Raw genomic sequence first — 60,948 nt, 5'->3', positions numbered from 1 at the left:
AATGAAATTCTGGTATGTGTGGAACTAATATGCCCCTGGACAAATATAATCAATAAAGCGTGAATAAGCACCCTCAAACTAGAACGACAACAAAAAATCTTCAAGTTACAAATGTACAGTTACGTATAGAGAAAACTCTAAGGGATTCCATAAGAGAGTTTCTACGAGCTTAGGGTCAACCAAATGTATAAGGTCAGCCAAATAACAGAAAGAGTTTCTACGAGCTTAGGGTCAACCAAACGTATAAGGTCAACCAAATCCCAAGTCTCTCCCGCTTGAAATAAGTATACCAATTAAATTATTGACATCTATGACCATCTCCACAAGGATCTAATGGGTTGATGGAAAATAGAAAATGTGCGTAACTGATTATGGAGACCACAAATCTTCCTTTTCCAAACAAATAAACAGACATGTGACACATGTAATACAAAGCATCCAAACTATTAACATTTCATCCAGATTACAAAAAAGTGCTAATATAAAATCCGAGCTATATATACAAGAGAACTTAGCTTCTCTCAAGCTGACCAACAAGAACTCTCTTCTAAGCTTTAAAATCTCTGACCCCTTTCCCCATGGGCCCACCAAATGGCCTCAAGTCAAAGATATCAGACGTGGGCATCAAAGATGGCCTGGCATTGGAATTCAAAGCCATGACTGGAGTCCTTGCAAAATTACAGCTAGGTGGCCAGATAGGGGTTGGCAGCAAAGGTGGATTGCCTTGATCATGGATATCCATTGGCCTAGGTTGATGCCCTTGAGGAAAATTTGGTTGATGAACCTGGGGTTGAGGATATGGTGGACCTTGAGGAGCTTGAAAGTGCCCTAAGGTAATATTTGCCGGTGTGAAAAAGAACGATGGTCTAGAGGCTGCTGATGCTGATGGTCCTGTCTCAGGTTTATGATCCACAGATGGGGGACACCACTCAGGCATATCATCGTCGTCATCCCAAAGAGGCTTCTGTACAACTTGAGAAGCAACCTTTGGACTTGGTAAAATCATGTTACAATTGACATTAGTGGGTCCTGTTATCTCCTCCTTACTGCAAAGACTCTGAGTTGTTTTGGTAGTGGGTGAAATAGAAACCAAAACCTTCATTTCATGTTCCCCATTCTTCTTTGATTCCTGGTGAGAATTTACTTCCACTTGTAGTAGAGGAATAGGAGGATGGAGATTTTGTTGATGTGCAACTGCTAACTGCCTTGAAATTCGCAATGCTGAAAACAACGGGCATTTGGGATCACTGGTTTCTGCAACTTGGGGTTGCTTCTTTGCTTCATTGCTAATAAGAGGAGGCACATTTAGGGGGAATTGAGGAAGCCCACAAGCTGAAACAAAGTCAAACTCTGGAAGATCTTCATCATCAGGACTGCCAAACTTCTGTGGATTTCTTATCAATGCATGAAATAGTTCAGAAAGAGAATCTTTGGATACTTTCGTGGCCCCATCAAAATTACTTCGTTCTTTGGGCACATTGGGCTTCTCAACTTTAAAGAAGTTGGTCCTGGGATCCTTTGGAACTGAAGTAGATAACCCTTCAACAGTAACCGGTGATAACTGATGAACAGTCTGCTTATGGGTTATATTTTTACACAAAAGAGTAGCTTGTTGCACTTTCTTGTTATCTGCATCAGCATTTTGAATGGCTATCCCTATGGGTTCGATATAATGTGTTCTTGCATCTGGTGTGGGGTTATTGATCGTAACCTGCTTAGTACCTTGATTCCCTTCTAAATTATTTGTCGGTGGAGCTTTTGTTTCTACAGAATGTGGGGTGCTAGAGATTGAAGGGGAATCTGATGATTGTCTTGATAAGGGAGATACATATGTTTCTGAAGCTTTAGGCAAAGAAGATGAGGTTGCACGATTTCTTCTCCATACAACACAGCCGATTAAAGCATCTTGATCATCTAAGTTCGCTGCCGCACCCTTATAGAATCCATGCTTTGAAAGTAATGTTATGATAGTATGACTTTGGGGACAGACATAGATATCAACCCCGGGTGCAAGCTCTGCAACACCTATTTTCTGCCCTTCCTTGTATCCTTTTGCAATCTGTAGTCACATGAGAAATAAGCACATATTCATGGAAGGCCTAATTTGAATTGGATTTACATTGCAGAGTGCAATGTCAACATAAAGTTACCTTCTTCATTCCTGTTAGACCTAATTGGGAAGATCCAGTTTTCCAACAAAGTGCAACAACCTGAAAAGAGAGATATTAGACGCCCTGTAGCGCTCATATTTCAGAACTGTACCAAACATACATAACAGTCAGAATAAGCGATGAATCCCCCTGATATCCTAGCATGCTTGCAAGTACTTTCATATAATAAACAAATAATAAATAGGAAATCAAAGTATGTGATTCTGAAGAAGCAATATATTCTACGTAGGATCTATTAAATTATGTGAAATATCTGTAAACTAACTTGCATTCTCTATCAGCCAATCCAACACCATAGGACCATTCACTTGGTTAAGTCTTCCCAAGCAGAACAGGGTACTCTTCTACCCAGTACATACAAGACAAATTTATTGAGAGCAAAATTCCAATTTTATACAACAACATGAATACTGATACATATAATATCATTATAATCCAAGATATTTGAATACTTGCCTATGCTCAACATACCAGTGTTCATATGATACAACATTGACACTGATATTAGATACTTCTCAATATAAAATGATACACACACTATGAACAAAACGTAAAACAAGTATTATGATGTATCTAAACTTATGATATGTTTAAAGTAAATTTGTAATGTGATGTACGAGGGTACATTGTCAATATATAAAGAACATAAAATATGATACGCCTAACATATACCATGTATATAAGTATTACAGAAATTAATGTACGTACCCCTTAAATTTTTGCAGCAATTAAAAAATGTCCCCATTTCCTTCTTTTATTTTTGCCAAAATACCCCCGCTTCGGAACTCTAAGTTCTGGATCAATGTCTCTCTCTCTCTCTCTCTCTGTTTTTTTTTCTTAGTGACATCTGTTTGGAACTGGTAGTTCTAAACCACTTATTCATGGAAAAGCCAAACAAGCGTCCCCAATTCAGAACTTGAAGTTCTGAATCAAGGACACACATATTTCTTGAGTGAGATCAGTTCAGAAATTCAAGTTACGAACCACTTATTCCCACATCAAATACACAAGCATCCTAGATTCATAACTTCCAAGTTCCAGACCATGGACACTTGTCTATTTTCTGAGTGAATGTGCTGTTCGGAACTCGAAGTTCCAAACAACAAAGTTTCCAATAGGTAGGTTCGGAACTTGGAGTTCTGAGTCAAGGCACTCTAGAAAAAATAAAAATAAAAAGCAAAAAAAAGGGACATGAGCACAAAATATAATGGGAGCCATTTTTCAATACCTAAAAAACTAAGGGATATTTACATTAATTCCTGACTATTAAGATACTAAAGATATATGATATATCATTATATTACACACTAGATAAGCTATAAAACATATGTTTAAATGTGTTGGATAGGATCTTTTCATCCATGTCCATATATGTATCCTATCGGTTTAGGCATCTCGGATTCCAATATGGTATGGAATATCTAAGAATAAATATTCCTAGGAACTTGTTAAAAATGGAAATCTTATCATTAGGCAATCTGGTATTTAACTTGTATATAAGTATCTACACATCTACTAGTTTCGTAATGGCAGCTGTCAGATGGAGGGCAGCACAAGCGGCAGTGTAGTACATTAGGCCTACACGCTACAATACATATGTTTCAATGTGGTGGATAGGATATTTGCATCCATGTCCATGTCTATATCCTATCAGTGTATAGGCATCTTGGATTCCAATATGGTATAGATTATCTAAGAATAAATATTCCTAAGAACTTGTTAAAAATGGAAATCTTATCATTAGGTAATCTGGTATTTAACTTGTACGAAAGTATTTACACATCTACTAGTTTCGTAATGGCAGCTATCAGATGGAAGGCAGCAAAAGCTGCAACGTAATACATTAGGCCGATCAAGAATCCTATTCACTGTAGCTTTTACTGTTTATGATTTGCTATACGCATATTGAAAAATCTGTTCCACGAGAGCACTATCTTCCTTGCCGTAACTCAAATAAAATTTATATAGATTAACTATCTGGTTGACACTTCCAGTTTCATTTGTTTAATCTGGTTGTTTATTCGTGTGCCAATAGCCACCCTGAGTTGATGTTTTTGTTTGCATATTTGTGGTGTTTTACACTTTCAGTGGTTTTCTCTGGGAGGCCTCGGATGTTATGGATTGTTAAAAAGTTCAGAGTTTTTACAACAAAATCATGAGATGTGCAAACAAAAATACCCCTTGAACATACCATGGTTCATCTAATTATTGACCTCACAATGAACATAGGGGCACATTGATTTGTGATTTCTATTTGTTCTGGACCATACCATGGAAAGTGCCGCATATGGTGGTAATTTGGAAAGACCTACGCTGGTGTTAGTCGTTTGGGCCATACCAAAAGTAAGGTTCAAATAAATCACTCTCACAGTTTTGGGCCTCTGAAAGATTAAAAAACATGGGGTTTGCTCCATGCTTTTGTGGACTGTTTGGGAAAAAATAAAATTGTTATTTATTACCATTTTAGAAATGACCAAACTATCCCTATTTTACACAATCCCTTTTGTTCAATGTTTTCTAAAATTCCCCACATATTTCTTTCCAACTGTTGAAATGAAGGGGCCTATATACTTTGAGATATGGGAAGTTTGGTGTGGTGCACCTCTCACTCTCCTCCACTATACTTGTTCCCTCTCTCTCTCACTAAACATTTAGATGTGCTTTTAGTCGAAGGGTGCATTTATAACGTTGCAAGGGACAACCTAACCATCTATTGTGAAGTCATCTTGTTCTCATCATCTCTCAATCACTTTCTCTCTACATTGTTACTGATCTCTCCATGTTCAAGAAAATCCAACAAGGTATTACCAAGGTATATGTTTCCTAAAGGTGTGGTTTTTTTTTCCATTCTCTACAAGCCCTAGTTGAAACATCTCAGTGAATTCGTTCCATACACCATATTTACCCATTTTTAGAATGATTTATCATTAAGGTAAAATCTGATGGAGGACGAAAGATTGGACATTGATTAGTAGTTTTGGTGAGACCTTAGTTCAGTTACCATACTTTGCATTCTCTCATAATATGGAAGAGTTGTTCAGCCGGGTCTTAAAGTGAGTGTAGGCTGATTGTTGAATGAAGGAATTTGGCTTCAAAAAAAAAAAGTAGACTCCTTGGTAATTCACTATTCTCTTATTTTAAAGGGGTGGGGTTGAGCAAACTGAGAGTGGACCATTCATCTACTGATGCAGCTTTTCTCTTATAAGGCAAGGCGCCCCTCCTCCGTGCCAAGTCATGTCATGTCATTTTCTTGGGCCTAAATCGCTGGCACCCTCTCTTACTCATTATATAAAAGATTGAGAAGTAAAGTAAGTCAGTTCTTTCGAAGAGCCACAAGCGAAACGCTATACCGGGGCAGGGGGACTTGAACCCAATCAATATAAGTATATGCTTATGATTTTTATATGATTGGATTATATGCATGTGAAGTGTTTGATAATATTTCAAGTAGAGTTTAAATAGAGATATTGATCCAAATCTTATTTGCATTAATCCATATCAGTAGCTGTCTTAAAAAAGATCCAAAAATTGATATCAGAGGCTAGATTAAATAGCTACTAAAAGAAGCATACTTTCCCAATGGGTAAAAAGTTAAAAGCTTGATGGATCTAATTTTCCTTTATAGAAGAGTAAACTTTTTTCCTTGCTTCACATATGGATTTGTTGTATGTGATCAATGAAGAGAAACCATGTGAAGCCAACGATGATTGAACTTTTAAGGAAAGCTAAAATTATGTGAAGTGGAAAAATGATGATTTTTCATGTAGAAGTGCTATCCTAAATAATTTGAGTGATAGATTGCATAAAGTATTTGAAGCATGCTAAGGCTAAGGACTTATGGGTTGCCATCGAAAACAGGCACACTGATAATAACTACATAGCTAAATGCGAGCTATATAAAAGATACATGCATAAGATAAAAGAGGATCAATCAGTATTATTTTGATTATACAAATAAATGGCTAATCAACTTGCAAGTTATGACGAGCCCATAAGTGAACACCAACAAATTACGAAAATCATAGAAAACGTCCCAGACTCTTGGAATGCTTTGAACAAAAGTTTGCACCATAATGGAACGATCCATACCTTGGATGACCTTCAAGGACATTTGAGGATGGAAGAAAATGATACAATTAAGCTTTCACTCCCCTCCAGTGGCACTTTGACTCTTACTGAAGTGCCATATGCTTCGGATATGAGAAAAAAATTAGTTTCTCTCTCTAGGATTGACAGGTTTAGAGGTGAAATTTATGTAAGGGATGGAAAGAATGTCATTAATAAAAAGGGTGCTTCTACTATAGAGGCGACAATGGTTGGCAAAATGTATAAACTTGATCTTGATAGTGGAATGAAAAGACCATTTGTTTATGAAGAGTGTTTTAATATTTGGCATAAAAGGTTTAGTCATATTGGCTATGAAAAGTTACCTAGATTAATGAAAGAAAATGTTATCAGTTATCAAGAAAAGGAAAATTTCAAATGTGAGACTTGCCTAAAAGAAAAAGGGCATAGAAAACCGTTACCTAAAGGGAAAAGAGCACAAAATCTACTTGAAATTGTTCCTACTGATATATATGGAAAATTAAACCCCAAAAGCACAGGTAGGAGGGAATATTTTACCGCCATTATAGATGACTATTCTAGATACTCTTATACTTGGATAAATTTAAAAGGTATAAAGTAGAAGTCGAAAACCAACTAAAAACTAAAATTAAGGTTCTTAGAAGTTATAGAGAAGAGGAATACAGATCCAATGAATTTAATGAGTTTTGTAAAAATAATGGAAAATTAGGCAAACCTCTTGGCATTACACCCATCAACAAAATGAAATGGCTGACAGTAAAAAATAGGACATTAATTGAGATGATCAGTTGTATGATACAAGAAGCCAGTGTAGAATATCACTTTGGGGAGAAGCTGTCATGACAACAACCTATATATTGAATAGAGTGCCTTCTAAAGCAACTAATGTAACACCCTTTGAGCTATGGTTTGGTAAAAAACCCAGCCTAGACCATACTAGGGTATGGGGCTCTATGGTAGAAGTTCATCTTCCATGTGAGAAGAGAGATAAGTTATGACCCAAAACAATAGAGTGCATAGTTGTGGGGTACCAAGTGATTCCTAGGGACATAGATTTTATAATGAAGAAACTAAAGAAATTGCAGAGTAGAGAGGCTTATTTCTTTGAAGATGTTGAAACATCAAACGTTTAACAAGCTAGAACTTTAGAACAAAGTAAGGAAGAAGAACTAGAACCATAGAACCCCAATACCATTGATGTAGGAAGCTCTTCTCAAATTGATAATGATCCTCATTATTTCAGCCTAAAAGAAGTATTAGATAAATTAAAGAACCCAGTTATTCAATGGTTTTGTCTACTATGATAAATTAATTGAAGCACCATGTAATTTTTTTAGAAAGTTAACCTACGTACTATGTAATTTTAAAGAAGCTACTAGCTCGCCTGAAGCAAGAAGTTGGATGGAGGCTAAGGGGGTTGAATACAAGCCCTTGTTAAATAATAAAATATGGGTATTAGAAGAATTACCTACAAATAAAAGGCAATTAGATGTAAACCAATATATTATAAGAAGCTTAATTTTGATGGAAGTGTTAATAAGTATAGAGCAAAATTGGTGGCTAAGGGATTAGGTCAAAAGGAAGGCATTGACTACTAAGAAACTTTTTCACCCGTAGTCAAGAAGCCTTCTATTAGAATAATTTTACTATTCATCAAATGGATGTTAAAACTGCCTTTCTAAATGCTCAATTAGAAGAATAAATTTACATGACTCAACCCGAAGGTTTTGAATGTGACGATCTAGAAAATAAAGTATGCAAATTAATTAAATTATTATATAGTGTGAAACAATCCTCGAGGCAATGGTATTTCATATTCTCACGTACACTTCGACAATACGGATTTAAGAATATCACTGCTGAATACTATGTATACATTAAGGACAACGGGGAGTATTCATTTAATTTTGATTCCATATGTAGATGATATAATTATAACAGAAAATGATGGAAAAGCCATTGAGGAAGGTAAGAGGTGGCTGTCCTCTAAATTCGAGATGAAAGACATGAGACATTTTGACTATATTCTAAGAATTCAAGTTACTAGAGATAGAAATAAAAGACTTCTATATATTGGAATAGAAACTAATGGCTACCCCAATTGATAAAAATTGTAAATTATCAAAAGAAATGTATCCTATGCCTAATAAAGAAAAGGAAATCATGAAGGATTGTCCATATGCATAAACTTTACGGTCACTTAATTACTTGATGAAATGTGTTAGACCCGATACAGCTTATGCAGTGGGGGTTGCTAGTCGATATACAACCAACACTAGTGTGGAACATTGGAAACTAGTTAAGAGAATTTTTATATATCTTAAGGGGACACATAATCATGGCCTATGCTATGGTGCCAAGGATCTAATCCTTGAGGGGCATAGTAATGCTAATTTAGGAGAAGAAATTGACAAGTAAGATAAAAATCTAAATGGTTATTTACCTATGGTGGGACATGTGTCTCATGGGTAGTAAGAAGCAAAAGTGCATCTCACAATTTACGATGGGAGCAGAGTATATTTCATTTAATCATGCTTTAAGAGAGTAATATTTTTAAGGCACTTTCTTAGTGAAATACCACTAGCCAAGTATGGGCATAGGCCTACAATTATATATTGTAATAATCAAGTGGTAACAACCATTTCTTAACTCTCGATGTATCATGGCAAGTCAAAACATATTAAGAAGAAGTATCACTGCATAAAGAGAATTTGTAGAAACTAAGGAAGCAAAAGTTAGCTATCTTCCTATTCAATTGATAGTTTTGATCCATTAACAAATTGATGCCTTAGTGGCATATTGGAGCCTTTGTGGGCCCATTGATGAGTCTTTGTGACTATGAGATTTTATGAGTAGCGTTTGTGGCATTTTGATGATAATGACCTTTGTGATATTACCCAACTTTGTGGCATGGATGTGTAAGGACCGAGACTTTTTTGGAGTAATTGTTGTGCGCTGGTGAGTTGATGGATTGAGTGGCGGATGGTCGAGCACGCTGGCAAGCACGGGTGGTTATGTGTGCACTTGAGCGCGGACGGGTGAGTGCGCTAGCGAGCGCGGGTGGACGGAGGCACATTGAGAGCACGGACGGGTGAGCACGTTGCTGAGCGCAGGTGGTGTATGGTGATCTAGGGCTGCTTCCTCTCACCCATGCTTGCTCTCTCTCTCTCTCTCTTCATGCATGAGTGCCATGTGGCACATGCATGCTTCCACACCATCATTGTGTTTCCCATGCTTGCTCTCTCACTTCATGCATGAGTGCCATGTGGCACATGCATGATTCCATCCTATCATTGTGTCTCTCATGCTTGCTCTCTCTTACGTCATGCATGAGTGCCATGTGGCACATGCATGCTTCCACCATCCATGTTTATTTATACACCACACCCCACTCATGAATTTGGGTTTTCTCTCTCTCTCCCCACTGCCCCGCTTACACCCATGTTCTCCTTGTCCTCCTTTAAGCCTTTTAAACCTCCCCAAGCCTTAAGCCCTTAAGCTTGATCCCAATCCATTGGAGCTTGGCATTCACGGTGAAGCTAGTGGACCACTTTGGAATTTTCAATTGGAGTATGTAAGTGGATCTAGTTTCCATAGCTTTATGCTTATGTTAATGCATGTTTCCTTACCTAATCAAAATATGAAACTCAAGTATGAGTATGAGTGACAATGTGCGCGCGGATGCATGCTACTGAAATCCTTCTAAAGAGCATTTTGATTCTAGAACTGTGGTCCCTGTTTGAGAGATCTTTTGGGTACCTTAAACCTCACCTTAGACCATGAATTTTGGTGGGTCAGTAACCTTTTGAATTTATTTCATCATGGAAAAGACCCCCCATTAATATCTCATTTGGTTTGAAAGTTATTAACTATTTTCTGAAGCATGCCAGAATTGTGAAGTAAAATTCTAGGGATTTAACGTGTTTTTGTATGAAGCTTTTCATTGACCAAAATATATTTTTGTCAAACCACTTTGTAGAATGAGGTCAAACCACTTTGACATGATAGATAGATGAATCTAATTTGAAATTGGTTTTGGAATCATGATAAAATTCCCTGTGGTTTGAAAGTTATGGTCGTTTTTCTATTAGGGTGTCACCCTGGATTTCTGCAGTGCAAAACAGAAACTTCACCCTAGAACATCAAACAATTTGACAAACTTGAGACCCATATTTGGGGTTACCCCCTGTACGAGAGTTGTCTTTTCATGAGCCAAGATTGTCATCAAACTGGTTTCAAGTTTAAATGATCTTTGAATCTCATGATATGCCTTTAAAGGTGGATTGTGTTCCTATTGAAAAACCAGAAAGACAATGTTGTGACGCCTATTGCATTGCTATATAGTATGATTTGATGTCTTTTGAGCTAATAAGCCTAATAATATGACATAGTGATGTCTATTGCATTGCTATAAAGTATGATATGAACATGATGTTGTCTCTTGAGCTAATAAGCATGATGGTATGATATAGTGATGTCTATTGCATTGATATATAGTATGGTATTGACATGATGATGCCTCTTGAGCTAATGAGCATGATGATATGATTATGTGCTGATGGTCACATGTTGTGGGCGTGGACTCATGCTTATGATAGATATGTGCTGATGGTCACTTGCTGTGTGCGTGGACTCATGCTTATGATATGTTATGTGCGGATGGGCACATGCTCTGTGATATGCGTGGATGGGCACCTACTGTTTGAATGATGGTGCTGGCAGCTGAGATCTAGGTACATACTGTGTGAATGATTATGCTGGCAGCTGAGATCTCATGCTATGTGATATATGGATGGGCACCAACTATGTGAGTGATGGTGCCGACAGCTGCCTGATGAGAAGGGCACATATTGTGTGAATGATTGTGCCGACAGCTGCAATCTTCCCCTGACTCTCCATGATAGGACGAGGGTTAGGATGTGAATGTTTGGGAGGGTCGTGCCCCCCCAAAATCTGTGTATGGCATTATCCATTGGGAACCCTTTGGTAGTATAACGCTCTCTCGCCAGAAGAGCACATGAGAAGGTCGCGTCTCGCAAGGCCACCGCCTATCAAAAGCCCTAAAGCGCGTTGGGGACTGTGTGTGTGCGTGTGTGAGGCACTACGCAACGAAGTGACCCGTTGGTGGTGCTTCCCTCTTGATGTGATGGTAGAAGTTCTATGCATCGGGATATGATTGGCCTGATGGATAGGGCTTCTATTTCAGGAGTAGGTGAACTAGGGAGTGAGTTAGTATTAGTTGATCTTGATTATGCATGCCTAATTATGTTGATCTATTAATATGCTCATGCTGGAATGATTTGATCGACTTTCGGTTCATAGCATATTGATAAATCTGATTTGTTATTGTTATGAGATAATATGCGTAGGCAGGATATCATGGCACCTTGATCTACTTATTAATAGTCGTTGGGATTTGGAAGGGTGTCCTGGTGATCGCGGTTGGAGCCCCATACTCTCTTCCTATGGAAGCTTCTTTTTACTTGTATGTTTTAGTTGGCAGATTGGCCTATTGGTCCACTTTGTATTGGATTTATGTCTTGTTGATTGGGCCCTTTGTGCCTTGGACCAATTGTACTCACTATTTTGGACAGTTATATGAAATTTTTGGGACTTGTTTGTCCATAAAATCATGATTATGTGTATTGTGTTCTAGTTTTCTTTTCTTTCGTGGTTGGCTTTGATCCCTTCATTATAAAAGTGTTGACCGCACTACAACCCGGGTGGCTTTCGCTATCTGTGGTCATGACCCCACGCCCTATTGTCCTTTGACGGGCCCGGGTTAGCCCTCTGTGGGTCCGTCAGGGACGGTAGGGGGCAAGGTTGTGACAGAATGCCTATGTGGCGTCAGTCTGATGAGGATCTTAGTGATCCGGTGGAATCTTTGTTATGCAATGGTTTCTGAGTGATCCACATGCCTGAATTGCAGATGTTTGAGCCTCCGAGGGTAGGTAGGTTAGGTCATTTGACCTTTAATGGTTCATTTATGTGATGAAAATCCTTTAAGAGGAATATAGCCATGAACCACCGCTAACTAGTGTGCATTTGCACATGTTTTTCCACTATCCCTAGTAAGAGGGAAGTGATTTATGTATCTCTTTGTGAGATTTTACAATGACTCATTGCACCGATGAAAATGCGCCACACGTGATGAGCACATGGATACCATAACAGTAGAGGGTATCCACCATTTGGATACCTGGTGGAGAGATTTTGTAGGTCTAGAAGCATGTGCATGAAGTCTGTGAGAACGTTGATAATCACACAATATGTCACGACCATGGTGAGCATGAGAAAGTGTGCAGTTGATACCATTAAGTGGATGGCTTATGCGCGCGAATAGATCTATTACTTCAGGCGGTACAACTCAAGTGATCACGATAGACCTCTTTGCATTAATGGATGGATGATTTATAAAACCAAAACCATGTGGAAAATAGTAGGGGAATGTTAGACATGGGGTTTTCTCCATGTTTTTGTAGACTGTTTTGAAAAAAAATCAAAGTTTCATTCATTACCATTTTAATGACCAAAACATTCCCATGTTACATGGTCCTTAGTCCACATTTGATAAAACTTCCTTGCACATTTCTTTCTAACCATTGAATAAAAAGGGCCGATATACTTTGAGGTAGGGTTTGGGGAGTTTGGTATGGCACACCGCTCATTCTCTTCCAACATCCTTGTTCCCTCTCTCTCACCAAGCATTAGAGTTGCCTTGAGCCTAAGAGTGCATCCATTAATCATCTGTTGTGAAGCCATCTTGTTCCCATCATCTCTCGATCACTTTCTCTCTCTACATTGTTATTAATCACTCTATGTTTAAGAAAATCTATCAGGGTATTATCAAGATATTGATGCTCTAAAGGTGTGGTTTTGCCATTCTCTACAAGCCCCAGTTGGAGCATCTTGGTGACCTCGTTCCATACACCATATTTACCCATTTTTGGTATGATTTATGATTAGGGCAAAACATGAAATAGAGGATGATAGAGTAGGCATTGATTTGTAGTTTTGGTGCATGCAAAACATCATAGGGTAAAACATGATCTGAACTTTTTAAAAAAAATTGTATTTGGGGATACCTGATAATACTGTGGCCAATTGAAATCTTGCAAATTTCATCTTGGTGAGCCTGTTCCTTACCCAGTTCTGGACAGCTGATCCAAAAGCATTCCCAAGTACCAATGTTCAAGACTTATAAAGTTTTTTTTTTTGGGAAGAAAATGGAAGAAAGGGGAGCGGGATTCCACCCCCCATATACTTCTATTTGTTTTTAAAGTCCTGGCTCGAGGCTCGCTCAAGTCTTATAGAAAATCGACTGGGTATGAATCGACCAAGGCGATTCATGCTGCACTAGTTTGGGGCCCTTAGGAAATCACCACATAATATGGTTTGGCAGCTCAATGCTTACATTTAAAGAGTTGAAATGATGAATTTCTAAAGCCATGTTTCTATGAATATATATTGGATCAACAACTTTCTGAACATCTACCCCAGTGCAGCTTTTAAGGGTGTGGTGGCACCCGTTATAAGGAGGACAAGATTAAAGCTGTAGAACACCCACCTTCTGGCTTCTCTCTAGGTCTACAAGTCAAAAGAAAAGAAAAAAACAGTAAGATGTCTGTTTGTCTAAATGGGAATTTTCCCGGCTGCAAATCTTCAAAAGAGGTTTTAGGTTTGGTTTCTTTAAAGCATATATGTCAAAGTTAGTTTTGTTTCAAATTACTTTGTAGCAATTTAAAATGATCAAATGATTTTTTTCTCTTGAGGGTTTAGGGATGGGTACCATATCTGGCATGCTATGATGGCGAGGTATTAATGAAGTGGAATTAAAGTTTGTGGCTCAACCATCTTTTAACTAGAGGGTTAAAGTACAGGGTGGCATATTTAGCATTTTTTTATTGGTCAGATACTAATAAAATGAAATTGAGGCCTATAAGTTCACAATTTTCTAAAACAATAATTGATTAGATAATAGAAACAGCTCTCACTCTCTAGAATCTTCTGGAATGAACAAATGCAATCCTCTGGAATGAACAAGTGTGAATAACAAAGGATTTCACAAGGCAAATATGAGCTCATAAAAAAATAGCTAGCAATATACAGAGTTTTCCTCTTAGAGGTTGCTCAAACCATGGTTTTGAAATTTGAAAGAAGAGACGAGAGGGAAGAAAGAGAGAACTAAAGGCTATTCAAGTTTGAAACAGTCATTCAAATGGCAAAAGTTGGACTAAATCCAGAAGAGCGACGATGGATGTAGGCATTTCTCATTTCCACAATTCTGGTTGTGTGAGTGAGGGAAAAATTCTGAATGGGTGCACCAAGTGACATCTTGAAACAGTCACTAGGAATAGATCTCCCTACATGTTTCCATTGAGTTCACCGGTGTTAAAGTTGCCCCTTGTATGATCTTCATCATTCTCTCTTGCACACAAGTATTTTTCAAGTTTAAAACAAGTATCAACACCAAGTACCAACTTCATCTTATCTGGATCAATTTTTCAAGTTTAAAACAAGTGTCAACACTAAGTAACAAACTTGTTCATCGCATGTGGATCTATTCTTTTAGGAGCAACACTGAATTACACAGGCATACTGATGCAAGGCCATGAAAAAAATCTCCATCATTTGCTACAACCATGTCACCTCTCAATTCCAATAATCCATGCCAAAAGCTAAGATAAAGTTATCCATGAGGATAACCATATTGTATCGGAAGATGGTAACCTTATTGTAATGTAATGGGTCTGGATGTAGCTGACTTTCTAAATCTAACTGGCTTGGTCACGCACCTTTGTGGGACCGCTTCCCATCCCTTTACTCTATAGCAGCAAATAGAGGAGGAAATGATACCGGAGGGAGGTCGAAGAGTATGACAACACTCACTCAGAAGAAACCTCTCCGAGGAGGAAACAAACCACTTTCTCTCCTTATCGACACTCTTGCACCGTACTTTTATATCTGCTCAAGGTAGGGATCAGTTGGTATGGTCCCTCGCTCCTTCAGGGGTGTTTTTAGTTGCCTCTTTTTACAAAAAACTCATCCAACCCCTCCCTTCCCACTTAATCCCACATCGGTTCTCTCTCAAGTTTGGCACACTATAGCACCTCCAAAGGTGCAAACATTCAATTGGATAGCGGGCTCTCATAAGGCACTCACAGTTGATCACCTACAAAAGAAAGGGATCTCAATCCCCAACAGATGCATCATGTGTTTGTGCGAGGAGGAATCCAATACCCACATTTTCATCCATTGTAATTTTGCACACGACCTCAAGAGCCTTCTACTACAACTGTTCGGTGTCCATTGGGTAACACCATCAATGGTCAAAGATCTGTTATCTTCAAATTATGCCTCTCATTGGCCGAAAGCGGCCAGAATCCTATGGAAGGCGACTATGACAGCAACCATTTGGATGCTCTGGACTGGGAGAAATGCCATAATGTTTCAAGGACAGGCCTGCCTGGTCCCATCTCTCTTTCACAAGGTTACATCCTTAGTAACTTTTTGGGCATCCAACCACCACCTTTTCAAGGGTATCCCATCGAATTCCTTCCTCAATCAATGGAAGAATATTCTTCTTCATAGACCAAGAAGGAGAAAAGATCAAGCATTTGGAAGCCACCCCCTGATGGAGCAATGAAACTAAATTTTGATGGGTGCTCATTGGGAAACCCCAGCCATGCAGGAGCGGGTGGTGGCTTTAGAGATCACCAAGGTCATATTCTCTTCACCTACTCCGAATTGGCTTCCAAGATTCCTAGTATGCCGAATCATTGGCTCTCCTCAAAGGCCTGCAAAGTTTTGCTCGATCTTGGGGACAAAACCTAATAGTGGAGGGTGATGCCCTAAACATCATTACTTGGGCTACTAGGAACGTTACTCCTCCTTCGTATCTTGCACCACTTTATGACGAGATCGTACACACTTGCAGGGATATGGCCGTCTGTTGGATGCATACCTCGAGGATGTCAAACGAGCTCGCCGATCTGCTGGCAAAGGACAGAGCCAAGGCCCATGACGACGACGGCTAGGCCCTTTCCTTTTTTGCTTTGGACCGCAGAGAACACTAGTTGAAGAACACCTTACTGTGAACGGGAAATTTTTTTGAGCCTTTTTTCATAAATTCACTGTATACTTTGTAAGGGAGCTCTAACATCATTGAGTGTTTAGATCAAATGGGGGCCATTTTATAATTTTTGGTTTCTTACAGATGCATGGCAAACTTTACACTTTCTCTTACCGGTCAATACGAGATGAATGTGCAAGCGTATGTAGTGTTGATATCTTAATGCCTCCAAACTTAAATGCACGTTAATGCATGGGGAATACGCATATCCGCACCATTGGTGATACATAAGAGATCCATATTCATACGTTTCTGCATCTGCTATAAGTTACTGCAGGGGGGTCAATCTATTCTCATGGGTGGCAATTATTATATGCTTTGTATTAATAATTTTCTGCATCTGCTCTGCTGCTGATATTCTCACTCCCTCTCCCACCATAAATCTGGTTTATAAGGATGCCACAAAAATAATCATATTTCTGAGAACTGTTTTACAGTTGTGAAATGGCCATAGGTGTGGTTTGAGTACCGAACATGACATTTGCATCAGCAGGGATCATGTTGAATGCTGCGTGGTCTTCGTTAGACAGTACAACTATCATTCAAGAAAAGCAGGTTGAACTTATCATCTCATGTGGGTAAGTGGCTTTTCATAACCAGATATCCCCTATATACAAACAGCAGGGGCTTGTGTCTATGCATCCTCTATCATGCCTTTCTGGAGATGGTACTCAAATGATAACCTGCTTCCTTTCATTATATAGAAGAGTGAGGTGCTTTCTTATTTCTTACATATATGTGCAGATTCTGTCACGCTTTCAAGGCTACTCGAATATTATTCTTAGCATTGACTGTTTGTTCGACTAGTCAGGTTAGCTTAGATTTAGAATACTTGCTTCTACTTTATTATTAGATATTAGTTCAATATTTTGTCACATTGTTAATCACCCTCAATCATGCGATTCCTAGTGCATCGATTTTAAGCATCTCTGCAGAATAGCATCAGACGTAGTTGAATCATTTTGTAGGTTGCAGTCAGAGATATGGCTTCGCTTCACAGAAGTTTCAAAACCGCATCTTTCTTTTAGATTCTGAAGATAAAGATGCTTTCCAGATAGTCAGACATTTGATCTGATTCCCTGGAGTGTCATTTGGTTGGAAGACTTTGTAATTGACCTGTTGTATTAATAAGGAAGCGCATTAATCTCCTACTTAAACTCCCCTAGTGTAGAAGGCAACAAAGTGTCTGACCATGTCAACAGAATTAGAAAGAAGTGTACCATAGGGTTACCACAAATATCTGAGCTAATCAAACTTCAAACATCATATGTCTTCAAGCTCTACCCTCCGATTGTGACTCAGTATTGTGTTATTTGTGCTAAAGAGTTGTGGAAAACTCATTGTCAAATGTTGAAATGTGGTCATGCCTTACACATGATTTTGATATGGTCATAGCACATTCTGCATAGATACTGAATCTTATTGTAACTGTTCTAGAATCGAAGAGGATTAATCCTACAACCTTGAGCATTATTGAGAGAATTGAGCAATCTATTTGTAACTCAAGCATGTATTGCACCCAAGTTAACAATTCTCTAAGGAAACTCAGGGTACAAGGAGAGTTTGCAAAAATTCTTCAGTCACCATTTGCATTTGGCTATTACTTGTTGGTGGCCAGTGTCGATATCCCCATGATTATGAGCTCCATGTGTTATACTTGATTCCTCTGTTAATGGTGTTATTTTTGCAATTGGGCAAGAAAAGGCAACAGAACACTAGGAAATGGTTAAGTACACTGTTCCAGACCAAGGGATTCATTTGCATCTATAATCCGTTCAATCTTATATTCAAGAACTAATTCTTGGTAATGTGCTGCACATGTAATAGTGATGGTTCCTCATCCTTATCCATGTTATAGCATCCCCAACACATGAACATTTATTCTAGATTGATGTATTAAGGGAATAAGTCTTGCAGGGCCACATCTCCAACAAATTGGGCTTCTATCTTCTCTTTCCGGGATTAGATTCAGAGTTCTACTAGCCATATCTTTCATTCCTTTGCCCTTTTTAGACTGCTCACCCATGATTGGAGCATTCTCACAAGGAACAGGAGGAACAGATCTCAAGTTTTTCCAACATGTAAAGTCACAACTGCTTAGTATTCTCATTATTTAAAGTTGGGTATTCTCAAAAAAGTGCCAGCATTTAAAATGTAGTTTTTCTTTCGATTTTAGGATTGCATCATTCATTCCCCATATGTTGTAGACACTAGAAAACAAACAGTTAATAGACCTAGGACCAATTGTTATCTAGGAATCCAGACCTTGAAAATCACACAACCAAAGACATGAAATTATCCATGCCAAATAAGAAACTCATTCCAAAATCAAGTAAACTCCAATTTCTGGATTAACGTGCTCTGGGAAAGTAAAACTCAGGTGTAGTTTTGGAACTGTAAAACTCAGGTGTACCAAAGTTCTAACAAACGCTGAAGCAAGTTGACAATTTATCAAGTCTTCAATTGAACTACCAGAGCTCTAAGATGGGCAAGTTTTGCCTGCTTCTAGTTTCTTCCTTATTCCAGTGCTCATTTCTAACAACCGTTAGAGAGCGAGCGAGAGAGAGAGAGAGAGAGAGAGAAAGAGAGAGAGAGAGAGAGAGAGAGAGAGAGAGAGAGAGAGAGAGAGAGAGAGAAGTATAATTAAATTTAATGCAAAGAAACAGTTAAAGAAAGAGTAAATGATGAGAAGGGAGGGATTGTTGATGAAAAATGGAGAGCTCAGAGAAGATTGGAATTTTTTGTTGCGTGCTGAATCTAGTGAAACGGATATAAAGAGACTTTTCCAACTATATGCCATCAGAGAGCAAGAGAGACCTTGTTATTATTCTTTTCTATTAGCAGTTTGGACATTATTTTCATGCAAAAAAACTTGATACACGAGTTGACTCAGTTTTTGCTTGCACTCAGTACAAAGTTTTAAAGTTTCATATGATGATAAAAAAGATGAAGGCAGAAGTGAGGCCAATATCATAACTAAACCATTATTAAAGGTCCTGAATCAAGGTAATTATTTTAATTTTCATGCCAAAACACAAGGGAGAAAAAAGAAATAACCTAAAATGAAAGTTAGAGCATGTAGAGCAAAAAGATGGTCACCTCCAAATAGATCTGTGCGCAATGTTCTTCTAAATTTCTCTTGAAAGTGGTTAACAATTAAAGAGCAAGAGAAAACGACAAACAGACAATGTTGGTTCCTAGTAACTACTGTATGGGACGATGATGGCCTCATCGGCCACAGAGATCAAAAAAGCCAGAAGATCCCATAAACTGTGTCCTCAGAGCTTTTCTACATTCCAAAGACCAAATCCAATTATACTGACATCTTGGTGGTCAGAGCAAGTTTTAGCACATATATTGAACTTTTTTTTTTGGGGGGAATGTACCACATTAGTGTACATATCGTGTAAGTTTGGGGGCATAATTGTTCTTAGTACTCATCTATTATAATTTTCTAGTTATATCAACAAAACCATCTAAAAAACACAATTCTTTACAAGCTAACTAACATGGACAGTTAATATATGTCCAGCAGTAAATAAAATATTCATTGCTCCAAATTGTAGATAAAAAATATCCCATATCAAGTCTTACATCCTTTGGCACATTAGGATGTCAAAGGCAACAGGAAATTTCCTTGAAACTCACATGCTATATTCACTTAATAATTTAATATATTGAATGTCAACAAAGAACAACATAAGGAACAGAATAGCACATGAGCAAGGTAGTAGAATATTATCCTTTCGCATGTTATGATTTCAAAACAGTGTAAATATCTTCTTTTGATACCCACATATGTTATGGCCAGAAGTACATTGAACAAGGAAAACAAAGACCAAGGAAACCCAAAATAACACACCATCAAAGCACGATTGCGTGAACGGGGCAGTTCTTGGATAAACTTTTCAAAGGCCTCCAACCTTACTTTTCCCTTGACTTCAATACATTTAGACCAACTGATCTTCGGTGGCTTTACATCACTGCACATGGATTAATCATTGTCAAGCTATGTTGGGGTCTTTGAAAATACATGGAGGAATATGAAGCGAAAGTAAATGATATAAGAAATTGATTGCCTTTCTATGTAGGATTTACAAGAAAACCATAGGCGTCTGAAAAGATAATTTTGTCTCTTTGGCATCAAAAAGCAAGTCTTCGAAATTCACAAAGCAAAATATTTTCTTCAAGTTTTGTGAACCAGCAATATGATAAAATTTCTATCTGGCCTACATAATTAAACTGAAATGTCAATAGATATCATTCGTAAATGAATTTAGCAGTGCATCCATAAGCTTAATACGGTGAACAGGATACAATTTTATATGCATTTCATCTACATTTCTTTCAATGAAGAATCAAATATGTTCATCACCATCATCATCATGCAAGCCTTATCCCCAATTATTTGGGGTCGGTTTACGAATCAAATTTGATACGGTACTAAAATACATTTTATAGTAGTGGCATCCATGTTGATACCCTATAATGATTTCTTAAATGTGGAAAAGAAACTAAGCCATTGTTGAGGTAACACCATCTAGAACACACCTCAATAAAATAAAAGATCTCCACTAACACTTTTTCCTTACTCTATTTCTCCAGCAAATAGTCTAAATGATTGGCCACCAAAGGTAATCAGTAATATTTCAGCTAATACCAATATAATATGAGGGCCCATGACCAGCTAGTTGCTAGCTAGCAGTTTGCCATTTCAAGCACAATATTGCTACATGTTACACTCCTACCTTTTGCAATATCTGGGGTATTCCAGTAAAAAACTCTTTGAAAATCAAAGGCTCCTGAGCATGAAAATAGTAACAACATGTTTTAAGCCATTGATGTTTCAAGGCTTATATAATCAATGGTAAGAGATCACCCTCAGATGTGCAGTTACACTGCATTCAAAATCGAAGGCAAAAGATGAACCTGCCCACAAGAAGCGTGCATACACCCACACACAACCTTTCACTGTAACATCCTTTGTGACTTTGATTTTCAATGAACTGTTATGTGTGTGTGTGTAATTTTCTTTTGCCTAAGGAATATGAGCTCATACAATCATTCTAGTTAACTTATGCATGGTATTTATTTGGTTGGAGTGTATAACCATTTTATGCTTCTAACTTTTAATGAATGAACGATGACAGCAAGAGTACATCAACTAAGAATACACATGTTACAAGGAGCTGGCTGCCCCAATGCCCTTAGCTAAAAATGATTGTCTAGAAAATATAGACGGTAAACATATAAATAAATAGATAATTTCATACAGAAAAATATATGTACAAGCTCAACATATATGGAACAGAGCAAATCAATATTTATGGCATCCATATTCAAAAGCATTTTACGTGAATGCAGAAAGTAGAAGACATTGATGACAGAAAAAGTAAAAAGTAGATTTTCTTTTTGTGTAAACATATAACAATTAGAGTTCAGAAAGAAGAGGCTGTGAACCTTTTTCTATATGCAACTGCTTCCATTTTATGTGAAGAGTTTAACTGCAAGTGCCCCTCCCACAGCTTGTCATCAAAAGATGGATTCACCGTTCCCATATTTGAATTTCGTTCAGTGTCTAAATTAAGAAAATGGCGTTTTAAATCATTGCCATCCTTTCTGCCATTGGATTTTTGAACCCCTAAACTTTCCGAATGTTCAACTGCAACCTCCCCCACATTCGAACCATGTTGTGTGGCAGGCGTATTTTCTTTTATAGGATTTCCAGAAGAACTCACTCCATTCTTTGGTTTTCCATCCTCTGAATGAGAGCTTCCAGTACAAGAGGAAGACACAGATGTTGTCATTCTTAAGGGCACAGCACTCTGTTTTGGGTCCATTTTTCTCATGAGATGGCATGTAGCATTGGTGGAAAACCCATTCAAGCTAATAGTTTTGGACCTTTCTGCACTTTCATGCTGTTGATCAAAGGCACTAACATCACCCCTTTCCGAAAACGAAGCAGTCTGTGGAGAGCTGACTCCAACACACAAGTCACCAGGGAGATTTGAATTTGTTACTCCAGAGCTAGTGTTATCCTTTAAAGTGAGAATAAGTGCCTGTGCTTTTTGTATATATACATCACTTGCACCCCCATATGAACTGAATAGACAGGCTTCAATTTTATAAGCTAAATCCTGAGAGAACTGCTGCCTATCAGGTTGTTGAGTACCTTCAAGGTTCCTTTTTGCAAATTCAGTTCCAGCAGTCCCCTGCAAAGTTTCCCCCAAATATGCGCTGACGGCTTGAGACATTTTATCATCATTCAACAAGAGATACATAACCTCTTCTCTTAAGTTATTTCTATCTGACTCAGATAAGCCCTTGAAGCTCTTAGCATGCTGTCCAGTAAATTCTGCTTTCCTTTTTCTTGATAAATCAGTTGATATCTCGCTTTTGGGAACACCAAATGCGTCAGGTCTAATAGAACCACAGTCCACTAAGTTCAACATAAGCTTATTGTTCTCCATTCTACATTCTCAAGCTCAAAGTCATCTTTGATAAACCTCACCTGAACAATGCCATATGCTTTAGGAGATGTAACAATGAAAAGAATCCATAAAATGCCCAATCGAAGGCAACAATTGAAAACGAGAGTGCTGTGGACCCCACTTTCCAACAAACAAATAAAACACAAGAAGCATATAGATGAGCCAATTATATGTTATAACAAAATCAAGGAGCAAATATTGATGGATCAAACCGTAAAATGCATCCTAGTATGTAATAAACCTCTACCTGCACAAAATATTCCTAGCATCAGGCAACTCAAGCTATCAATAACTCTAAACAAAGTGAAACTGGCAGCATCCTATGCTACTAGTAAAGTTGAAAATATTTTTTTTTCAGCTGCTTTAAATGTCTGATGCAATCTGAGTGTTCCTAGAACCTAGATTGTTAAAGGACTTAGTTTATTATTTGTGAGGGTTACTGGGACACAGATACTCATTTGTCAGCCTAAGCATAGCTAGCATCAAGACAAGCAGCACTAATTATTGATTGAGTTTGAAAGCACGCTGCAGTCATATACATTTTTTTCTTGATAAGTAATCTGCAGTCGTATACATAAATTTGATAGTTTGTTGGGTAGGAAACATCTTGCGCAGTTTCATAGATAGCACAATGAAACTTTGAAAATGGATTTTGCATCATATGGATTATTGCTTTATAATGGCAGACCAATTGGTCAGTGCATGATTCAATGAACTCTAAAAGGGAGTTTTTGACTGTCATACCCAATATAGCATGCCAGATTAGTATTGCAAATTATGCATACTAGTAACACACACACACACACACTTCCATCACTTTAGCGCAAGGGCAATCTAGCATAATAGACTCCCACAGGAACATGTTATAGATGACATTTGCAAGAATTGTCTAATCTTATCAGGAAAGTATGATGTAATGTAACCCTTATATGCATGCCGATTGCTGTCTTCACGCACGCCAAGGTGTCTCAGCCTGATATGCGTTGTGCACAATTTAGCATAGTATAAGTGGACCTTTTGGATCTGGACATGCTGGTTTTGCATATCTCTTGCTCACTTGTGCTTCTGGAAGAAGATTTCTAAGATTAATACAGATAGATGGCATGTTTTCAAATATTTTGAAGGTTTAAATTTCATAAAAACTGTTTTGTGTCATGGAATTCCAGCACATATTATGACTGTATCATTAACAAAAAAAAAAAACCCATATTCATGACGGCATTTGCCCATTCTAGGTAACAGAATTACAACAATCTAAAGATAATTTCCCATGCATGATTATGTGTATTAGTGAATCAAACGCACTGCATGGATGGAGAGGCTGGCACCCATGAAACAACCAATCCACTTGTTCACATGCAATGGAATCTATTGTTATCAAATGTGGCCACATAATGCATTATGAGCCACATCATGAGCTATGTGCCCTCAGGCACATTGCAAGCCCACAGGCTGGCACTTTTTTTCTTTTCTTTTTTTTGTAAGTTTACCCCATGAAAAAGGTGTGGAAAGAGTATTAAGGGGTATAGACCTTCCAAAAAGACCCTTAGAAGCAATTTTACATAGTTCTAAGGAGATTAAAACCAAGAGATTGAAATTGTTTTGGGAATTGTTTTGAAGGAGCTTAAAACCAAGTGACTGAAATTGTTTTGGGAATTTTTTGAAGGTTTTGGGCAAGCATTCACCAAGTAAGCAGGGCTTTCAAGGGCCGAGGTGATTAAAACATTAGAAATTGAAATTTCTTTTGATTTTGAGTTTGGTATTGGAATTTGAGAACTTTCAATGGACTCTTTTTTTTTTTGTGTATGTTTCATTTGCTAATACTTTTTTCTGAAACAAGATCTTCGCCTTCTGAATAACAAAGATTCGGTATGGAAATGTCTGAAACTTAACAGCCCTAAAATTCGTAATAGGCCATTTTGTACTCTATTAAAGAACTTACAGAGGAAAATTACAGGCAAACATCTTGTCGGGACTACCAAGAGCTTTAGAGCATATGCCCTCAAGCAACCAATGACATTAGAAGGGAGATTAGGGCATATTAGCCAGCGAAGAAAAAAAAAGAAAGCGATGAAACAAAGAGAATTTTATTATGAAATCCAAATATTTGATAAAGAAGATGTATCTAAAGGTGGAAATGGGTGTAGGGTTATAAAGGAGAGGGTTATAAATACTGGTGGTAATGTTGGCAAAGAAATACGTCTTCCTAAGGGGCTAAGTGATGCATTTTTCACTCCTAACACCAAGGTTGTGCTAAAGGATATGAGGAAAAAAATAAAACTAACCACACTTGAAAATAGATACAAGAAAGAAAAATGACATCATCATCCGAGTCTTATCCTAACTATTTGGCGTCGGCTACACAAATCTTGTTCTCCTATTCTGCTCTATCAAGGGCCATACCCTCAAACAGACCATATATCACCATATCTCTTCTTACTACTACCCTCCATATCTTCCCCCTGCCTTTTTAGATCCTTCCACTTGAACCAAAGTGCCCCTCCAAAATGGTGATGTACTAGATTTATGTTGCATATAATCAGCTCACCTAAGTCTACTTTTCCTCATCTTATTGCCATTTGGAACCACCCCTAAGTTCCCTCGCATGTATTCATTATGAATTCTATCCTTTCTTGTCTTGTCACCTATCCATCAAAACATCATCTCAGCTACACTCTACACTCATCCTATGGACATGATTTATTGCGAGTACTCTAGTGTGCCTCTATTCATTGTAACAAAATAAATGTACTTTACGAACATACCATGCAATAGTTCTCCCAAAAACTAAATAAGATCACTAGGAAATCTGCAAGAGCATTATTCTTCATATAAAGGAATGATGGAGAAGAAGGATAGCTCTTAAGAAAGGTATGACAGATGCAAACTATCCCCCACATCCCCTGATGCCTATCAGAAAGCATAATATCCTATCCTCCTTGGAGAAAGACTTAACTATTTCCATCCGCAAAAGCATAATCCCTCATATAAAAGAATGATGGAGAAGAAGAATAAGTTTAAAGAAATGGAGCCAGGAGGATGAAAAATACCCAATGCATCCCTAGATGCCTTTGAAGCCTCCCTAAAAAGGGTAATATATCCCTATCCTCCTTGGAGCAAGACTTCCGTATTTTTCCATCATTATCTAGAGCCTTCCTCTTGCTCTAGTTGGTATGGTACTTATCCATAAGGTTGATTAGTGATGGTTTCATGGCCAGTGGAGGCATCGGATGACAAGCATTGTCTTTTTTATTTCCTGCCAAGAACCTTTAGTATGAGGGATCCAAACCTCTTAATTATCCAGTACTCCAGTAAATGATATTGGTTGATTTTACAGCATTCATGCACAAGAATTTACAGCATATCATATATTCAAGGCACGGCTGTTCTGATCTTTCCTTTGAAAGAACAATTCTCATTTTTCGCAAACTTGCACAGATACTTTTTCCAAGCAGTCCCACAAAGCTAACAGTCATCATGCTCAAACACTTCAATCTTCAGGCATTACTCGATTCACTTAAAAAGATAAGGCACGAGAAAGGCCCAATTTTCTGATTAGCAAATTATATCTTATTTATGAGACAATGACAGTTCATAGAGGTTTATCATAAGAATGTATTTCCCCTAGTAATAGCATGGCACATGGCTGCATAGGGGGTGGGTGTCTAGTAGCAATATTCAAGACCATTTTATGTTTGAGTTTATGGTTGTACGACAGTGCAAGTCTTTTTTAGGGAACTTTTCATGTCTTTTCACTAATGATAAGTGCATGCATGTGTGGCAACACTTAATTAAGAGGGACTTTAGAGCCTCAAAATTCTAGGCTGTTAATGTGTGCGGGACTTCTCGAGCCTAAGTGTATACCTAGGCTTGGGCTTAACCCACAGCCTTGTGACCAAACTGTGCTTGAGATTTAAAGAACAGCCCAAACATTGACTTGCTCAATCTTGCGTCATCCCAAGGATACCACCCATCTAGATCCTCCATTCCACATACAAGGTCAGGTAATCAACTCTAGCTTCATTTACTTTGTAATGAATTTAAGAGGAGCCTGAACTATCCAAGTCATGTTTCAAAGGATTTCTTATGGCATTTCAAGACTAATTTGTTATTCAAGTCGACATTTTCTTTCTCCTTCCCAGCCATGAGATCGATGCATTGATGGATAATGGCCTATAGCATGTTCAAAATCTAATAAAATGGAAGATCATTGATATTTGAAGAAATTAAGCTAATTTAAGTGTGACAGCTTGTTAGCGAGTAGCAAACTCAATGTACTTAGGATCTCTGTTTGTCAGTCATCACCACGCAATTACAACCATCCATTTTATTTGATTTAATAACAACCTTGGATTTTTCTCTAACAAACTATGAATCTCTGCTTACACAATAGAGTCCTCATGAATAAAGGTTTTGCATACATAGGATATTAGATAAATTCCTCAATATTTGGATTTAGATTTTATCAAGTATAGTACAGGTTATGTCACTCAAATATTTTATACTTTTTAATCACTAATTGTTGTTGCTTAAAAATAATTTATGCTATATACACTAGACATGCTAAATTTCTCGTCCTATCCATTTGTCAAGCATCATTGTACAATCGCAACCTTCCGTATTAACTGATCTTATCATACGTGAAAGATAAAATAATCATATCTTATCCTATTACCTGAGAGAGTCCCAATACAAATAAATTAACTGCTATTTGAGAATCATAATCAAAGTGGCATAGGGATTTCCGCTAGGAATCTCCTTTCATAGACTCCTAATAAATAAGGTTTCCAGACATATACATGATTATGATATATCTTAATTTCAAATTTTATTTTTGTTTTAAAAATAAAAAATTGTGGAACTTTCTAATTCTTTTAAATTTTTCAACTACAAATTTTTATTATTTTTTAAATTTTGCCTCTATAAGATAAGGAGTATGGAGAATAATTTGTCCATATACAATAATCCTAATAAACAAATTTTAATAAATTCTGATTACTAACTCAAATTCTTTATTTATCAATTTTCCAATGAACTTCAAGGAAGATTTACATGATTACTTGCCTTTTTCATATTGTAACTAAGAATTTTAATGTTTTACATATAATTTTCCACAATTTGATTGGGCCAATGCATCATACAAGATGTGAAAGTAGTCTATAAAAAGAGTTTTCAAAAAGAAAAAAAAAATCTGAATATTGCTTTGTTTTTCGTTTTGTTTTATATCACGTAAATATAAGGTTTCCAATTTTTAAATTTTAAATTCCAATTTTTCTTATTTGATTTTTTTTTTTTAATTTAAGGAAAAGGATTTAAAATATGCCTTATTCCTACTATAAGCTGCACTTTTCTTTCTTTTTTTTTGTGTTTGATGTGATCTGCAGTTAATCTCCATTAGATGTAGATGTAAAACATGCTAGATTGATATCCGCATGGTGCTTGCCCATGATCACATGGGCTGCAGACTGGTATAACTGTAATGCATTGCCTTTCATCAAATCCACATTGTCAGTATTAATAAAATGATTGCCATGCGCATATTCCGTGTTACAAAGATACAGGCACGTGTCCATTTCCGAAACGGATAAATGCTTTGGAAACTTGACTTCAAAAAAAAGAATGTTTAGACACCAAAAAATGTCCTTACCATTTGGAAGCTTTCTTTTTGGATGTCTTTTGGACCATTGGACAAACAGCTAGGGTGCATGTTGGTCTTTATGCAACCTCTTTTTCCTAATTTTATTTCTAGGTAGGCGTGCTTTCGGAATTGTGTCTAAGAACCACACACTTCTTTCTAATTTTGTTTTTAAATATGTTTGATCCTGAGAATTATTGAGCTTAGTGGCAATCCTAGAAGTTCCACACTCTTTATCAAATGAGCTCAAGCAACCAATCCCAAGCACAATAGTACCTACTGTTGACAAAGAAGGCAAGATGAATGACTTCCCTATCATTCATTCTCTAAGAAGATGAAGCATCTTGACTAATTGTAACCATTTTGCTCAAAGCCATTATTAGTTCTTCCATATCTGTCCCATAATTCACAAATAAATTTGCAATTTACTGTTAATTGGCGAATCAATTTCTTTTTTAAGGTTCAGACTACTCGATAATGGTTCACAACCATTCCGGAAATTGATTTAATTTCAGCAATCTTATGGTGAGTTTCAGTAGTTTGGGCGTAAGATGCAATGAAATTTACTCCAATTAAATGTTAAACATGGGACGGACCTTGCAACATCAAAACAAGAATGGCATCATCAAAAGCGTGGATATTGCTAGGTATTGCTCAATCACTTTCATGTTATGCACGGAGAATTTAACAAGGTGGGAAATTATAAATGGAATTTCTAGCTGTTTAGCATTGGTACATAACGAATCGTTGTTAGTGGATTCCGTTTCCTCTTCGAAGCCCAGGTACGGAACCTTTTCATATATGTGAACCCACCAGCTGTGAATCCCATTCATTGTTGAACATCAGGTTTGTCTTATAACGCACATTCTTCTAATAGGGTGAGAAGTGATGTGCTTTGTACATGGCAAGGTTCATACCAATTTAACTTTAGGCATATCAAACTAGCCGTGTGTTCAATAATGTCCGCAGAAGTACTTGCACAATCTCCTCACGCTAATTAGAAAATAAGTAATAACAAAATTAAATCTATGTTGAGTATGGTTGTAGACCTAGAAGCAATGTTACCTAGACACGGCATTATTTCTTTAGCACACCTCAAGATGCATCTTAAAATATGTTTTTGGTTGAGCCCTCCGATTGGAACTCGTGCTCCCGAATCTACCACTGCAAGTGTTATGTGGTAGAGGTATAAAATACATAAATCTTTTCGAGGAATATCAGAAAATCCTCTTTGATTTTCAATTTGTAAATGTAATACCATATGTTTTACCCTTACCCATTTCTTTTATATAGTGAACATTGCATCTTGATTTTACTTTTTCTTCTATATCTGATTAACCTCAAAATTTAAGCATCTATACTTTCCATCATAATACACTTGTAAACATAATAAAAAATATAATTAAATTAAATGAAAATAACAACAACAACAAAAAATAAATAAATCAAAATTTAAAAGTATTTTGATCATTTTATTTATATATTTTTTAAAACAAATGTGTGATGATAAGAAGTATCAACTCAACCAATTTAAGCTTAATCTGACACTAGAAACTAAAATTGAAATTAAAATACAATATACATAGTAAAAAAGTACAACTCGAGAGTAAATTATAAAATATATAGGATTAGTTTTAAATTTTAATAATATAATGGGATTTTTTTTGGGAAATATACTACAAGATTATATGGTAGAATATAAAATAAACAAATCTTTTATTATACATCAATAAGAGAGATTTTGAAAATTTAAAATAACATGAGATGCCATCCCCGAGGTTCGAACATAGTTAGCAAGTCGGGGAATAATAAAATATTGGCCGACCAAAATATTGGTAACATATCGGTTTTATTTTAAAAAGTTGGAGGAAAAAATAGAGTTAAAAATACATATCGCCAAAAAATAACGTACACTACAGAATCGTGAATATTTCGGATTTGGTTCAAAAAACATAGTAAAAGAATCAGCTATGTAAAGATGACAGAATATAGGATTATCATTTGCAGCTACGGTATAGATATACTAAAGTAATTAAACAATAATTTTATAGCCTTACTATTGTCATTAGAGTATCACTTAACAATTTTTTGTTGAAACTTTCAATAAATCCAACAATAATGCTTACTTTGTTGTCACATCACAAAACATATCGTAGATTTATTGGAAACACAAAATTAAACAACAACAACAATACTAAACACAATAACTAATCAACAAATAACCAAGATCGCGGATTACTTTTTAAAGAAAGAAAACAAAAAATGCCCTCAATATAAGATTGCAACTAATTAAAAGAAGACGCAAAGACCCAAATATGTAAAATAGTGGTCCATCCAAAATGCTATGTTGTATACACCAATAAAATACAAAAATAAAAAATCAGATATGAAATTAATCAAACTTCTCTATGCATAAAAAAAATAAAATGCTTAAGAAAATTTGAATCTCGTACTGAATTCCTAGCTACCTAAATTTTTAATATCATTGAATCACTTTCTTGCTTTTTATAGGGATGCTATGGGTTTAACGAAAATAAAATAGATTTTTCATTAGATTACTCTTCTTCTAATTCATTCTATTATTCTAATTTTTTTTAAGGAATATATTGCTTCTATTTTTTCGTACACTTTTTTAAGGGAACTCATTGGTGAAATTTTTTATCGAATGTTTTGTGGAATTATGTTTCTTAATTTACTCCCACAATTAATGTTTTATCTTCAAACCAAATATCAATAATAGTAAGTTAATTAAGAAATAAAGTTATAGGGAAGAAGTTTTCTGAAAATTTCTTTTGAAAAAAATAAAATATAGCTTTATATCGGTTCTATTAAAAAAAATGATCTTTTGAAAAATCCGGAGTTCTAAACATATTTCAAAAAATTGGCGATCTAAATCGTGTTTTAATAAGAGACTTGCTATCTATGGGTTCGAATTGCTGACCCTCCCATCCAAGGTGCAGTAACCTCTACCACTACGAATTTTGTAAGTTCCCATAGAATGGATCAAAATATGCCATATAACTACTTTTTGATGTAAAATAATCTGTACAAGAATGTCTTGCAGTACCAACATATTGGCATGAAGCAGTCAACACGTGTATACCGACACTGTTGTTGGTGTTTATGTAACACCAAATATAATCGAACCTTTTTCATCCAAGGTTTTCAACTTAACCACAGTCAATTGAGCTCAAATTTGCCAGTATCTATGAAAATTTATTATGTGGAAAATAATAGCTGTTGATGCTATCTTTAGAAGGATTGAAGTCATCGCTAATTGTTTGGTGTGTTAAAGGCGTTGTTTAAAAAATTTATATTAATTAAATTTAAGACATATGTTGGCATGTGCATTGAAAATGATGAGAATAAAGTCAGGACCAAACCGGTTCCAGATTATGTAAGTCCAGGCCCGGTTCCCCCCAATATCTTTTAAGCATATCTAATAATTTTTTAGACCCCCAAAATCCCCAACTCATAAACACCTATTTTAATTTTCAGTTAATTTTATTTTTAAATATTTTTTCTGGATCACTGATTGGATCAATCCATACCAATCCGGATCACTGGATCATGGATATTTAGGGTGAACGATCCATCTCACCATTCTGGGTTTTGAGAAGGAAAAAAAGGAAAACTATTGTGAACCTAAATAAAATACAGTTGGGAAGTTACAGGAATGAAATAGCCGATTATCAAACTTCCTACTTTCTAGGAATTTAATTTCCAAACCAAAACTCAAAATCTCATCTTCAATATTTGCTATTCTTAGAAAGACAAGACTCAAAGATCAAGACTTGTACCATAGACTCCTACTTTCTAGTTTCTAGGAGTGCTTGTCAGTGTTACGCAAGCACGGGCACAAGGGTGAGTGTTTAACATGTATCTAAAGTATCTGGTGCTTTGAGCAATAAAGCCAATGCAGCAACACATATTCACACAAATATTATTTTATATTAAAAATAGGTTAATAAAATATAATTTTCAGTTACTTTACACATGAACTTATCATTTTCACAACGATAGAGCAGACTGCCACTTATTGAGGAGCCTAGAGTTCGAACCTCAAGAATTACGTTTTATGTTATCATGTATATCAATACTTTTAAGTTTACATTAAGATTTGCATATCCTGTAGACTTTCACATGACTTCAAATCATGGGTTCAAATTCTTAAATGTTTTGTTCATAACTCAAATCATGGGTTCAAATTCGTAAATGTTTTGTTCATAACTCAAATCATGGGTTCAAATTCGTAAATGTTTTGTTCATAACATGGCTAACAGTGTTGACATGTGTCAGCACACGACATAATAACATAATGACACGTCTAAGTCACATTGATGGTCGTTAAAGTGCAAATGACACCTATTAGGAATAGAGAGATATTATCGGGGAGGGGAAGGGGGGGGCGAGAGAGAAGAGAGGGTATTAAGAATGAATTTGTACTATAGAGGGGGGGGGAGAGAGAGAAGAGAGAGGGTTTTAAGAATGAATTTGTACTATAGAGGGGGGGGAGAGAGAGAGTTTTAAGACTGAATTGTCCTATAGAGGGGGAGAGAGATGGGAAGGAAGAACGAGCCTGAGCAATCTGAAAGTCATGCTCCTACCTTTTTCTGCCATTATAGAAGATAGACCAATTTGATATAATTGTTTACTTGTCAGGTTGTGTTCATTGTGGACAGTGAGAAAATCTAGCTGATTATGAAACTTGCAAGAAGAAAATTTTCCACTTCCTGTTCTTGGAGGTCAACATATAATATTCTGCACTCAAATCATGGCCATCAAATTTATTATAAGATCTCAATCTAATGAAAAGCGGCTGAAAAAACTGCAGATTAAATGTTTGAATATAAGAAATGCATGAATATAACAAACAAGAAAATTTTGTGAATATAACACATGTGTTTTGTGATGCTAATGCTAGCAGTAAATGGAATTTGCTTAAGAAATTGAAGAAATAATCAAATTTCTTTGTGCATGTACTAGTACATTTCTGGTTTTGAATTATAGTTCATAACTTTAACTTACCTAACATATCAAGGATATATCTGGGAAGAAAATCAAAGAATCCACTAGAAAATGGTTCACACGTCAACATACCTAACATGCCTAGGACATATCTGGGAAGAAAATCAAGAATCCACTAGAAAATGGTTCACACTTAGTTATGCCCTAAGCTCCTCCTACCCACTACGATTAGCGTTCTGGACATAGTTATTGGAATCTCTCACCTCAAGAGGCGATTCTACTTCATAATTCTAATTCAGCAATTCTATCAAGGAATTTTCATAGAACCCAATTCCATAAATTTTGGAATCTCGATTCCACATTTATTAAATCTTGATTCGATTTTTTTGGAATTTAGATTCCACAACACCAAATATTGTGGTTTATAGGTGCACAAAACTGTGATTTGATTAACATGGAATCTCACTTCCAACTCTACAGAATCTTGATCCAATTTTTTGGAATCACATACAAAGCAGTCATCATGTCACATATGCTGCATATTGTAAAATAAATTCAGGGACACTTACAAAACTTGCTTTTCTGCTGGTGCTAAAACTTGCCGACTACTATGAGAATCCGGAAAGAGTATTGGGTTCAATTTAATTTCCACAGATTACAATAAAGATCATCATAGAGACAAACAAAGCCTCATTTCAAGTACATTATATATATATGGAAAACTCTTCCCAACGCCTATAGGCGGAAATGAACAGTGATTCGCCTACCCTCATCACCATCCAAACTTCATCGCACAGTCACAGTTGTCCGGTAGTGTTTCAATTTTCATTTTTTTTCTACAAATCCAAATTACTTGAAATTTGGAGCATGCGTACATCTTTGTGAGGCGCACCTACTAAAAATATGAAAAAAATAATTCACAAAATATAAATTGACCAAAATATCCCCAAAGAATTATTTGGGTGTTTTAATCAATTTATATTTTACAAATTATTATTTTTATATTTTATTAAGTGCAGCTCACTAAGATATACACATGCTCCAAATTTCAGATCATTCTGAATAATAAAAAAACAATGAAAATTGAAACACTACCTGACAACTGTGACCGTGCGATGAAGTTTGGATGGTGATGAGGGTAGGCGAAATCACTGTTCATTTTCACCTATAGGTATTTTGTAATATCTTCCTATATATATATATCAAAAACAAAATCTCACTTTCAAGTATGAATAAGATAATATTTGTATGTTTCATAAACACAAATACGACTTCCCAATGGACTAGTGAAACATTATGCTATTTCATACTCATTGTTAAAGAACTCTATGGCTGTCTGTGAACTGTAATTAACATCATTCCTAAATTCTGAGAAACCAAAATGGATATATTAATCTTTATTCAATCTAGAACCTCAGTAAGGCCATTCAATACATCAATTTCAATGCTAGGAGAATCCTTGTTTAGGACCATTAAGGATCTTGATTACAATAGTAGGGGAACCCTAGCTAGGCATACTCAATAAATAAATTCAATTACTTAAAGAGACTATTGCTTAAGAATAGAACCTCAAATCTCTTGCCCTATGAAACCTGTTTCTTGTTGTTCCCTGTTGTGGTTCGAAGTTGGGTGATTCCATAAGGGCTCATTTGGTTCTTATGAAAACTTGCATCATGAAGCAACTTTCATATGAAACATACAGTTACCCACGTTTGGTTAATGCGTAAAATCAATGAAAACTTGTCCCATAGGAAAAGGTTTTACCACCACAAGGAGCAAATCATATGAACAGAAATCCCCACCCCACAAGGTGAGGTGTAAGTTGCCAGGGATTCATTCCTCGGATGGACCCCAAACAATATTTTCATTTGGGTTTACCGCAAGGGGCTGGAGCCACAAAAAAGGGCACAAAAAACAAAACCCTCACACCTCTCTCAAAGCCCTGCTTTCTCACAAAACCCTCGGCCCTCTCTTACAACCCTCTGTGACCTGCCTTCTCACAAAGCCCTGCCCCTCTTTCAAAGCTCTGCCTTCTCATAAAGCCCTGCCCCTCTCTCAAAGCCATGCCTTCTCTCTCACAAAGCCTCCCTCACCACTCTCTCTCAACCCTCTGCATTCTCTCTCACAAACCCACAAGCAAAGATCCATTTACAAGCCACATAAAAGATACCTCATCCTTCTTCAAGCGAGGATCCATTTGCAAGCTTTCATCTTCTTTAACAAGGTAAATTTGTTTTTTTTTTTGCTGGTATTCTTTTATATTTTTTTGCTAGTTTTTCTTCATCATAGTGTAAAGATTCTTCACCAAACAAAATAGGGTTTCCCTCATACGAACCCCCATACAAAATACCTCTTCTTCTTCAACAAGGGTATGAATTTTATTCTAGTGATCTTCCTGGTTTTTCCCTCTAAATGGTGGTCTTTTTCATCACCGAATGTAAATTTTTTTTCTATGATTTCCTCATGGAAATTTGTTGCGTTTTTTTTTTTGGCTTATTTTACGGGGTATAGAAGCACAATTTATGGGTTTTTTTTTTAGCTATATTTTTTTTTTTTTCTTTTTTTTTTTTTTTTATTTCTTGCTGATTTTTGGTTGTTCCATAGAATCCACTTTTGTGATTTTTACAGTGGGGTTTGTTCATCATCATGAAATGGAATTTTTGTTTTTCATTTTTATCCTAAAACTAGAAAGATTCTACCCAAATGCTTCCTGAGTATTTTTTTGGTCTCTTCAATCCCTTGAAAGGATAAATAACATGGTGTTTGTATGCGCAACCCAAATGTGGAAATCAAAATTACAGAATGCCATACTCTCTAGTTGGAAGTTTAAATACAGTGCGATACTCTAGTTAGAAGTTTAAATATAGTGAGACATAATTGTGGGTGTTTGAAGTTTAAATATAGGGTGCAGTTAGCATAAGGCATTATGTGATTTTTATAGTGGGGCTTGCTCATCGTCACGAAATTGCACAATTAGTTTGTTGAATTTTATTTTTTTTTCAATTTTATCCTAAACCAGAAAGATTCTACTAGAATGCTTCATGAGTAAATTTCCCATGAATTTTGAAGCCACGTTTTGAATGCTTTTCTCTTTAGAAGAATATGGATTATTTTCCATTTCTTTTTTGCTGATATGCTTTCTGATTATGATCTCATAATAAACAGTTTGATAGTGACATAATTATCTTGCTTTGTTGGATATTGATGCCCTTTTTCATTTCTTTATTTGTTAATGCTTATTTGAAGGGCATAAACTTAGATATGCAATGCTGGTTTTTAATTTTTAGAAATCTATCTATATTCTTGAAATAATTTTTTTTTACATCAAATGTTGTACCAGGCGTTTGAAAAATTGCAAAAGAGTAAAAATATCAATGCTAACTTTTATGCTATTAAAAGGAGGGTCTACCTTCTCTATTTTATTTTATGTTATTAGATGTTCATAAGCTACATGTGTTTAGTCTTGACTAGATGCCCTACTAGTTGTTAGCATTATCAACAACACTAATCCATGCAAAAGAATCTTCACTACATGCCTTGATAGCTGTTACCATTATATATGATTTCTTGTGAGAGTCAAAATGGAGTTTTTCAATAAAAGGAAAAATAAATTTTAGTTAAAAAACACTCAAAAAACAGTTCAAGGGGAGAATTGTTCAAATTAATTCTTCAAGTTAATTTTTTATTCTTTTTGCATAACCATCCAAAATACATATGGATATTTTATACCCCAACCCTTATGTTTAATACCAATATAGAAAACAATACTCATTGAATCTTTTTAAAAACTTTAGTAGATCCTAAAAAAAAATGTGGCTAGCTCTACCTGTTTCCCTTTTAAGTATGGATTCTCAGCCTCCCCTCTTAAGACACCGAGCCCGACAAGAAAGTCAAAAACTACTATTGGACCCTCAGTCGAGATAACTTCTTTCTTGATGTAATGGTAAACTAGGTCAAAGGAAAAGCAAAAAATTCAAGGAAATTTCACCCCAAATGCTTGGAAATATATGGTAAACGCAATGTAAGATGAGTACAAGGATGGCTTTGATAAGGAACGACTAAGGAATAGATTGAGGACACTAAAGACCAAATTTCAACATGTTAGATCCCTCTTCCAAGGTAAATCTGGCTTTGGTTGGAATGATGCCAAAAAGCTGGTCACAGTAGAGGAGGTTGTTTCGACCAAATGGCAAGCAGTGAGTCTACAACACTAATCTTCTAAGCAAGTCAATTGTATTCATATTTATAAATGTTTAGGTTCATAACACATTCTTACTGCTACATTTGCAGTGCCACAAATGGGTATCCAGGATTAGGAAAACTCATGTGCGCAGATATAACGACATGGACCTATGTTTTGGAGATTCAACTGCAGATGGAAATAACAGTCGCACTGGATATGATTCTCCTTTGTAGGAGAGCACCATACAAGTAGAGGATAATGCTCCAAACGAAGAGATTCTTGGCATGTCTGACGGCTTCTTAGGTGGAGGACGTGAATGCATAATCCAGTTCAGGTGGCAATGTGAAGACTCCAACATCCACTAGGAAGCCCAAAAGCTTTGCTAGTTCACATCTCGTAAAGGGAAGCGACCTATTGCTTTCAATCATGCATACGAGACACTTGATAAGGTGGTTGAGGCAGTCTGCCAAATGAGCGCCACTACCCCTAACTCTGCTTCTACCCCCGCCACTACTTCTATCATTACCCATAGTGCATATGGTGAAGAATTCACTGCTGAAGTAGCTTACAAGGCTGCAGATATCTCCCTGCAACCTGGGAGAGAAAACATGTTTTTAGCTATGTCGTCAAAGTATTATAGGGGTTGGATAGAATGAGAATTCAAGAAAATGTGATTATTGTCTTGTTTGTGGGATTTTCCTATGTACTAATACTACGATATAGTTTTTTGTGTTTTATTGGGATTTTTCTATAATGGCTTGTTTAAGATTAAGCAATGACTACTTATGATGGAGTACTTTCAAGATGTGCTTTTATTTTATGGGGATTTTGCTATAATGACTTGTTTGCATTTAATCAATGACTATTTATGATGGAGTCGTTTAATGATGTGCTTTTGTTTTAGGGTGCAGTTTGAATACGGATGCATCCATAGGTGTAGAGGTAAGGTGCACCTTCAAATTTTATCGTGGTATATAATTTTGATGTAAAATGTTTTTAGGATTATATCAAAATCTATTTTTTTTATATCTAATTATAAAATTTTAAATTTCAAAAATAGTTAAAATCAAGTAGATCTATAAACATATGAAAATCTTGAAAATGGACGGTGTAGATAATATGTTGTAAAATGCATTATTTCTGAGACTTACAATCTTTTTATTTTTCATAGTCATATAGCTCAATGTCAAGATGATCAATCAAAGGGTATTTCAACATTAAAACTACCTTTTCCGATGGATTTTTGAGGGGCATCCGTAGTTCTACATTATAAGGCAGCATCCTTATACAAACTTTTTCCTTTGTTTTATGGGGCTTTTCTTATAATGTACTAATTTTCTCTTTATTTGATGCTTTTATTTCATTCAAAGATGCCATGTTTCTCTTCCATCCATTTTTATTATTATTGAAAGATGCTTGCGTTTTATGCGAATTTTCTTATTTTTATAGAGTGTGATGTTTATATTGACATAGAAAGCCCTAAGAAAATATAAGGATCTCTTTTTTAATTATAATAGTGCAGGAAACTATATTGTCATGGAACCATCAAAATTGTGCAGCATTGTTGTCATAGCTCTTTGTACATGGATGTCGTATACTAGAAGTGATTGATAAGCGACCTATTCAAGTTCACACTTTAACGCTAACTGGGTTTGCTTTTGTTTAGTACCTAATGACTGCACATAGAAGAAGCTGCTTTGATCTACTACATATGGATGTCAATACCTTTTGCAAATTGCGTGATATTTTTTGATAGAGGTCCCTTCTTTGTGATAATCGGAAGAACAAGTTGCAATTTTCTGGAAAACTGCAACACAAAGTCACACCAATAGGGTGTTGCAAATTAGCTATCAACATTCTGGAGAAACAATTGGTAGACATTTCAATAATGTGTTGAATGAAGTACTACACTTTGGAAGAGAGCATCGGTTACCCCTGAGTGGCGCCACTCATCTTTCTATCTCAAGAGACACCAGATTTGCTAAGTTTGTCAAGGTATCAAAATTGTCAACAAACTTCATGTTATTTCAATAATGCATTTTTACCTCATCCAATATGCCTTTGCATAACATTGATAGGATTGTGTTGGAGCGCTTGATGGGACACATGTCACAGCTTATTTCCTCGATTCCGCAAAGGGAAGGGTAAGATATCCCAGAATGTACTAGCTTCGGTTTCATTTGACATCACTTTTCAATATGTGCTTGCTGGATGGGAGGGATCTGCTTCGGAGACTAAAGTTTTATACTCTGCATTAGAGAGTTCTACTAATCCTTTAAGAGTACCTCCAGGTAATATCGAACATGATTTCATGCATAGTACCATTATGAAATTTATTATAATGCACTCATCGATGTACATGTCGCATTTGTTCTACGTAAATTCTAACTCATAGATGCATGCTACCCCAATATGCATGGCTTCATGACGCCATAACATGGAACTCGTTACCATCTTCAGGATTAACGAGGTGGTAATAATCCAAGGACAAGAGATGAACCATTTAATTATCGAAACTCATCACCACATAATGTTGTTGAGCGCACATTTGGTCTATGGAAGGCATGCTTCCCAATCTAACAGAAGCAATTTCGCTATCCATTTCAAACTCAAGTCAGTATCATCATTGCAACATGCACATTACATAACTATATCTGGATGACAAGAGAAGATGTCAATGTTGACGAGTCAAGGTTTGAAAATGCTGCATTGGAACGTGTTGATCAAATGGTGCGAGAGACAATAACTTCTCATCAGAGCAGGGATGATGTTGCTACAGAGTTACGCGATGAAATTGCTAATGCAATGTGGGAACGATATCAAAATAGGGTGTAGCATGTAGTAGTCGTGATGGTATTACATTCTTCATTTTCTTTATTGTACTTGTACCTCTATTATGCATTTCAGGATTGGAAATGGACATCATGAGTTTTTTTTTTGACAAGGTTATGTAGGAATGGAACTTGAGATGTTGGGCTTTGAAAACCTAGCCTCTATCGTCTTGACCCAAGCCCGTTTCCTTATATGGACACCATGCGTTAAAGATGTATTCATGCATTGGAACGGAAAAAGTATTGTTAAATTTTGAACTACAAATATTTTTTCATTAATCTTGCAAGATAGAGAGATTAAAAGAAGAAAAAAAATGCACGGATAAGTTAACCAAGGCTTGATGCTTGTATAATTTAATGAAGTGAACCAAACTTATGATTTAAACCATCCATTTTTTTAAACATTATATAGATTGAATATTTTAAAAAAAAAATCATCTTACTGGAATGGACGTCGATATCAAATCAACTATATTGCAATTGAATGGTTAAAAATACGTATTAATCCAGATTCTGGGCCATGGGTTACCAAACATAAGAAACTGAGTACACAAGAATTCCAGACATGTGAACCAAACATAGGGAAAAAATAGGATTGGAAAACTCTTGTACAAGGAACTGTTTATTTATGAAAACTGTTACGCATGAACCAAACAAGCCCTAAAGGTGGGAATCTCGATTCCAATTCAATTCCAAAAAATATTGAATCTATATTCCAATTGGATTGGAGCGTGATTCCAAATAGGTAGGAATCAATTCCATTGGGGTTGGAGCATGATTTCCAAAAAGTAAGAATCTAAATTCTTGCAGTACACATGGTACAACGGTGATTCCAATAGTGGAAATCTTCTAGCTGTCTGTGATTTTGTGTTTCCTATTCTTAAAATGATTCGTTTCCAACAACTACAGTACTGAAAGTTAGATTATAGAAATAGGAAGGCAGAAATCTTACAATGGTTCCTTTGTATATTTAGGTATAAAAAAGTTCCAATTTAGTTAATAGATGTTATTTTCTGCTCCTCAACTTGACAAAATGTTCCCTCAATCATGACAGTTTAAAACTTCAACCTATTTTCACATCACTGTCACTATATCTTCCCCAAACCATGTTTCCATCAAATTTTCCCATTCCAACAGCCACAAAAACATTATCCCACAAACTTAATGGACTACCAAGTTTAGAGAATCTTCTAAATATGAAATCTTGCCTCACCTTATCCATATATAAACTACTCATGCAGACCCAGTTTCAAACTCAAAAAAAATCAATCATGAGTTTGTAAATAGAACCAAAAGACAGAGCTATGCATGTTAATGAAATAAAACTTATTATGCATGTAGATGAAATAAAACTAAGAAATCTACCCCATAAAAGGTAGAGGTTATGCATCCAAAACCTTGGATAATGTACACAGGCAACAAAAGATGCCTATTCAGAGTGTGTCCCCAATGAATTGTGGTTTAATTTACAATTGGTTCTGTAATAAAACTCAAAAGAGCATCTGAAGCTCTCAATAATTATATATATATAATTCAAGAAAGAAAGAAAAGTACATATAGCCATTTAAAATAATGGGTGCATATTTATAGAATTTTTTATACTTATAACAGGGCACCTTTATGCTTATTCCTGCATGGTATAAATAAGGATGGCCTATTATTATTTAGGGTCTCTTCAATATTGGTTGCACCAATTCAACCCAAAAGACAATGTTCTTTCTGCATGACTTTTCCCATGTATTGTTTCACCAAATGAATGAAATGAACTTTAGGCTGCAAGTCATCTCTTCTTGTATCCAATTCGATGCTGCAATAAAACACACTCCGATTTAGTGTGTATTGATGCCTTAGATGTCAAACGTTGCTTGTGAGAACATTATATATTGGTGACCTCAAACACATCACAAGTTTTCTGAGTAAGGTTTCTATAAACTCAAACTTGCATGAGCCTCTGCATATATGCATGCGAATTTGGTTTGTGTATGTGGTGATATCTTTTGGACAAATTCACACCAATATTGGGCTAACCTACTTGTTCATAGTTGATGGAATCGGATCGGGATCGGGATGGAGAGCGAGCACGGGATAGGGATAGGGATCAGGAGAGGGGTATTATGAAAGGCTAGAAGATCCCTAAGGTTGGGAGAATTTTCCGTACAATGCATGTGTAGGGATCGAGATCCCTAAAAGTTAGGTATCTCAATCCCAACCTTTTGGGGACCTCGAACTCAGATTTTTGGAATCTAGATCCCTAATTTTGGGGGATCTTGCTCCTAACCTTAAAGAGTACATATATATAGTCTACAACTCCATATATTCTTTAAAATACGGTTCTCTTTGCAAACAAGTCAACTATATTAAGAGCACAGTTGCACTGCCAGCGGATTTGAAAATATCATTTTGGTTGTTATCTTGGTATTTAAGGTGAGGATAGAGATGCCAAAATTTAAAAAACGAGATCCTCTGAAGATCCCTTTTCCGAGTGAAATTCTAGAGTGGGATCACCACCTAGGTTGGGAGATCCCAATAACCATGACCCTGTCTAATGTTCCACTGGGAAGATAAGAACCATTATAAATGGTTCCCACAAACTCCCCACACTCCATGAGATCAAACTCAAATTCAAAGTAACAAAATAAATTAACAATGAAAACCTTGGATCTTGATAAGTAAAGAAAATTGTATTAATTCTGTAAGATTATACAGATTATTCATTAGAACAAAAACACACTACTGAGAATGGATAATTACAAAAATCGATACAAACTAGGTACTGAGCATCAACATGGGGAGGTCCATACAAAATTTGGGGGAGGTTTAAATACATGAAGGATTGTCAGTGATGATGATAGAGGGGAGAGTACTCCTTACCAGAGCCAAGAAATCTGCCTCAAAACTTTCGTTATTTTTTGCTTTTTGTCAATTTCTAGCTAATGACCACCTATACACGATTTTTACTTTCCATCTCCATGGTTGTGGTTCGCATAAGTGGTAGAGAAATAGTGAACTGACTTGAAATCGCCCAAGTTTGCTTTAAGAAGTGTGAGGCACCTGAGCAATTCTCACTATATTCCAAAACTGGGGATTAATTATTTTGAATGTACGGTTGATCCTAACCCTAAGGAGGTTCCACCTTATGGGGATCAGTGAAAAAACCAGAAGAGAAGTTTCTCGCTCGGAGCCCAAAGAGCAATATGCTCCGCTTCAACAAATGAGAGCTACTTAGATGAGTGGGACAGAGGGCTTGTAGTACCTACCAACGTTGTATGCTATGGAAGGGAAGGAGCCTAAATCGACCCCCTTCTTTCCTTTTCTTCAAAGACACTAGAGCAGTACAAAGATATTGGACTCCTGGATGAGACTAAGCAGCTATTGTTCCAACGCGTCCCTGATCAGCCTATCTGAATTAAGACCGATTTGAAAGTATTCCACATGATCTAATATCTTTTCGATAAAATTACGCGACAACCAAGGGGGAAGAGGAGATCTTTCTATATCAAACTATTAGTTGAAAAAATGATAGGCAAATTCTGGACGGCTCCTACTCCCGCCTCCAGCAACTATGATCGAAAGGACGACATCATGCCAATTGGCGAGGAAATCCGAGGTAGAATAACAGTTGAAAAGTTTGTTTGAGGGAGCCCAAAATATAATAGTGGAGATGATCGTTTGGATGATGGTGGATAGATGAGATGATGAGCCCATTGAAGCTCCTTCCTTTCAAGCCAAACCAAATAATCCCCTAGATGATGATGAGGCACGAAAGTAGGCTACCAAAGGCCGATAAAAAAAGGGAAAAATATTGTTTGTAAAGGTCGTCCACCGAGGGTGGTAACTCAGAACAGACCAAAAAGATTCACAAGATGTGCTCATATCGTGGCTGACTGGGGGGAAAACAAAAAGACATGGCCACTGGAATCCTCTTTGTTACCGCATAGGGCACATCTATTGGCTAGACGGAAGCCTCACTTTAGTATATGGTTCACTAATAGAACTTTGTGCAAAATGGTAAGCCAAGAGAAATCTTGCACCAAGATTGAAACCGAGGAGAGCAATCTCCGTTGACAATCACTGAATTGGGGGTGGATGTTGTGAGGGTTTTGGAGAAAGAAGAGACCGAGAAAGAGCCATTAGGGGAAGGAATCCAAACAATTTTACCGGCACCCAAGAAAGGTAAGAAGAAACCATTGACCCGAAGAAGAAGGAAGATAAACTAGGCGCTTTGGTCTCAATGAGGTTTGGGCATAAAATAGGAGTCTAAACTATATACCAAGCCACTAGAGAAGCATACGACAATCAAGGCCTCACTACTTACAGCAATGTTGTAGATGGCAAGGAAGGCTACATCAAGGCTTTGATCCCCAAGCTAGAGGTATTCCTAGAATCTTGTATGGTTCCCAAATTCGGGAAGGAAGCGTACAAGAGCTGAAAAGTTGAAACTGAGTTGGCTAATGACTAGCCATGCACCCGAAGCCCTTAAGGACGATGGATCTTTTGGAAGCCACCCAGAACAATTCATATCATATCTATTGGATATCACTTGTCACCATAATTGATCTTGATTAGTGGTTAATGCCACCACCATTTGCCGAAGAGCATTGTGTTAGCAATTTTGAGGTTTCGAAAGCCTATGCCATAGGAGAAGCTGGGTTTCCATACTAGGTCTCACTAGACTAGGTGGAATTTGTTCGAGTTCGAACATACATTCCACAGGAAATCTGGTATGAGAAGTTCAAATTTCTATGACATGGTAACCGACATGCAAAAAAAGGACATTTGGATCACCGGGATGCTTGCAAAGGTGAGTTTGATGAGGATAATGAAGGTGCTGGTGTCGAAGCAGAGTGGATTGAGATCAAAAGTATGGATAATGGTAGGCTAGAAGATCCATATAGTCCGCCTCCTTGTCGGTACATCTTGAACTTTAGGAATCTCAATCCAACATGTTTGGAAGCTCCATCCAACTTTTTTGGATGCGTGATGAATTCTAAAGATAAAAGACTTATCTCATAAAAGCATTTTTTCTATTTGACAAATATAGAACATTAATCATTTTGTAGCATAATTACTTCTTTTTTTAATGGATATGGATTTAAGCCTTGTTTTCTATAAAAGATTAATATAAAATGGGTGCGATTAAAATTGACCGATCCCTGAGGAATTGGGATTGTGATTTCCCATATGGGAGAGGGATCCACCCAAGGTCTAGCTCTAAGGACGTGGAATAACCGGCATTGCCATCAAGTTGTGAGACCCCGATAACTATGATACAGCCACTAAAAAGAGAGGAACCGGTGCTTAAACGCACCCAACTTCCTCTCGAATTTCTCGACTATGGAATCCAACGGGGAGGTATTTGGTTTACCGAAATAGAGGAGGAACCCTAAATATTTACTAGGGTGATTATCAAATCCTTCGTGCTAACACTTGGAGGGTGACTTGGCAATGCCCATAAGATTTATGCAGGTTAACCTCTAGGCCCATCATTAATTCAAACAACTAAATGAATAGCCTAGATCATCGACTTCTTGGAGGGAGGCATCAAGCAACACCAAAGTGCAATCCGCATAGAGAAGATGAAAAATGGTGGGGCCACAGGGGACAAGGAGAAATCTGGGAGCATACCAACCTAGAGACACAAGGGACCACATGGCCACAATGTTTTGGAGAGGGATTGTCTATTGATACACTCGTTCGTTATGAGTGCACCATCCAATTTTTCCTACCAAAGACAAAGGCTCCTTGATTTGGGAAATAATTTGATTAAGGACATGATACAGTCGCGAGGCAAGAACCTTGGTAAGGATCCATAAAAGCTCTTTAAAAGGCTCATCAATCTAAAATCCTTTAGTTCATTGGCTCCTTTACTTTAGGGATGAGTGTTATGAATATTTATATTTTTGTTTACCACTCCCCTTAAGCTAGGACTTCAAGGCCAAGGACATCCCAAACCTTGCTAAATACGAAAACAGGGAAACAATCAGGGTGGGGCTTTGTCTTGCCTCAAACCAACAACGGCTTTCAAAATCTCTTGCCGTCGAAAAAGGTCATTCAGGTCGTCAGCCACTATGTAATGAGATGGATTGAAAAGAGAGATATTTTCTATTTGAGGTCGAGGGCCATTTTCAGCGGCAAAGAGCTTTTGAAAGGAAGCGATAACAACCCTGAAAATGTCATCTTGCTCCTTGTAAATTAAACCATTGTCCGTAATGTGGAGGATAGAATGTCCCTTTTTTTGGCAATTTGCAATTTTGAGATATTCTGGTCCCCCTCTCAAAGCCATTTAATCCTAGGGTGCCAGTGCCAAAAGAACTCCTCTCACTTTAGAATACTTTGGAGGTTTTCCTTTGCCAAAAGTCTAGTCTTGAGTGCAGAAGGGCTCACTTTAGAATACTTTGGAGGTTTTCCTTTGCCAAAAGTCTAGTCTTGAGTGCAGAAGGGGAGCGATCCCCGGCTTCCTTTAAGAAGTCTAATAACTTGATAATAGCAAAATAATTCTATTTTTGTATGGACAGAGCCACAATCATTCCTAAGCATTAGTTAGGTCGTTTGCATATTAAATATCTTTTTTTTTTATTATTGAACTAGATGAAGTGATTAGATCATTCCTTTTTACATGCTTATTATATTGTAAAATAGAAATAGAAAATGCCTATGTCACTATATAGATAACCCAAACAGCATATATATTAGGGACAATTAATAAATTAAAATACCCATTATCACATAAATCAAAGCTTGATGTCATTCCTTGTATTCTTACAAATTAATCTTCATTCCATTCCTTGTAATTCTTATAATTTCGATAACTTCTTTGAAACTTTTATACTTATGTGCAAATAGGAAATGACGCCACACCTAGTGTGTCAAAAACCTCTAGCATCTTGCACTGCATCCTACATTTCATAACCTTCGTCTCACTCTCTCCCTTTCTCACAAGGATTCTCATCTCCATCTCCCATTCATTCCCTCTTGCGGACTATCACATCTGTCTAACTCCATTCTCTTGAAAACCTCTGAACCTCAACTTCCCTAGGTGAGTTGTCCAAAAGCCCCAAATCCAAGGTGGAGGACCAAGGCAGAAGGTGCAAACACAAATATGAGCCTGAAACCCAATTAGGAGCCCAGGGTAACTCTCTTTCTCAATCTTCTCTCTATGAAAGAGTCCCAGTCCTCGCAATCATCTTACTAATATGTAAACACTTAAATACCTTACAGTGTTTCCACTAAGGCCTAATATATTTCATGAAGCACAAATAGAACACAATCTTTCCCTAAACTACCATACCATCAAGACCTGACTGCCCACAAACTTCCCAAAATACTATAATAGTGCATACTGTGTGCAGCAATCAACTCCAAAACCAAAACTACTTTAAAAATATTTTAAACCATGTATAAAAATTTCTGCCTTCTTTACCCAAAGGAACTCATTTAAACCATCATTTTTTGGGAATCAAGATAATCGTCCATTCCTGAGAGCTCTATGGTGGCCATACATAATGAATGGAGGGTTTAAGGAAAACTAGGGCATCTAAAGGTGGATGAGAGGAGTTCACATTGTAAGGGCATCTGATTGGTTAATAGACAGGGCCCCCAGAGCGGTGATCATAGTGCAAAGTGAACTATCTTGCCTTTCAAATAATAGAAAAAGAAAAAAGGAACTGGTCTTTTGTAAAGAACATGCTCTAAAACCAAGCAAATTATATTAAAAACAAACATATAGTCCTTTAACTATCCAGAGCTTTTCCCACTTTCTAGAGCACCAGAAATAGAAATTTTAATTATTAAACAACAACATAAACTAAAATCCAAAATAAAAAAGAGAAAAATGAACAACATACTCAAAGGCATGCATATGAAAAGAAAGGATACGTAGATCAGAAAAACCCGCATTACATATTAGAACAGAAACAGTAAGCAATTGATACCATGTCCAAGCAAACCCTGGCGATTTCGAAGTATGCACTTCTTTCAAACAACAATAATCAGAGAAGCTTTCATAAAGAAAACATAAACCACGCTCCAAAAAATTTCAGTGAACAAGAGGAAAATGCGTAAGAAGTTTCAGTTATCAAAATAGGAAGAACGTTACATTACTTTACCTGAATTAGCAAGCAAAGCAAACTGTTGGATAATCAAGCAAAGCAAACTTCTGCAAACCCTAAAAATCACCTTGGGGTATGATACATGAGATCCTCAAGAACCACTGCAAAAAGCACCCTCACATTTTCCTGCAAGCATATCAAGGGTTTTATTGAGCGTCGGGGTTATATCGAGCGTCCAAGGGTTTTATTTGCTCCAAAGTAGAAGCGCAGTAGACAGGGAGGAGGATCTCACGGGACTAAGATCACACTTTAGAGAGAGAATTGAGAAATAGAGAGAGTAAGGTTGGGGTTTGGGGAGAATGCAAGCGGGGAATAATGATATTTTTTTTTTTCCCATAAGATGAGATAAGATGGAAACGCATGAGCGTGGGGCCGACATATTTCAAGATAGGAAAATGATTCAATAGGGCTACGCCCCTATTAAAATAAGAGGGATTGTATACGATGAGAGAGACCATTTATCAATAAGGGAGGGGTGGTATACAATTAGGCCATTTATCTTTAATACAAGATGTTCACAATTATGTACAATCATATCATGTAAAATTTGATAGTTTAGATATATCAAAAGTTTGAAAAAATATCTCTTGAAGTTTGAGTTTGGTCAATGGAATAAATGCAATCATCTAATTTCACATCCAATGGTCAAGATTAATTGTGACCACCTTGTACCAAAGATAAATGGTATTATTATATACTTTTTCAATAAGTAAAGCCGTGTTTTCTTATTTATTGAAAATTTGTAATTCAAGTATTGGAAAACCTTTATATCAATCATCTGGACTTGAATATTATAGTTGTGAAAAAAATTAAGATTTTAAGCTCAAAAATCGTGTATATTGTAACAAATTATCTAGACCGTCAATTTCACCATAAAAATAAGTATTCACAAATACCGTAAGATTTGTAATTTTTTTTAGTTTTAAATTTTATTGTCGGTATTGGAAATTGATTTTAGAGTTACCATAAGATTTTCATTGTCAACAGTGCTTCCAAGATGAGGATTTGAGGTGAGATATTATTTATAGGCCTTATAAAAATTTCATCACACAAGATATGTATGCATGAGTGCAGCAAACTACTTCCCATCATCATACGGTTCCTATACCGTCAGATGACAAAAACGGACGGCAACACTCATTTCTATTCTTCGATGGTCATTGTGTGTTCTTCCCTAATACCATTATTTATGAGATTGTGAGAGTAAGAAGATTTTGCAAAAGAATCATAAAATGGTTAATTCAAACTGGAATACCCACGAAATCATTGCACTATTGAGTTTCAAGGACATTCTCGAATGTTGAATATTATCGATGTTTGTATCGGGAGTCAACCTTAAATAAGCAAAGAAAGTGCACCCTAACTCCTACCAGAAGTTTCAGTTGTGCTCCTATAAATTTCTGCGTTAGCCTGAAAACCTTAAATGTGAAATGTTGAGCTTCAAATATAATGCAGATTAAATTGATGTATAAACACTCTAAAATCTTGAAAATACATAGTCTAGATAATATGTTACAAAATGTACTATTTTAGAAATAGAAATCTTTTTGCATCTAGAAGTCAATATGGTCGACTGAAAGATTTTCCAATGTCAAAACAACCCTTTTCACATGGGTTTTGGGGCGCGTCTTACCTTTATTAGTATATATGGTTAATACCTTACATGAACTTTTTTCATATATAAAACCCAAATGACTTGCCGGTTGGAGATCTAAATATAAATGGGTTTATATATCATAAGACCATTTACTTTTAGTACAAGGATGATACGTTCACTCCTAACTGTCAAATGTGCTTGGTTGGATTACAAAGTTCAACAAATACATAAATCATTTGGACTTTGAGCATAGATAATGATATCCCACCAACCGCTTAATTTACATCTATAGGGCAAAGGTAATTATGACCTCCTTGCAATAAAGGTAAACAATCTTATTATATATTTTTTTAGTATAAAATATAAATTTATTTAATCAATAATAACTTGCATGAAAACTTCCATAAATGAAATGTCTTGTAGGAAAGGAGGTAGTCATTCATGGGACTTCATTCTTCAAGCTCCCACTCACTCCATTGTGGCATCATGGCCTTTATCACAATGGAGGGCTGAAAAATAATAAAAATAATAAATTTATTAAAATTGGTAAAGAGATAAAAAAGATATGGAGAGAGAATTTTTATTGTCGAACACATGGATAACTAGATAGAAGGACAAAGAAGTCTCAGATTTTGTTGTATCCTTCATAATGGTGTAGTTAGTCCCAATTTATAGATTTTGGAGCTTATCCCCTTGTGGCATATGACAAGTTTTGCATCCAATAGTCAATATCTTTTTCTGCCCTAATCAACAGTTAAGCATTCCTTATCCACTTCCTCTCTCTCTCTCTCTTTCTCTCTCTCTCTCTCTCTCTCTCTCTCTCTCTCTCTCTCACACACACACACATATACACACATGCTTAAAGAAAAAGATTGCTTGGCTCTATATACCATTTGAGCATTATTGATATTGGTGCGGTTTGTATAGGGTCATGGCTCTAAACAATCAAATTAGAACCCACCTTCAAATAGTGTCGAGAAATATGAGTTCAATACTGGGAAGTTTTGTGATAACCTTAACTTATATTTTTCATCTTTAGTTATAAAATTTAAAGCTTCAAAAATAATGTAGATTGAGCAAATCTATGAAAACTTGAAAATTTGGAAAATTGACGGTCCAAAAATACGTTACAAGATACACTATTTTCAAAACTTGGAATCCATTTTTTTCTCATGTACATGCATCTTAATGTTGAGATTATCAATTTGATGATATTTGGGCATCAAAACAACCTCTTATAGTGGAAGTTTTGTTGGGTTTATGTGGCCTTTAAAGGCCTTATGAGTGATTGTGATGAGACATTTGATATAGTGGATCATGAACTCAGTGGGAGTGTGGTCCCTCGTAGACCATACCATGCAAACAATGTTTGCAGACACCAGACTGTACTTGACGGTCTAGGGTAGTCGGTTGCAGACACCAGACTGTGCTTGACGGTCTAGGGTAGTCGGTTGAAAAGAACCCATGTTGCTTGAGCATAGAGAATAAACCGATAAGGTCGGAGTACGCCCGGATGAGTGAGCCGAGGGACTTTGTGACCTTTGTGTGTAATGGTGGCCTACGGAGATGGAGGTCAAAGCCTCATTCATGTACCATCACTTGGCATGCATATTGAAAGACCGTTCAGGAGAGCAAGCAAGCCACCTTTTAGGGTGAAGCATATGCATGTGCGAGAGATACTCCTATGCGTCATAAAGTTGTAGTCACATCAGGTCTAGATGACATTGATTCGTCTCTAGGGGAGAACGCAGAATAGGATTGCAACATTGGCTCATCGGTCAGACTTTAGTGACCCGCTAATGAGCTCCTGCTTGGACTGTGGGTCATGGGCAACATTGGGTCGGCATGATAAAGCAAGCGTAGTCTGTAGTCCATAGTTGAAGGTGGAGTGCCCCATTGTTGATTTAATTCCTTGACCATATGGATCATTTTCCCCTCAAATTAATTTAATTATGTTTTTTTTATAGTATATATTATTTTAGAATTTTATTTGATTTTTTATAAACTCCTGGATATTTTATTTATAAAATTTAGGTTTATAAAAACAAAGATATTAATTTTTTAATGATTTAAATATTCAAATAATATTCTAAAATATATTTTTAATATATGAAATTTTTAGGGACCCATTATGCACATGGACCCACTATACCAAATTTTATGGGGGGCCCACGTTGCCATCCCTTGGGTGGCACGCCCCTATTTTAAGGGGCTACCTATCTCCATAGGAGGCATGCCCTATTTTTATGGATTGGTTTATTTTAATTTATCTTAAGTGGGTTTGAGATGATAAGTTGATATGAGTTTTTGATATGACTTATCTAAATAATTTTGAGTTGATAAGTGTGCTCTATCTTTAAGAGATTTGAGTAAAATATTCTACTAGGCCTGATAAGGCTTATGAATATATTTTGGATAGAGTACAATATTTTATTAATTAATTTTTATATAATAAGATAATAGTCAAAGGAAAGGGTGATAATGGTTCAGCACATTCCGTAGTATGTTGATGGCCCATCTATAAAATGGATGGTTCATATCTCTCACCCCACAAGTCACCTTTGATCGATAGTTAAAATTCAATCTTGAGAGCCAAGAAATAAAAATCTAGACCCAATGTTATATCTCTCTCAAACTTTGTCTTTTAAATAAAAAATGGGGGCTCACGCCCCATTATCCTTTCTCAACTTATCCTCTCACGCAACTCTCTCTCTCCTCCCTCTCATGAAACTCCCACTCTCTCTCAACTTATCCAAATAAAGGGGGAGGCACGCCCCCCTTTCCTCTCTCCCATACTTTATCCCTCTCTCTCTTCTTTGGCTTTTATAGAAAAGGGAGTACGTTTCTCTCTCTTGCATATAGAAAATTATCAATTTTATTCAAAGTCCTAGGGTTCAAGAAAATAAAGAAGGCAGAATTTTTGTTTCAGTATTTTAGGGGATTGATCCCGATAATCTATCATGAGCATAAGGGTTCCATTGAAGAGCTTGGCCAAAAATATTTTTCCCAGTTGAGATTGAATGAAGACCGTTGATCCCGTGCCATCGAATGGTGGCAATTCGATGTGGGGTGTAATAAGCCCGATTGAGGTAATCTCTAGTATTCTCTTTTGTTGCTTCATATTTAAGTGTATAGTCTTTATATTCTCAAACACAATATTTGTGGTTATTTTCTTTGATTAAAGAAAATTGGTTAGTGGCATCAAAGTTCTTAAAATCTTGGATTTATAAGTTTTTTATTTTCTTTAAAGCAAGAGTTATTGTAATAAAGCTACTTGTAAGTGATCTTTTCCAAAAGAAAAGAAAAGAAAAAGGGTGAGAAAAAAAAAAAAAAAAATCCCCAATCATATTGATTGAACTTTCAATCGTATCAGCACGATGTTGATATTTAACGATATTAGATGTATTTTCTCTTTATTGTGTCGAGATGAAGCATGTGAATGAGATATGAGAAAGCCAATAATATTTGTGGTCAAGCAATACACTCCGGTTAAGAATTATTGAAATATTCAACACCTCGAAAAAGACATTCTGTTGAATGGGTATTCTGTGCTATTTTGGAGCAGTTATATGAAAAAGAAAATAATGTATTTCTCTGTTGCATACATAGTGATTTTTTGTGTATTTGAGAGTAGGATCTACCTACAAAATTTTAGTGGGAGATCTTAAGGGAATCGAGAGTTATTGACTCATGAATGAAGGGTGTCAGTTATGACCCTGCAAAATCCAAGAACTGTCCATTAAGTTCCGTGATTTTTACCACCAATCATATGATTTTTGTTTCAGCTGAAATTTGGAAGTAACTCATAAAATTGAGTTTAGTTTCAGACAAAAATAGTTTCATCAAGAAATTCCTTATGGTTTGAAAGATATAATCAATTTATTGAAGGATGCGCAAGTGTCTTTTTCTGCAATAAAAACTATTTCAATAACTTGGAAGTAGTGATTTTATTTTCATTCTTAACATAATGTTTTATAAACCACACCTAGTTTTTAGACTTCCATTTTGAGTTTAGTTTCTAAAGAAATTTATTTGAGAGAAAAATATCTATGGGAAGAGAAGAATAAAAATTTTGGATTGAAGAGAGATCATCTTGAATTTTCTGCAATTATGGTGTGCTCTTCATTGAGACTTAAATAACTATAATTATCAAGCCTACTTAACAAGGCGATATGAGGCTTGTGGAAATATATGTGCTACCATTATGTATCTACTTTCAAACAAAATTAGTTTGAAATAAAAACTTCACAAGGGTAGAGAGAAAATACAATTTTATTAGACAATGTTCAACTTGGAATTCTATAGTATGAGTTATTTTGTGATGTGTATGTCACCTTATTTATTTATCTGAAAGAAGGTATTATTTGGGATTCACACCATGATATTATGATTTGGTTTTGCGTCTATTTTTCAATATAAGAGATTTCAAGAAGAAATTCTTTAAGGCTTGAGAGAAATAATTTTTTTATTGAGAGAAGCTCAACCTGATTTTCTGCTGAGAAAATTACATTGTGATGTAAAAGTCACTAAAAGGTAGACTCACAAATGGTGTGATTTAGGGATTGTTTACGATGAAAATCGGACAGGTCTTTCGATGAAGATCTCTTGGATCTTGACACCTTAAACTGATAAAATGAAGTGGTAGAGAAAGTGGGACAAATCGAACTCAGATATGAAACCAGATCTGCCCGAAAATGAGTAGATCCGCTCTCAAATTTGTGGCAGAGCCAGCATGATTCAAAACATTAAAACGTGATATCAAAGCAGAAAACAGATCAAAATGAAATAAGATAGTAAGAAGAAGAAAGAAAGGGCAAGAGAACAATACCAAACCGGGCCGGATGGCCCGAGACTCTCGAGCCTTCAAGGGTTTGCCTGTATCAGAACTGATGTCCTCTTTTCCCTCTCTGATTCAGATGATGACCTGGCAATTTGTGGTTGAAAAAGGTTGTTGTGCCCTAAGGATGATTGAAGAACTAGGGTTTCTGGGTTAGTGCTTTGATGGTTTAGGGTTTTCAGGCTTAGAGTTCCAAGTTAGGGTTTTTCTCAACTAACTCTTTTCTTTAGCAGAGGTCCCTCTAAATGGCCACGAAAAAGGGTTTATAAAAGCCAAAGATTTGTTGAGAAGGGCATCTTTCCATAACCAATAGATCCTCCAACCAAAAATACCATTTTTGGAGATTCGGATTTGGGCGGCACTCTTAGGCGTGTCACCCAAACAAATATGATAAAGCATCACAAAACGCAAGAAATCGACCCACAAAGGTTATTTCTATTTTGGGCCTGAACAGGGTTGGGCGACACCGGTGGTGTCGCCCGAGCTACTGGTGTCGCTCGAGCGACACTAGTAGTGTCGTCTGAGTGACACTAGTAGTGTAGCCCGAGTCTGGGCGGTACCACTCATGTCGCCTAGTCTAGTAGTGTCACCCAAACCAAATTTGGTCCAAATTAAAAATCTTCACTTCAGGTGTGTTTCTCAGCCTCTTATGAAGTTCTTAGAGAAAATTTGGGTAAAAAAGGATTTTTCTATTATTTTTCATGATTTTTTTAGTAAAACAGGGCGTCTGCAGGATTCTGGGTCAAAACTGGTATCTGCAAGGTTTTGGGTAGGAAAAATAATTGTGGGTCACAGGGTAAGCTGTGTAGACTATAGATTTGAGTTTACTAGGATAATGTGGTCCTAAGGGTTTAGAAAACCACAAAACTTGCCAGATTTAAAGTGGGGTGTCTACAGTTGCCCCTCTTTGGCACTCCCTATCATTCGAGGGACAGGTGAGTGACAAAGAAGTATACACTTCGGCGTTCCCTGTCCTTCGAGGGGTAGGTGAACGTCAAAGATAATGTAGACATTTTAAATTTCTTTCTGATGTCACGTGGTCAGAGGGTGCACCAACTAATCCCTCCAAATCATTGCGCTCACCGAGCTCACCCACCTAGGGCATTTTCCTCTTAGGGTTTTTGGCGTGAGATGTCGGTAAGTTACACAAGCTTAAAACTGAAGTTGGATTTTCTGGCCATACCACTTAACTTCAAGGGTTTCACAGTTTGAAATTTTTTAACCCTGGCATCTTCTTTGACTTCCTTAGGGTTTCCTAAGGTTTTTTGTAGGAAAAGGCTTTTTATAGAAAGAGACTTGTCTGGCCAATTTCGAAGAGAGAGATGAGGCAGCAGCGTGATAATCGCAGCAATGAGGTAATCATCTTATATGGGTATTCAAGCTCCTTTGTTTTAAAAGACTTTTTAGAATTTTTGAAGATAGAGGGATATTTGAAATAGAACCCAAAGCTTGGACAGATCATTATTTTAACAAAGAAATTAAAGTTTTTGAATAGTAAAAATTTTGAAAAGAGCAAGATATTTCGAAAAACAAGGTTGGTTAGCAGTTTTAACTCCTACAACCAAAGAGCCCTCTAAGCAGTTTCACATCATGCAGTGATGGACGGTGTAATCGGCAGTTATACTCATATGACCGTGGAGTTTTTATTATTATTATTTATTATTATTATTATTATTATTATTATTATTATTATTATTATTATTATTATTTTGCTACCCCTGTTGGGGGGTGGTTTTCTTTTAGTGTAGGTCCTACAGTTTAAAAATGTGACCCCTTTGGTGGACCTTATGTGAGCGTATTGGGTCCTTGCTTGAATCTTCGAGACGAGAAATCATCAAGTATTTCTTTATCTTTCTAACCTCAATTTTTGTATTGCTATTCAAGGAGAGGTCTCTAGAGTTTCAAGTGAAACAGAGTCTTGAAAATACAGGATACCGCCCCTAGATGTTCAAAATCTCTTTGGATCACCTTTCGAAGTTTCAGACGATCTAGGTCCTTAACAATATTCTGTCAGGATAATGCTTATTGATTTTCTTTTAACACCACTTTGACTCAGGGGGAGGAAGAGAAGATATTTAGAGAGAAAAGACTTTTGAGAGTAGAAGGAAGGAGAGAACTTCTTCTTTTCATCACCCCGGGGTCCCTTTCAGATGTTCAACCCGGTAGTCTTTTTTCCAACGTTTAGGGTTCCTTTCGGATTTTCAATCCAGTGGATTTTTTTTTTTTTTTTATCACTCCGGGGTCCCTTTCGGGTGTTCAGCCCGGTATCCCTTTTTGCAACGCTTGGGATTCCTTTTAGATTTTCACCACAACAGATTTTTTTTTTTTTGAAGAAGACAATGATAAAGGAAGAGGGGGAGGAGGAAGAAGAGTCAAAGGTGCCCCTTTTTTTTTAACAATTCGCCTTAAGATCATGTAAGGATTCGATCGTCTTTCCTCCTCCAAGTGGCAGGGAGGTTCTAATATCGGCCTTCCTCTGATTTTCCTTGACTCAGGTTGGCATCCAAAGTCTCTTTGACAACGGTTGCTGAATCGCCGTTGAACTTTTCCTTTAAACTGCTCCACTTGAACCTTGATTTTGGGACTAAAAATCACTCACAGTTTCCTAATCCCTCAGTCTTCTTTATGGACGGATAGGCTCATCAGGGTTTTCCCGTTAATGGAGTACTTGAAGTGTGAGGCATGAATGCCTCATTCAGTTATTTGCAAAAGGACAAATGGTCACCCAACTCCTTTTCGGTAATCTTTTTCATTGTAAATTTTGAATTGCTTTTTAAAGGCTAACTCCATAGTAAGCTCATTTTCAAGGCTTGAGCTTAGGTGAGACTCTCGCACAAGAGGAGTGATTGAGTTGGTACTAGATGGCCTCACGACATGTTGGGAGTCAACGAAGAAGGGTTCAATCTCGTTAGTTGTCCCTGTTGTATTCTCTTCATGATGGAATTTGCTTCTATTGAATATTTTGATGGGGTTGCTCCTGCGGGGCTTTTTGTTATGTTGGGAACTTGTTTTTCACAAGATGAAATCTCTTAATATGGTGGTGCTCTGATTATCAGAGTTGTGCTCATGTTTGTTAATGACTTTTAGAGAGCTTGCCTCTTGAGGAGGTAACACGGTCGAATTTTCAATATCCAATTCTTGATCCCAGATTGGTGGGTCATTCAAGAAATCTAGTGAAGGTGGCCTTTTAGAATTTCTAAAGGTTCGAGCTCTATCAACTCTAGTGAAGATGTCAAATCTTTGGGAATTGTCAAATTTAGGCTCTTGGCTTCTCCATCGTCTATAACTGGGTTCACCTCGAGAGATAACTCCGTTAAATATTCTAAACTTGGCTCCTCATCCCATATACGTGGGTTGGCCAAGAAGTCTGGAGAAGGTGGCCCAGGTGGGCCCCTTAAAATTTCCAAAGGTTCGACTTCTTTTTATAGTTGAGGTGTTGGCCCCTTGTTTGGACGTGTAATGGGAGACTTTGGGGTGTTGACCTGTTGTTTGGAAGATGATCCCTTCTCGTTGATCTAAACCACATCAATTTCTAATATGTCATCCTCATCGTATTGATCCCACTTAGGTGGATCGTCAAGGTTTTGAGGTGAAGAGCTTACTTTTAGCACTTGTTCATTTGGCCACTCACGAGTTATTGTCCCAGAATTAAGGTTTTTCTTATCGTCGTGGGTTTGGAAATTCATAGCTTCAAAATCTTGGTTGAGCTTATGCTCGAGTTTATATTGCTCTTGCGAGTTTGATTCATTGTCAAACATGTATGAACCATTTATTGTGTTAGCTTGGAAGTACGGGTTGAAGGGTTCATATGCCCTAGTGTGACTCTTGATGATGGGGATTTCTTATGCAACTTTTGGGAGTATATCTTGGAGTGGAATTCCATATGCGATACCCCTTTCTTTTCCCCTATCTTCAGTTATGGGTTTGGAGCTAAGGTCATCCTCACTGCTTTGATCTTGAGTATCCTTAGCTATTAACTCCTGGGTGAGTTTATGCTCGTTTTGTTCTTCATCTGCTGGATTTTCTAATTGATTTCTTCTTGTGCTCCATGGCCTTTGTGGATGTTTTTCGGGTTTGGCCACAGCTTGTGATTCTCCTGAGTTAATCAGGTTGACATCAGTGTTCTTTGTCGAGACATCTAGAGTTTCTGATTCTTCTTTAACATTAACATCTTCCTTTTTGACACTTATCATGCCGTTATCGATGAGATCTTGAACTCTATGTATGAAAGCTCGACATTCCTCAGTGCTATGGGCATAGTTTTGTTGCCAATCACACCATCGAGATGTATTGCCTTCATGGAAAGGAGGAATCTTAGCTTTTGTCGGTAATTCTATGAGCCTTTCCTTAAGCAACTTCTTCATGACATTGATCATAGGCTCATTAACGGGAGTGAATTCCCTCGGTGTAAAAGTCTGCATTCTCTATGTGGCAGAATAAATTTTAGTCTTTTCTTGTGAATGGTTTGCAGAAGGGTTTCTTTTCTTAATCATGTTCAACTCTCCTTCTTGAGAGGACTCTCCACCAGTGGAATTATCAAAAACTATGGTCTCATCCTCCTCAACTCGTTCATCTCACGATACTCTTTCAAGCATAAAATCAAATGAGTAAGGGACTGTCCCCATACTGAAGAACGTGACATGTTCTAAAGTCATATTCTCTAATGCCATGTTTACCTTCGCGGCTTCAGGGAGTGGAGTTTCAATTACTCGCATAACGGCCTCTTTGAATCTGGTTATAAACAGGGAAGGATACTCGCTCGACTTCTGTTTGGTGGAAGTTAACTCACCAAGGGTGACGAGTCTTGGCCTTCCTCCACTATAGCGGGAGGAAAATTTCCTGAACATTTTATCAGGAGTTGCTTGAGGGTCATCCTTCATGAATCTTCGGTGCCACATCTAGGGTTCTTCTGATAAGTTATGCGAGAACATGACCTTAATTTGGTTGGGTTGGTCTCGCAGTATGTAGACCATCAATAAGTAGGTGTTGATGTGTGCCTCAGGATCCTCTTTCCTTGAAAATCTATTTCTGAACTATGGCATTACAAACCCTACTAGTAGATCTTCTAGGTGTTCTAGAATTTCTTGTACATAAGCGTTAAGAGTAGAGAAATCTCATATTCCCATTTTATCTAAAGAGTCTTTGAGGTGTTTCATACGAGTGAATTGAGCCGTCATTATAACTGTGAGATGGCTTGGTTGTATGGTTTGTTGAACCTGACTTTGTGGTATGTGGTTTGTATAAACTAGCTGTGGGGCCCATGTAGCGGGTTGCCCCAAGGACTGAGCCTGAGGAATGTGTTGAACTTAATGTGCCGATTGTCAGAGTGTAGACTCACCCGAGTTGGATTAGGTCAAAGCATACCCATTACTCGGAGGTTGCACAACTTGGCCATGCAAGGAGGCCTACAGGATAGGTCACCACTTAACTGGGATAGATGACTCAAGTTGCTATGACGATTAGACCTCTGACCTTGGTTGGTTAGGTCTACCTGACCCTGACCTTGATTGAATGATCTATCCTTAGGGTTAGGGTATTCGTTTGCCCCAACACTGAACTGAAAGGGTGAAGGAATGTCATAACTACTGTTAGAGGGAGTCTGCCCTCTAGGTAGTCTTGAGCTCAAGTGATGATTAGAACTAGACCCCTGGCTCATAGTGGGTTGGATTGGCAGGCTATCAGCTCTAGGATTATCCTGGTTTGAGCCAAAATGTTGGACTTGACCTATGGCTTGAGCTTCTGACCTGACTTTCCTAGATTGAGTGCGCTGGATGGTGTATCCTCTATTGAGAAGGTCTTGAAAGTACACATGCATTTTAGGATTATCTTTATATTAAATTAGGTCAAAACCCTGATCTTTACTGGTGATGGGTTGCTTGGGTAGACCTTCCCTAGTTGCATGCGAACCC

General features: G+C 36.8%; 1 protein-coding gene across 5 annotated transcripts; it reads right to left on the bottom strand.

Moving 5' to 3' along the window:
* Positions 1 to 372: 372 nt before the first annotated feature.
* Positions 373 to 49,061, bottom strand: LOC18446356 (uncharacterized). Of its 5 annotated transcripts, XM_088855285.1 has the most exons (7): positions 48,603 to 48,952; positions 33,123 to 33,276; positions 29,581 to 29,679; positions 21,850 to 22,900; positions 20,252 to 20,372; positions 2,151 to 2,210; positions 373 to 2,059 (listed from the first exon to the last, which is right to left on the bottom strand). In XM_088855285.1, exons 4-7 carry the CDS (start codon positions 22,857 to 22,859, stop codon positions 548 to 550), a joined length of 2,703 nt encoding a protein of 900 aa, XP_088711411.1. In that variant the 5' UTR covers positions 22,860 to 22,900; positions 29,581 to 29,679; positions 33,123 to 33,276; positions 48,603 to 48,952; the 3' UTR covers positions 373 to 547. The 5 variants fall into 5 exon arrangements, with proteins under 5 accessions (XP_088711411.1, XP_020530587.1, XP_020530588.1 ...); XM_020674928.2 differs by lacking the exon at positions 29,581 to 29,679 and having other exon boundaries at positions 48,603 to 48,995; XM_020674929.2 differs by lacking the exon at positions 29,581 to 29,679 and having other exon boundaries at positions 48,673 to 48,897.
* Positions 49,062 to 60,948: the final 11,887 nt, after the last annotated feature.

Source organism: Amborella trichopoda, chromosome 13 (genome assembly GCF_054954075.1).
Source record: "Amborella trichopoda isolate Santa Cruz 75 chromosome 13, AtrichopodaSantaCruz75HAP2 v2.0, whole genome shotgun sequence".
Lineage (NCBI taxonomy): Eukaryota > Viridiplantae > Streptophyta > Magnoliopsida > Amborellales > Amborellaceae > Amborella > Amborella trichopoda.
Note: the sequence above shows the minus strand (reverse complement) of the source record. Positions and strands in the feature narration are given on the sequence as shown.

What these genes read in the sequence shown, in the direction of transcription:
- LOC18446356 (XM_006856476.4), bottom strand. Translation starts at nt 22,859, where the DNA reads ATGGAGAACAATAAGCTTATGTTGAACTTAGTGGACTGTGGTTCTATT. An exon ending in GCAGTTGCATATAGAAAAAG is followed by an intron (nt 20,373 to 21,849) that starts GTTCACAGCCTC and finishes ATCCATGTGCAG; the next exon opens with TGATGTAAAGCCACCGAAGA. An exon ending in GTCTAACAGGAATGAAGAAG is followed by an intron (nt 2,060 to 2,150) that starts GTAACTTTATGT and finishes ATGTGACTACAG; the next exon opens with ATTGCAAAAGGATACAAGGA.